A 52,014-nucleotide genomic window follows, 5' to 3' on the forward strand; every position below is an offset into this window, starting at 1 on the left:
ATAGCGTTAACTCGACAGTGTGATAATATCTCTGACGGCCTCCAACCTGAGCTAACCTGGAAACTCTAGAAAACATGGGAAAGAAGGGGGGTAAGCTTTCGCTTAGTAAGTTCATATGAAAATAATAAGCAACTCATTAATTTGTTTTATCAATGTTTACAACATATTCTCAAGTTCACTGCAAGCTGTCTTCCTGAGCAATAGTCACTAAATTATTTATATCTGGAGCTACAAAACTCCAAATTAAGTTCCATTAATTTTCCCTGAAACTAAACTCATTTTCCTTTCTTGCATAAAATTTTCAGAATTTTTGGTTAATCCAAATAGTACATTTTATTCCTCAAAGTTACCCCTGATTCACTGTCTAACAGTTCCAACCCTTCTGTACTAAAGTTCAATTATCTCATAGTACAAGACTCGAATAATGTTCTCGTCTATTTCTATTGAAACTAGACTCATATGTCTACTTACTAATTGTTTTCTAGAATTTTTGGTTGGGCCAATTAGTACAGTTTATTAGTTAAAGTCTCCCCTATTTTAGGGTATGACCACTCTGACTCCTGTGCACTACAAACCGAATTTCTCCCTGTACAAAATTTCAACGACCATGGCGTTTATTTCCCATAAAAATAGACTCAATAAGGAATCCATGCATGTAAGGTATGACTCTTAATAATTTTTGTACAATTTTTGGTGAATTTATAACTTCAGAACAGGGGATCTCGAATTCATTCAGACCCTGTTTTACAAGAATTCAAATATCACATAATATGGAATTCTTTTTCTTCCCCTGTTTCTTTCATGTGAACATAGACTCATTAAGCTTTAATCCCATATTTTATTCTGGCTCTAACTCATTTTTCACTATTTTTAGTGTATTTTCAAAGTTACACTACTGCAGTAACTCAAATCTATCAAGGCTAAATTACTCATTCATGATCATTGTTCACAAAATTAATACAACATCGTTTGTATAATCATCACCGAGACATTTATATCACATTTTCATTTACCATCTTACCATATTGTTGTTATGTCGAGTTTTCAACCCGAGGGTTAAGTACATACCTGTTCAAAGTATCCATTTCACAACATTTACCAATACGTCCCTTTCATCTCGAGTATTCCTCTATTTGAGTAGAATTTTACCCGTTGAACACATCGGAATATAATTCGGATACATGGAAAGTTTGCACATAAGTGCCATATATGTAGCCAAGCTACCATGTAACCCGCCCATAAGTGAACTCGGACTCAACTCAACGTGCTCGGGCGTTCGCATCCATAAGTGAACTCGGACTCAACTACACGAGCTCGGATGCCTAGTTACATCTCACGAACTCGGACTCAACTCAACGAGTTCGAACATTCGCATCCATAAGTGAACTCGGACTCAACTCAACGAGTTCGGATGCTCAACCATCCTAGTGACATGTCACTTGTATCCTAATCTATTCCTAAGGTTCGAACGGGATTTTCCTCGAACACATATCCTTGCCATCTTCCGTAAAATACCGAAACCAATACTCGGTAGCACTTTATATTTAACAGATAATACACATAACTTGCATTTTATTCGAAAATAACCACAAAGTATATATTTCATGATAAAAATCAGCATATCATATATTTAACATCAATAACTTAAAAATAACAATTATGCTACATTATTTACACATGAACTTACCTCGATACCACAAAGGTGAAAAAAAAAGGCGTAATTATCCCTTAATCGATTTCTTTCCGTTCTAGGTCCAAATCTCGATTTTCATCGTCTAAAATATCACATTCAACTTATTAAAACAATGTATTGATCAAATTAGTCCATTGACACACTTGGGCAATTTTTACAATTTTGCCCCTATATTTTGCCAAAATTACCAAATTACCCTAGGCTCGTAAAATAATTTTTATCACATTTCTTTACTCCTTGAGTCTAGATGAACCATTTTCATAACTATAGCAACTCATAATTTCAACTATTTCATACATTTACAACTCATTTTACAACTTAGCAATCTAGCCCTTTTTAAGGTGTTTTCATGCAATTTCTTTCACAAAAGTTGTTTATTAAACAACTAGGACTCATAATCTTCCATAAAAACACAGAAAACAACACATTTACTCTCATGGAAAAATCCTAGACTCTTCATCATTTTGCAAAATAGACCCCTTATATGAAAGCTCATGTTTTAGGGGTTTCAAAAATGTAAAAATCATCAAGAAAGACATTAAAAATCACTTACTAGCAAGGGATGCAAGTCGCTGATATTTCAGAGCTTCAAAACCCCTTTCTTTTCTGCCATTTTCGGTGGAGGAGAAGAGAAAAATGATAGCTTTTTTTTTTATTTGTTAATAATAAAACTAGTCAAAATTGGTGACCAAATTTCACCTAATTTTGACTTTTCAACAATTTTATCTCCCATGGCTGGCCATCACACTTTCAATGGCCTAATTTCACTTTAAAGACCCCCAATTTAAAATACAAGGCAATTTAACACCTTTAGGTATTAAAACTCAACTTTTACCTTTTACGCGATTTAGTCTTTTTTCGAAATTGGACTAGAAATCGCTAAAATCAACTTACCAAATTTTACATGCACTTATAAAATTATATTATAACACAAAATAATACTAAAATAATTTTCTCTGGCCTCGGAATAATGGTCCCAAAACTACTGTTCCGACTAGGCCCAAAATCGGGCTGTTACACAAGCACATATGATCCTTGGCCGAATGTCATTAAACACAAGTCATCAAAATCTTATTATTTAACATCTTATATATTATTAGATAAATGGATTAATTATACATATATACTACCAAAGCCGAACATAAAAATTTTACCTATGCATAACATTACTCATATTCCAATACTCATATTATTCAAAATCATACTCTAAAAAAATCATGTACAATGCCGAACACTTAGATGATCAAACATTTAATTTATTCATTTCAAAACACCCCAAACGACATTGGTTCAAGACATTAAGCAAATCCATGTTCGGCTATTACACATATGAGTATTAGCAATTTATATTTTTAACAAGATCAACTTCTTTCATCAACAATTCTTCATCAAAACTTAAAGGCAATAATCAAATTCCTTCCTTATCTACCATAACCGAATGCTCAATTTATCACTCAAAATTCAAAGTTTTGGCATGGGCTAAGTAAGAAACATGATAATTAACTTAAAACAAGCTACAATTTCAAAAATCTAACATAATTTACTAACCTTCCTTATGTTTCAAATGGCCGAATGTCTTGCTACTCTTTTTCTTTCTTTAAGTTCGGCTAAGAAGAACAAAGATGAGACTTTGTTTTCTTCACCATTATTTCTATTATTATTATGATTTTATTCATCTATATTATAAAATATAAAGCCACTTAACTAATAAATAATACATATATTTTATATAAACCATTATCATGGCCAGCCACTACTAAAAAAAATGGATATTTGACATGCAAGTCCATCCTCTTTATTATATGCATTAATAGACCACTTTAAAATTAACCTATCACATTTCACAATTGTCTCACATAAGTCCTATTTAATAAATTCACATACAAATGACAAAATTAAAGTATAAAACTTTTCACACATGCATTATCTTATATAATAGACATGAAATTTAACATTTAATTATTTTCATGACTCGGTTTTGTGGTCCTGAAACCACTTCCCGACTAGGGTCAAATTAGGGCTATTACACACACGCCCGTGTGAGACACACGGGTAGGCCATACGCCCGTGTGTCATAGCCATGTCGACTTAAAACCATGTCAGAATTACACATGGCCTGAGCATCATCGCACGAGCGTGCCACACGACAGTGTCCCTGTCGAGACCTATTTTAATTATACTCGGAAAAGGCTAATTTTGGGCTATTTTGGGCATTCCAAAGTCTATTTAAACACAGCGAGTAGAGGATCAAATGGGGGACACAGGGTAGAAGGAAGAAAATACCCGAAGACAGCCATTAGAATCAGCTCGGAAGCAGGATTTACTTCAAGACTAAATATCTCCATTCAATTTTTACCAAAGTTTTTGGGTTTCTTTATGTTTTGTTATTTTCCCAATTTTGAGATGTTTTCCCTCATCGTTATGAACTAAATTCTCTAAATACCTAGGGAAGATGAAACCTAAGACGAATCTTATTATCTTTTGAATTATATGATAAATATTTGTTCTTATTCTTAATTATGAGTTTTAATCCTTACTTTAATATTTTAGGATATTAATTCAGGTTTTGATGTGCTTATTCAGTGGAGCAAAAGTCCCTGTTTAAGAGTAGATCTTCCATAATTAAGCGGAGTTGATTGCAATCCTAGAGATAGGACGACATAAATCTGCCGGATTAGAGTCAAATCTAATAAGGGAATCCATAGATCGAGTTAATGCGACAATAGGGGTTTTAATTAGAAAGAGATTTCAATTAACCAACCTAGAGTCAGTTGTTTTTAGTCTCGAGAGAGATATTAACATAAGCTAGGGATTTCTACAGATTAAGTCAAGTGAATAAATCATCTCAGAAGTAATAAGTGAAGTTTAGATGGATTCTTTCTTGGGTATTGTCTTCTCCATCAGTTTTCCAAAAGTATTTTCCAACTTTTATCTCTATCGTGTTCTTAGTTAATTAGATAGTTAATCTTAGTTTAAAAACATCCTTTTAATTCTTAGGCTAGATAATAAAAAGATAGTAATTACTAGTACTTTTAGTCCTTGTAGATACGATATTTCCGGTCTCACCATAACTATACTACAGTTCGATAGATGCGCTTGCCTTAGTCAAATTTTTAGTCAATTTAGCGACCATCGCAATGTTTGTTTCCAAAGTTCAAACCTGAGTCCTCCTCTTAAGAGTGCAATGTGTCTTATCATTACATCCAACCACTTATTAATAATTTATGACATTTAATTATTTATATCATAATATCATGCTTTTCAATATTCTAATTTATGACATATTGCCGAATTAAAATTTGAAATTAGTGCAATTTTGAAGGTCAATCATTAATTTGATGTTTCCTAAAACACATCTTTAACATTAGTATACGCATTATTTTTTGGCCATGAAATTTATAAAATATTTCTTCAATTAGGGAATTATTTGGTTTCACATTTAACCATATACAATTCTGGTAATTTATGGAAACCTATATAAATCAATATTTGTCAACATCTTCCCATCATCATCTCATTTGATGAATTTTCCCATTATTTATTTTTCATATTCACATTAGTATTTCACAACCAATTTTTCATAGCATATTAAATTCATATAACTTTTTATGTTTTATATTAATGGAGTAATACAACATAATTTTTATTTACTTTGCTTTCAAAAAGATTTATTTACATTAAAGGGGTGGAACTTTTCAACCACCAATTTATAGCCAAACCATTACAATTACACTAATATATATGATTTATTATAACTAAAATTTTAGTTTTCTTTCTACCATAAGACTAAAAAAATAACATATTTTAATTATAACACATCGCACGAGACATCAAACTAATTATGCATATAAAACTTTGATTGTGTTTTGAACGTGAATATAAAATTTTGATTTTGATTTACTTGTACACGTTTAAAAAATAAATAAGTAGTTGGATTTATTTTCATATTTGATAGACATAATCATTTCTATATGCAATCCGTAAACATAAAATGACATTACATCTATAATAGTATTAGCAGTTATTGAAAATTGACTGAAAACAAACTTTTATATATCCAATTGCACAAAATTAATGTGCATGTTTCTAATTGTGTATCAGATCAAAGTTCATGTATAGTTTTGAGATTTTATCTCTTTAAAATTTTAACTTTGTGCTACGTATGGTTACTGGTCTAATAACATGAGGAATAAGCTTATTTAATACATATGTGTTAAAATAATTAGACATGAAATGAAGAATAAATTGTACAAATTGGAACTTGAAATTAGAAGGATAGTAAAAAAGTCTTATAAAAAAAACCTTCCTTCTCTTTGTTACAAAGAAGTAGTGTAAGTGGCTAAAAATTATCAATGTAATTAATTTATAACTACCTCATGATCAAAACATGTGAAAAAAATAATACTCTTACCAATCGTAGTATTGTTGTTATAAAATTAATGTTCTATATTATCATTACTTATTCGTGTTTATTAACTTATTTATTTATTTATTGAATTGAATCGAAAACTAATAATTTAAACTATTCAACAATACGGAGTGGGAAAGAGTTTGAACACATTTTCATCTCTAACAAACGGGAATCCACTTAAAACGTGGAGTTAGATCCCACTACATTTGCATTAAGCCCACGTTTGGTGCACGCCATTGATTTCATCTTACTGGTAAACTCTCGCCAGTGTTTTTATGATGCGAAAGATAAGTCAAAAGCTCAGTGGGATTAAAAGGTCGGATATGGGATTCATGGTTGGGCAGGACCCTTTCTTCCAAGGACGACAATTTCGTCATTGAACAAATAATTAGCAGCCAGTATTAATTAAAAGCTAAAATGTGGGGGCGGTGCTGTAACAAACAATTATGATCATGAATGTGGAAAGATTATGTCACATGCATATGCCTGGTTTCATGGTATTTTTTCCTGAACTTGATGCATTGAATTTGGTGGCATCTTAATTTAGTATGTTTCTACTATATGCGACAAACAAGTAGTTGAGTATGCTTTAGGTTCAATTTGTACTACATCCGTACATGTACGTAGTAGCAATATCATTGCGTCTTTCATCATTTTGAAAACATTTATATTTTATTTGGTGAATATGATTTTTCATTTCTTTTTTTTCTAATTTGTTATATTTAATATTGTTAATATAAAATTTGGTGGAAGAAATTTCAAGTGATTTATAAGTAAGTATTGAAAATCACTGGTGAAGAACTCGAAGAATCTAATGATATATAGATAGATTTTTGGGTGGTGTAACAGTGTCTAGAGTATTGTTGGAGAAAGAAGAAACTTATATAAAGGAAGGGCTTGGTGTCATAGCCTATGCTCAAAGGAGCACAAAATAACTTCAGATGATCATTTGAGTAAATTAAGCTTACTTAACCTATTAAGATAGTTCAATCCTTAGAACATTCTAGAAAGCTCATCTAATTGAAGCATGATGATTTAGTAAACACTCCCATAGATTTATTTTACCAAGTAAATTTGAATTCTAAGGGAAATAGAACATTATCTTCTAGATAAGTTTGAATTTAAATTGTTAATGTAATTTAATATGTACTATTGATGTAAGAGACTCAACTATAAATACAGGTCTTTCGAGTCTCATTTGTATCATTAAACATTAAGTAACCAATATGCTAAGCATTTACTCTAGAGCTTTCTTGAGTTTTCTTGCTTTTAGCTTGTTTTGCTTAGTAAATTTCTAACTTCAGATTCTCAACGTCAAAGGTTAAGGTTGACTTAGGCAATTTGAAGCAAATTCTTTGCTTAAGGCCGCATGGTTTTCTTGATTAAAATATAAGCTTGTGATAGTTGGTGTTAGAGCAAGATTTAGTCAAGTTACTAATTGAGATGGCAACTCATGTAGATGGTGAATGTGTCTAATTAAAAACTCGTAAAAGGGTTGAGAAATCTAGCAGCTTGAGAGATATGTTATTAGCAACGGAAGGTAGGGCTATCAAACTCAAGGAATCTACGGGGAAATATGCAAGAAAGCCTTGAGATTGTTGAGGCTAACATTGAAGAACTCGACTCTGCCGGAGATGAGCTTAAGGGTGAGATGCATGGTGCTTTTAATGCCATTATAGATATGTTGACCCTAAAAAATGTTGCTCTTGAAACAGTGGTGATGGCCTTGATGAAAAAGATAAAAGAATTTATAGGGATTTTGTTTTGTGCAAAATAGCTATGTATAATTATATGCTAGCTATGACACCCAAGCACAAGATTGAGGTCCCTAAGTTGAAAGAATTCAAGGGACCAGGTCTGCAAATGATATAGACAACTTTATTTGGGGAATGGAACAATAGTTCCACATTGTCGATATTAAGGATGATGCCATCGAGGTAAACACTACTTGTATGTATTTTTACTGATGTTGTTCTTTTGTGGCGGGGTCGTACGGATAAGAAACTTGGTGGCACCACTATTGGAGCTTAGGTAGAGTTGAAAACTAAATTCAAGGAACAATTTACCTAAAGTATGCTGAAGACGAGGCTCATGCCAAGTTGTAACGGCTCATGCAACAATGCAATGTTCATGAGTATGTGTAGGAGCTCAACGAATTAATGCTTTAGATTTTTTACTTGGGTCAAATAGAGACGTTTTGCTTTTTCATGGATGGACTTAAACCATGGGCTAAGGAAGAGTTGCAATGGAGAGTTGTCCAGGATCTTACCAAAGCCATAGCTATAGCTAAGTCCTTGATAGAGTTCAATGAAAAAGACAAATATAAGTCTTCCAAACCTAAGGACAAAGGCTATGATGGGGGATACCGTGAAGGACAGTCTAAAACTAGCAATAGGAAACCATTGACAGGAAAGTGGAAGTCCATCAAATAACAAGGAAAAAAAGAAAAAGAGTTAATGAAGTGCTTGTGTGATGGTTCGCACAAAAGAGAAGATTGTCTAAAGTAAGCCAAGGTGGATGCCATCAAAATGTGAAAGTTCATGTGACAAGATGCAAATATCTTTAGTTAGATAAACTCTTATGTTAACGAATAATCTTTAATTGAATTGTTGATTTAGTAAAATATTATTTAAATAACTATTAATTTAAATGAAACGATGAAAATCAATTATTTTATTCCTTTTAATTATACTTTTATGAAAAAAAAAGAGAGTAGAAGTATAAAGATTTTTGTGTTATTAGGGAAAAAAGAGTGAGACAAAAGAAAACGTTTTACAAACAAGACAAAGATGTTTCTGAAACAAGAAAAGACATCTATGAGCTTCCATTATATGATGACTTAATTTATTATAAATATATGGTGATGAATCAATATCATTGCATCCATCACACATCAAATATCATATATAAATTAAAAGAATAAAAAATCTGTTTTCTCCCTGCCGACAATTATTAACCATAACCATTTTTAAGGCTAAGATTATTGGTCACGTGAAGTCTGTGCAACCCCCTCCAAAGGAACGGATTAACCCATCGGGTTATAACTTATAAAGACAACCGGGTGGGCTTGGATTTGATTTTGTATTCTTAAATGGGTTAAATTATTAACTAAATTGCAAAATCATCTAACCATATTAAATGAAAATTTAAAATTAGACTTGATCGTATTTAAAATACATAGATCAAATTATACAAACATGTACATTGCATGGTCAACTTTAACTTAAAAGTAAATTTTAGAAGAGTTATTTTTTTAAACGCATTTATATTCGGTTGTCTATTAACTTGATATGTAGATATTTACAATTAAATCTAAATTTGAGTTAACATTTAATGCCCAAGCAAACAAATGAGTTGATAGAAGGACTTAGTCAAATTGTGTTGAAATTTAGGACCAAATTAAATTTATGTTATAATTTGAAGATGTTTGTAGTAATTAAACATTGTTAAATTATTATACAGAGGCATAATGATAAATTTAGCTATTAATATTTATATATATTATCATTAGAATATTATTATTTTTGGGGAATAATTATATTAAGATCATCCTAAAAAGTATAGTTTTTAGGCACCAATAAAATAGTATCATATTATTAAATTTTAAAGATAACAAAATATTATTATACACTCATCTATATTTAATATTTTCTCCAATTTAATTTAACTTTAATAATTAATTTTTTAAATTATAAACAAACACCTTTTCTTCATTTACAAATTTTAATCATTTTATTTTTTTTCCATAAGTTAATATTTTTTTATTTTTCTGCAACTATTTTTTTTAAAAAAATAGTAATTTTTGTGCAATTTTTTTCATCTCATTCACACATAATTTTAGTAATTATTTTATCCTAAACTTTGAAGTTTAGGGTTTGGATTCAAGATTTAAATTTTAGGTTTGGAGCTATAGGTTATAAGCTCGAGGTTAAAGGTTTAAAAGTTCAGAATTACATGATATAGATTGTTGATGTGGCATATAAAACAAAAAATGTCATATCAACCTGATATAGGTTGCTATGCTAAGATTATAAAAAGTAATGTTTTAGTCATCATTTTCGTAAAGAATAATTTAATTCATTTTAAAAGATAAATAACTAAATTTAACTAAGAGATAAAAGTTAAGTTGACAAAAAATTGTAAATATCGACGACTAAATTTAACATTATATATTATATTAAAAATAGGGATAAAATTTAAAATTATACATAAACTATAGTTTAATGTGCAATTATATACATGAACTTTGATTTTGTGTAATTTTATATATAAAATTTTGTTTTAATCTGATTCTTATAAATTATTAATACAATTATTGATATAACATCATTTTATGTTGATATTTTGTATACGTAAATAATTATATTTATTAAATATAAAAATAAATTGATGTATTTATTTTTTTTAAATATATAATTAAATTAAAATTAAAATTATAAATATATATTTGAACCATAATTAAAATTTTATGTTTATAATTGCATTACATTAAAATTTATATATACAATTATACATTAAATAATAAAAGTTAATGTATAATTTTAAGATTTATGTTTAAAAAATATATAAAAGAATCCAAGAAAAAGGGATAAGTGACGTGTAGAACAATCCAAGTGTCGTACGTGCAGGCTTTCTGGCTTAAGGCTTTAGGATAGAATCGTCATTGTAGAAGAAGACAAGGACAGCTGTCTGCACTTTGCTTTCCTTCTTCAAAGCATTGCCACTTTACAATTTCCAAATTCAATCACACCCTCTTCTCTTCTGCTTTTAATATAATTTTTTTTTTAAATTCTAAAAATTATAATCACGTTCGGCCGTGGATTTCTATGGTAGAAAAACAGTAAAGCTAAGAGAAAAAATAAAAGTTCTTAGTATCATCACCTCCGTCTCATTGTCCCTTGTCTCCCTGGGTGCTGCAGTCAGCTTCTTTGGATAAAGAAAGAGAAGGAGAAGTGAAAGGGAGTTAGAGGGAGTATGCCGGCGGCGCACGATAGTACTCGGTTCCCTTATTTCAGTGTCTGCCTCAGTTTCCACCAGTTCTAAAATCTGAACTTAGCTTTTTCTTACTTCATTTCATGAGCTATGACGGACCTAAAGAGAATCCTGTTGTTCTTTCGTTCTTCATTGTTCATTCTCTTAGCAGATTGGCTTGATTTTAAATCTAAAAAGAAGAAGAGGAGAGGGATTTGCAGTAGTAAAATACTTTGGATAAGGCGATTTTCGGGATTCTTTTTCGCAGCAATGTTGATGATTATTCTTTCCCCTTCACTCCACTCATTCCCTCCAGCTGAAGCCATTAAATCCTCTCACCTAGACAGCTACCTTCGATTACCATCGTACCAGGCGTCGCACTCTTCCAAGGATCGGTTTTCTTTTCGAAAGGCTTCTGGATTTCGTAATGCCGACGAATGTGGCTTCACCGACCGTAAAATCACCGGAGTCTGCGATCCTTCTTTAGTCCACGTGGCCATCACTCTCGATGTTGTCTACCTCCGTGGGTCAATTGCCGCCGTCCACTCCATTCTCCAGCATTCGTTGTGTCCGGAGAACATCTTTTTCCATTTCATCGTATCAGACGCCGATCTGGAAACTCTCGTTCGGTCCACGATCCCTCAGTTGAAGTTCAAGGTTTATTATTTCGATCCCGAGATTGTAAGGAACCTGATATCGTCTTCTGTTAGGCAAGCGCTTGAGCAGCCGTTAAATTACGCTAGGAATTACTTAGCCGATCTGCTAGAACCGTGCGTACGGAGAGTGATCTATTTGGACTCTGATCTAGTCGTTGTTGACGACATCACTAAGCTATGGATCACCAACCTGGGTTCACGGACAATCGGAGCACCCGAATATTGCCACGCCAACTTCACAAACTATTTCACCGGCGGTTTCTGGTCGGACCAACGGTTTTCGAGGACATTCAAAGGAAGGAAGCCGTGCTATTTCAACACAGGGGTGATGGTGATAGATCTAGTTAAATGGAGACGGGTCGGGTACACAAAACGGATAGAAAGATGGATGCAGATCCAGAAACGTTACCGGATCTATGAGCTTGGTTCGTTACCGCCGTTCCTGTTGGTTTTCGCGGGACGTGTGGCGCCCATCGAGCATAGATGGAACCAGCACGGGTTGGGTGGGGACAATGTGAAGGGAAGTTGTCGAGAATTGCACCCTGGTCCCGTCAGCCTCTTGCATTGGTCTGGTAGCGGTAAGCCATGGCTAAGGCTGGACTCAAATCGGCCATGTCCACTGGACGCATTGTGGGCGCCTTACGACTTGTACGGACACCCACATTGAAATCACAGCAAGGATATATTGGCCGGTAAATTCCTACCACGACTATTCATTTTTGTCACTTACATATTTTAATTCTATCTTTTTTAGATTGCCCATTCCATTAGCTACTCAAAATTTTTACTTTTCACAATTAAAAAAAGAGAATAGGGTTGTAGGCGAGGAGTGCAATGAGCAAAGACGTGGAATCCAATTAGCCGGTGAAAGGGGAGGATGCGGTGGTGCCATTGGCAGCGGTGTTAATAACTTCAGCACAGTCATGAAAATAAGCACATATATTTTCCCTTTTGTAACTTTTTATTTATTTATTTACATTGCCAAATAATGTGATACGTGCATACATATACAATGGTGGCATCAAGGGAATTCATTGTTGCGTATAGAAATGTTCAAAGTAGGAAATGGGACCGGATTCTTTTGTGCCCTGGCACCACACGTGGCCAGTTGTTTGAATTTTATTTTGTAAAAATAAAAGTTAGTCAGCACCATATGATTTGTTCCATTGTGGTTGGGTGGGTTCATTGTTAATGTTGTGACTAATTGGCTATGTGGCATCAATCTACATGCGACTGCTTTGCTAGTCTTTTCGTATCTATGAATAAATAGGGATATACTATACTCTATTTTTAACTAATTAATTGATTTAAACATGGTAACAGCTATTGGGGCCTACGTAGTTTTTGGTGGTGAAATCAGAAATGATGTTGACAGGTTTTCCAACTTAATTATTTTTAATTATGTCCTAATCATTTGGATGATTCTAGGAGGGGCGAGCATGGCATTGGTAGCCTTTTTGTTCCACAAGCCGGCCCCTGCACATATAACAAACCTTGGACATTTATTCTTTTTATTTTTTTAATCAATCCCCCTTTTTTTTTTACCTAATCTAATCTAAAAATAATTTTTATTTTGGGTTTCCCCTCATTTTGTTTTCTAAATTCCCACATTTATGAAGAAAGAAAACTTTTACTGCTTGAAGATTTTGCTTTTATAGCGGGTGTTGAGTTACTTACAAAACTGTCCCTGTTATGCCACCTGCACATTAGCACTCCTTATTGAATGTCGACAGTGATTTCCATAGCTGTCTGATAGTAGTATCTTTAAGCATTTGGGGTCATGCTTGTAGATAAAAAAAAAAAAATCTTGAGTGTTGCTACTCATACATACAAACAAACACAAGATGTATTTCGGCTGTTGGAAACCTTCTGTTGTTTTCTCCCAACATGGAGAGATTTAAAAGCATGGGCATGTTCGTCAAAAGAAGAAAATGGCGGGCTTAAAAATGACTGTTGAAGGTCTGCACAACCCTCTTTTACAGCTAGAAACAGCTATTGAGGTTAATGTGTGGGGGTGAAGAAGGGGACCATCAACAAAATTCTTTGGTCCCCCCTAAACTTTTATGGTAAATAGTTTCCATTTCAAATGAATAGTAACAAATGTCAAAACAAAATTACATTCAATGAGAACATATAGAGATACACAGAATGAAGTTGAGAAACTTCATGTCACTGCACAATTGAGCTGCCCCTATTACAGAAAAAAATACATCAAGGGAATTTGAACTTCATGTAATCCTTACTTCCAGATGGAGGATTGATGTATACCCAAAGCAACGAAACAATGATGGAGAGCAAGCCTGACCATACAAACACAATGGTTGGAACTTTTCCTCTTCTTCCCATCAATCCTTTTACAAATGGATAGAGATGGCAAAGGACCCAAAAGCTAAAGAACACCCCTCCGAGAAGCTTGCTCCAGTCTGGGAAAGGGCTGTACATGGTTCTTGCAACGGCCACTGCGATTGCGATTGAGTTTACCATCATGATTGTGATTGGAGGTACCATTAGAAAGCTCCATTTTACGACATATAGCTCTGCAAACTCATCTTCTTCGTCATCGGGGGTGGCGGATTTGGAAGTTAAGGTGAATGAGATGTCGACTCCTGCTATGACTTTTAGAAGTCCTTGTAGCACAGCTGCAGGATGAGCACTGGTTCCACCAATCAACCAAAACTGTTCGTTTCGCCACCAATCATGAAGTGTGATACCTGACCATTTGATTTCGAGTATGGCAAGTAGGCATAAGGTGATTGTGATGGCCAACAAGAATATCAAGAAGGTCACACTGAGAGCTTGCACTATGAACTGCCCTGAGAATAGAGAAACAGCTGGTAGAATGCAGTAGACTAGGAGAAACATAGAAGTGAAAGGGTACATTCCCACATTGAAATATGCTACTCTTTGCAAGAACTTCATTCGTCGAGTAGCAAAGAGTGCATTGTTTCTCGAAAAGAATATCTCGACAGAACCGGTTGCCCAACGAAGTACTTGGTGCAACCGATCTGTTAGATTGATAGGGGCAGTCCCACGGAATGCGTCCCTCTTGGTTACACAGTACACTGATCTCCATCCACGGTTGTGCATTCTATAACCGGTTACCACATCTTCTGTGACAGAGCCATATATCCATCCTACTCGTTTTCCCCACTCAGTTTTATCTTCATAGAAGCACGATATAACACTAATGGCCTCTGCAACTGTTGCAGCATCCAATGGCTCACGCGGCACTGCAAGAGAACCTGCTGGCCTGCCTTGGTTTCGCATTCCTTGCATATCTTGGAGCAACCTTCCTTGGTATTCAGCGACCGGGATCGATGCTACCAGAGAAGTGGAGTTCCCAAATCTTTTAGGAAGAAGCAAAGACTCAATATCTGTATCATCATCATCATCATCATTGTGTTCCCCATTAATAGGCAATACTATCTCATCTTCTGCTTTCTTTGTCACCTTGGGTTTCCTCAAAAGTAACTTGATTTTCCTTCTACCAAACCATCCATGATGTTCAGTAGCTCTAGGAGGACTAAACCCATAGAGTGCAGTTCTCCTGAAAATGCAACCTGTACCTACATACATTGGACCCTGTAAACCATCAAGAGCTCTCATGCTCACATCAAAGAACACGGTATTATGATTTGCATATCGGTCATTGGGATCAATCCCTTCAAACCTTTGTGGGAATTGAACATAACAAATCCTATCACCACCTCTGTCAAGCATGAAACACATTCCTTCCCTAAGAGCCAATGAATTGTAAATGTAATGATCACAGTCAAGATTGAGGATGAATGGACCATTTGACATGATAGCACTGGTTCGAACCAAAGCATTCATCGCTCCAGCCTTCTTGTTGTGATCATAACCTGGACGTTTCTCACGAGACACATAAACCAACAATGGCAACCTTGTATCTACTTCTCTTGTGTCAATCAAGTTCTCCCCATCTGCTTCTGCACCATAAACTGGTTCTGCATTCGGTGGAGCAAGCATTGCCTGCAAAGTAAAAGACTAAAACTTAAGCATTTGGAAACAAACACAAAAGCAGTAGCTAATTTGAGTCTGAAATATATACCTGTATGATCCCAGCATGGTCTCCTTTTGAATGGTCAGGCTGTGCAGAAGCCCAAGTGCCAGGCCAGTGAGAACCATCAGACATCCAAGTAGCCTTAGGGACTTTAATAGGGTCTGAAAGATTGCCTCCCATTTTCATTTGTGTCTTTTTTGCTCGAAGCTCTTCATGGGCATTGTAAGCATCTGATCTCCTCCTAATGGATTCAGGCAATGAGTTAATCCTCACCTTAAATTCATCATACTCTCTTTTCACCCTTCTCCTCTCCCTAACAAAATCAAGCCTCACTTTGTTCTTAAGAAAATCACGCTTCTGCCCAAGATACGCCTCGGGATTTCGGGGTTCGATGTTATGTTTACGGCAAAATGGAACCCAAACTCTAGCAAAGCTGGCTGTCTCGGCTAAAGCTTCAAATGTTAGAAGAGCTCCACCATCATCTGAAAGATAACAAGCAACTTTTTCTACTGGATAGTCAACAGCTAGGATTGAAAGGATGGTGTTTGCAGTCACAAGAGGAGGTTCTTTTTCAGGGTCTGCCGTGGAAACGAAGACATCAATCCCTGGAAGGTCGGATCGTCCTTTCGGGTTTCGAAGGTTCGGAGACTCAAAACGCTCTTTAAGAACAGAGAGGTCGGTTATTCTGTTTACAGGGCAGAGCTTAGGGAGCTGATCTAGGAGCCAGGAAAAGGCAAACCAGAGCTCACACGTTATGGACATTCCCCATAGCCACATTGCATCACGGTTAGGGTGCCTAATCCTCCATGTGAGAAAGAAACCCAGGGCAACAAGACGTAGTATAATAAGCAGCCTGCACATATAAACATATAAACATATTCATGGTTAAGCACAAAACCACAAACAACAGATTCAAGGCTAATTTTCAATGTAAAATCACAAAGCGACAAACAACATAACTTGAATTCAAATCACAAAGCCACATAACTTAAATTCAAGGCTAAGCACAAAGACACACAAACAACAGATTCAAGACTAATTTTCAATGTAAAATCACACAACTTGACCATAGTATAGATTACTGCAACTGCAACATAAATTCAGATCACTCTACTTGAAATCACATTGCAATTAACCAGCTTGTTGGTATTTTAATATCGGTTTCGTCTTTCATGTTCCAATAATAATGCTGAGGAACTCTAAAAAGAATTAGAAGGTAAATTAGAAATTACCTGTATGGACTGAGAATTGCAGGGGAAACTCCAACTTTCCTAGTCAAAGGCCTCTTACTTCTCTCTCCAAAATCTGGGGGGTTCTCAAAGCCACTAGCACCTGATCCATAACCATCTTTAGGCCATAAAGCATTCCCATACCCGTAAGTACCTTTAGTCTCAAACAACCACCTGGTATGATCGAAATCTGGTGGATGATTCGGCCCTTTGAATGATTTCACAAGTGAAAGTCTTTTATCCAACTTGGACTCACGCATTGAAGGCAAAGGCAAAGCCTGATCATCCTCTTCAGAATCAGACGTGACCTCGTCATCTTCATCATCATCGCTAACGTCCTTGTAAGGCTCTTTACATCCAGGACAATGACCCCCACCACTTGCCACGCAATCCAAGTAACAATCCCCACAAATCTTAAACCCACACTCACATTTGCCTTCAATTTCCTTCTCATCACACCCTTTCATCCCACAAACCAGGCCTGATTTCAATGTCTCGGGCCTTTCCAAGGAACCATCAATGACATGACCACGGGTAACGCAATTGTACCCTCCTGTGAAAATAGTGCCCGAAATGAAACTCCTCTCGGGTTTCAGCTTCAACCCATCTTTCCCTTCTTCGTTAAGGCTTGTTTGGGAGGTTGAGATGGATTGGTGATCGGGAGTTGGTGGGATATGCACCGTATACGTTACGAACTCTGAGTTTATCTCTTCAATTGGAATTGGATCGTCTTGCGACATGGAGCAATACCTTCCTCCACTTGAAGCCCGTCGATTCCCTCTGCTACCCAGCGGACTAGGTGAATTTGGGTTGTTTGATTTCGAAGCTCGTGGAACTGGACTCGTCAACCCCATGCTTCTACTCCCAGTCTCTTTGCCTCCCGATGACGAAACCGTTATCGTCACCGGAGAAGAAGACGGAGAAGAGGCCGTTTTCAGCACCATCTTTACTATCAAATTTTGAAAGAAAAAGAAAAGAATATTACTAGAAAAAAAAAGCAAAGAAATGAGGAGAAACTCACAAGAATCTGAAGAGAAATGAAGATGAAAGGAGTTAAATGCTGCATTTGAATTTTGAATTGAAATGGAAGGGATTTATTAATCTATTACTATATTATAAGAGCAGAAAAAAGAAGTTTCTATTAACGGTCGACTAATATGGACTGTAGATCTGATAGGATCTGAGGGATTTTGGGTGAATTGAAACGGTCGATGTACAGGGGCCCAGGATGAAGATAAAAGTCAAAAAGTGGAGGGCTTTTCTTAACGTCCAACGGTCGACTTATCTATAAACGGTGCAAAATATTGGGTCCCCTCAACGTAAAATAGTGGGTCCATCCTTCATATTTTTGCACTTACCTTTTTATTCATCAGCTAAGAGGACAACGTGAGACATTCATTTAAAAGGTTAATAATTAATTTAGTCCCTAAACTCTAATAAAATATCAATTTGATACTTTTAAATTTTTTCTTAATAATAATTCTAAAAAATTTAAAGTATAAACTACACAGATAGTCATCCCGGTTTTAATGCGTTCCTATTTTGGTCACTGAATTGTTTTTTGGTTAATTTAGTCACACCATTAGATAAATTGTCATTTTTAGTCACTCCACCATTAAAATGCATTGGTCACTAAATGAAATGTTGACGTGTCAATCTTTTGATTAGTATAACAACAAATTTAGTCTTTAACACTTTACACATTCTGTCAATTTGTTCCTAATTCTAAAAAAATTCAACAAATTATTTAACCCTCAATATTTTCACTTTTTTTAATTTAGTCCAAATTCAAAAAATTCAAAAATATTATAATTTTAAAAACTTGAAAAAAAATAAAATTCATTATAAAATAACATAAAAAATATAAATTACTAAAAGAATATATAAAATTATATAAAGGCTTAAATATGAATTAGGTTGAGGGATTCAAATCAATATTTCTTGAATTTTAACAAAATTTTCAACAATTTTTAAGAAAATTTCTCTCGAATTTTTTGAACCAATATTTTTATTTTTCTTTAAACCCTACCGAGCTAAACAAGTCCTTTAAATTAATTTTTTGAATCAATCACTACCAAATCCAATCAGAACCATGATTAAATAGTTGGTTGAGGGATTCAAATAAAAAAGCCTTTACTTATAGAAACATCTTTAGCTCCATTTCAACGGCAAAGTGCAAGGCTTTGAGGGATTCAAATGCTTAAAACTAATTGGTGCTTAACCGACCGGTTTTTCCTAATTAAAAAGAAAATGCGAAACTAAGTTTGAGTATGTCTATAAAAAAATCGACTTTGGGTGTGAGTTTAATGGTGAGTACTCAATGGCGAAGTGATGATATAGTTTGAGTCTGGTAAAGTTGGATATGAATTTGGTATGGTATTTGAGATTGTGAGGTTTGGCCAAGAGTACAAGAACAGTGAGAATCTTAAAGATGAACGGGAAATTAGATAAAGGGATGAATATTGTTTTACAAAGTTTCTCTCTTTTGTTTGATTGACCAGAAAATCATGTAATAAGAAAGAAAAGTTTGAACTTTTTTTCTTGTAATTAATCACAACTTTGCATATATAAAAAGTAGGAGCATTTTGTGGGGTTTTCATGATTTTGAATTATAACAAGAAAATTTTACTTACTTTGATTTTGGGTTTTGATCAACTATTTTTTGAATGTTTTATTTATAAATTTTTAAAATTTGGACTAAATTGATAAAATGCACAAACAGTAAAGGTTAAATTTATTGAATTTTTAGAATTAGAACCAAATGAGAATTAAGACTCTACGTAATTTTATATATTTTTAAAATACTTTATATTTTTATGTCCTTTTATAATAATTATATATTTTTTAAAGTTCTTAAAATTATTGAATTTTTTGAATTTGGATTAAATTGACAAAATGTGCAAACATTGAGGGTTAAATTTATTAAAAATGTCTAGAATTAAAACCAATTTGACAGAATGTGTAAAGTGTTAAGAGCTAAATTTGTTATTATACCTATTAAAAGACTATTGCATCAGTATTCCATTAAGTGACTAAGGCATTTATTGGTGGAGTAATTAAAAATAAAAATTAATCTAATAGAAGTAGGTAAATTAAGAAAAAAAATCGGTAACCAAAATAGAAACGCATTAAAACTTGGGTGACTATCTAAGTAGTTTACCCCTTTAAATTTTTTAGAATTATTGTTAAGAAAGTATCAAATTGATATATTAGTTATAATTTAGGGGATAAATTGGTTATTAACCCTTTAAATTAATGTGAACATCAACCCTCTTAACGGAAGCTAACTAATGAGTGACAAAAATGTAATATTTCAATAACTTTAATGACAATTATATAACTTTCAAAAGTTATATGATTGAAATGTAATTTTAATCAAAAGTTAGGGATAATTGATGTAGTTACCTAAAAAACTATTCTAAAGAAAAGACAAAAAAACTAATACTCACTCACATGATTGGCTAGTATATTATGTCCAATTTGCAAAGGTGGAGCTCATTGGGCCATAATGAAATTAAGGGCTAGTTTAGCAATGTTTTTAAAAAAGTTTTTGAAAAGTGATGGAGAAAAATACTTTTAAAAAGTTTAGTTTAAAATTTGAGTGTTTAACATTATTGTCAAAAAGTGCTTTGGAGAAATAAAATGTTCATTTTAAACATGTTATTATCAAGTAACAAATATGCATTTAAATAATATTTAAATTAGTTAATATTATTATATTTTAGTAAGAATATAAAATATTTATTATCACTTGTTGTTAATATTTTAATATATGAAATATAAATTTTAAATATTTTTAAGCAATAAATATTAATTATTTATAAAATTTAATTAGAATATATAAACTATATTTTAAATATTTAAATATAACCATTAAATATTTGTAATTAGTATTTTAAAAAATATTTTTTTATTTCTAATTAATGATTTTAACACATTTGTAATTAAGCACCAAAAAAAAGGAGAGAAGAAAGTACTATATTATTTGAGGAGTGAAAAATAATTAAGCACCAAAAGTTCTTTTGGGAGAGAAAAAATTAAATTTAAATTCTCCTTTTTAGAAGAGCTTAGCAAAAAATTTCAGCCAAAAGTAACTTTTTAACACAACTTTTCTTCCAAAAGTGCTTTTGGAGCTAAAAGTATTTTTTTAAGCACTACTAAACAGGCCCTAAGGCCAAGTTTAGAAAATTTTCAGCTTTTGGGTTAATTTTTTTACTTAAGGAGAATATTTTTCACTTAAAAAACAATTTGTTTAGGTATATTTTTGTCCTAAAAATATTTTTTAAAAGCAATCCTAAATTTACCCTAAACCATAAAGAGAACTTTAATCGAACTAAATATAATTATCAAATACAAGAAATTTTCATACTAAAAAAAAAAAGTCAACAACTATAGGTTTATGTTGAAAGAAATTGACACAAATATAAAATGTATACAAATTATTATAAGTATCAAATTTTATATTAATATAATACTTTAAAATATAGCTATTACCAAGTTTAGTAAATTGTAATATCAAATTGAGTAATTATGATTGCTTGTAAACATTGTATTTCCAGAACTTATAACTAATGCTAATCTAATTGGAGAATATATATATATATATTCATATATAGATAGATAGAGCAATATTTCCGATTCCAAGCATTAGCTCACAGCAGTCCAGAGGCCGTCCTTCTTAATTGTTTTCGCGCCATGTCTGAGCCTATGCTACTTCCTAAGACCTAAGTTTAAAAACAAGAGGAAAAAAATCAATCTCTATATACATTATCATGTATATACATATATACATATATATATATATATACATACTTGAAAATATTGGAGAGAAGGGAATTTTGTGCAAGTACCAGAAGCAGCCTTTTCATATCTGCATTCTTCTTGCGGAATTTCTCGACTTCCACTTCTAGCCATTTGATGTAAGCCTGATGATATATATATGTGCAAAACAATGAAAAAAGGATTTCATTTGGAAGTCTAAAAATTACAAGCTAGCTTTAGGGTGTTTTTTACCTTCTTTTCTTCAAATGCACGAGCTGCTGCCTCTCTATTTTTGATTTTATGTAATTCCTTCTTTTCTGCAGCTTCTTTAGAACCTCTTTCAAGTCTCTTCCTGGTACGCCATTTCTTGATCACATGTTGTTCGTTGTTTAGTTTAGGTTTGACATTCATTAGTTCAGCAGTGGTCACCATGGTGATAGTGCTGCCACGGCAGCTCCGACCTTGATCATGTCCTTGATTAACTTCTCCCTCGTTTAGAATGGAATGCAGTTCGTCGAAATCGATGAGTTCGTTGATGTTAGTGAGATTGTAGTCCAACAAAGTTGGGGGAAAGAAGATACTTTCAAAAGCATCATCGTCTTGTAAAAGTAGCTTCATGTCAAGGTGTTGGGCTCTTTGTCCACAAAACTCATCTTCATTTTTCAACTGCTCCATAGTGTTTCAATTCTTAATTTGAAAAAAGGGATTGATTTTAGATGAAACAAGAAATATGATTGAAGTCCAAGATTATTTAAGTGATTGGACGCAAGGGGAGGGAAATCACGATTGTTGCATGTACTATCTGGGAATAACAAAAGGAAATCATGTGTACGGCGTCTGGGAGAATTCTAGAGCCCCCAAATATAGACTTGATCCCTTGTGAACTGTAAGAGCCTTGAACCTGAACATGGGTTAGACTTCCTGGGCTGGCCTAGACCCAATTTTCCAAGCAAGGGCTGGAGACTAATGTTATCTGGACAAACATAAAATGCTTCAATCACCATACGTCCCCGGTTTAATTTTAAATTTTTCGTCAACTCGTTTTAAAGTATCAATTTCATATCAATCAAGTTATTCTGTCAATTTAATCATTAAATTTAGTTTTAAACATTTAAATATGAAGTCGAAAATATTTAAAACATATGAATCAAATTATAAATACATATACACGTACCAAATGAACCACTTGAATCTAAAGTAAAAAAAGAAAAAAGAATTATAATCTTCCTAAATTTTAAGGACATCGTGTTTGTACATATATGTTTACTATTTGATATATGTATTTTAAATATGATCTGCGTTAAATCTGAATTAGTATTATAATGATAAACTTGATAACTAGATTGACAGAAAGATTTGATCGATGCAAGAATGATATTTTAAGGATTCAATTAAAATATTTTAAATTTTAGAGATAAATTTAAAATTTGGATGATAGTTTGAAAACATTTGCTACAATTAATTTAAAAGAAAAGGAAAAGAAAATGGCTATTAGGTCATGTTAAATACAATTTAAGGGTGAAGGTAGAAATTTTTTAAAAAAATTTAGAATTGAAGTAAAATACAATTTTATCAATATATTAATCTATAACTTAACAATTTTATGAAGAATCTATAGTTAATTTTTTTGGAGTGACCATAGCTCCTATTAGATCTGATTATGGGTTGGGTTTAAGTCGGATCGATGTAAAATTTTAAGTTCGGGTTCGATCCGACCCAAAAAATGGGTTTAAAATTCTGTTCAAACCAAACCTAGATAAAAAATGTTAAATTTGAGCCTGACTCAGCCCGCTCGTCTTATTATTTTTAAATTATTTTTTATATAAAAAAATTAAAAATATAATACATCAAATATACAAAAAATATTAAAATAAATGTTTCTCAACAAAGTAAAAATACATTAAAAAATATTTATACTTAAATAATACAAAGATAATTACAACTTAACAAACAAGTACATTTAAAATAGTAACAAAATTAATAATAAAACAAGAGTTGTACAATATCTAAACAAAAGTTCTACAATATCTAACTAATAACAACAAAATAGTAGTAATATAATAACGAAATGACAGCAAAATAACATTAAAAAATTAAATTAATTCAGGTCGTGCACAAGCCAAAAACCTACCTAAGGCTTGGTCCGTTTTAAAAATTGACCTTATTTTTTGTTTAATCTCATTTTTTGGCCTATATTTTTGTTTAAATTTTTTTATTTTTCAAACAAACCTTTAAATTTAGACAGATGACCTAACACATTATGAGAACTAACTCCAACCTGTGTTTGATACTAACATGTGTCTTTGATTCAACATTATTTCAATCGAATTTAAAAATATATAAATTTGAATTATTTATATTTGAGTTACATTTAAAATCAAACTTAATTGACTAGCTCTTTTTTTTAATACGCAAAATAGAAAAACAACAAAAAAAAGCAAACTGGAATGAAAGTAGAAATTGATGCAATGGCAAGGTAAAACGTAAGCCACAAATGGTATACTAGCATGGACCACAGCATTTTCTCAGCACTTTAGAGACACCAATCTTGTGGCTCCGCACTGTTGCTGCTGCATGTGGCCAACAAAATCCTCACTTTCAATCGAACCCTCTCGAACTTTCTGCAACCTTCCCCCCATCTTTGTGCCTTTCTACGCCTTCGACACCTATTTTCTTGCAGAAACTCATGTTGTTATTGCATGTCTATAAATCTTACCCAAATATTATTTCGTTAATCATAATGTCATTGTGTCAACCTCTTTAAAGTGCCAAACCCTCTTTTTATAAAATCCAAACAGCTTCATTGCTGTTTGTTGTGGTGGTGGTGGTGGTGAAAAATGTCCAAATCTGGAACTTGTTATTATTCAGTGCTTGGAATTTCTGAACAAGCTTCCCCTTCTGAAATTCGTGAAGCTTATCGTAGACAGGCTTTGGTATATATATACTATATAATTATGTCAACTTTTCTTGACTCCTTGATTAATGTAAACTAATGGGTTCTCTTTCATTTTGTAATTTGTGCATGTGATTTTGAAAGAAATGGCATCCTGATAGATGGATGAAAAACCCCAATGTATCAGGTGAAGCTAAGAAACGATTTCAACAGATTCAAGAGGCTTATTCAGGTGGGTTATTTGTGTTCTTTTTTTAATGTTTGTTTATTAAATAGATAATCATATTGATAAACTTAATTAAAGGATGTGTTTTTGTTATAATTATGCAGTTTTATCGGATAAAGGAAAGAGAAAGATTTATGACGCTGGGTTGTTGGGTCTACTTACAGACGATGATGATGAAGTGAGTCATCTGTTATTTTTTTATTAGAAAAATCCCATATGTGATATCAATCTATACGGTACTGATATGAATTACATAACAGGGGTTTCTTAACTTCATGCAAGAAATGGCTTTGATGATGCAAAATGTGAACTCAAAGGTATACCCTCTTTTTTCCATATGCAAGAAATTAAAAGGGTCATGGTTTACTTAAAATTTCTGGGGTTTGGCTTTACTTTTTGTAGGAAGGAAACAGCTTGGAGGATCTTCAAGGATCGTTAATGGATGTGATGGCTGAAGATGAAAGACGTATATTTGGATTTGAATGGGATTCTTCTCAAAATGCTAAGAAGAGAGCACGTTTTTGCTGATGGCCTTAATGGTTGGTTTTTATTTGGCAAATTAAGGGGCAATTCAAAGAAGGCATTCATCTGTTCTTCTTATATGTCTTAAATATTCTTTATTTTGTACAAATTAGCTAAGAAATATACAAAATATTTCTATTTTCTCCTTTCTTTTTCCTTTACCATGATACTAATTCATAATATTATCATTTCTAAAGGGATAATATAGCAATTTTTTTTTAAATTTTTTGAGGAGTCAAAGCCACTACTTGCTCTTTTTAGTGTCGTCCCCTGCTCCTCTTCCTATATAGACCCTTTCATTGCCAACGCCGTTGCCTCCTTTCCCTTGTCTCTCTACCTCTACCTCTTACTACTTCTCACTATCTTGACCGATTCCCCACTTCTACCCTATTTTTACCCCGTCGTGGGGCTTGTGCCAATGGCTCGTGCTCAATGGGGGTTTACTTTTTCGAATATGTGACATGCATGTTTTGTCTACATTTGATTCGAAAATCTATGCTAATACCCACCGGGAAGATTATGAACATTGGGATTACAAACAACACACTAATTCACAACATTTTTTATGTCTAAAGCCCAATAATGGTTTGTTTTCGAGTTGATTGTAATTTACCATAGTTTTTATTCGTTGTGGCAATTTTTAAGATCAGGTGTTGTTCCTGGTATGATTTGATCTAACATCAAGCACTCATACTGTTTTCTCTGGCAGCAATACACGACAGCTTCCCTCCCAGTCTGGCTTGGGTCTCTTAGGGTTCATTGTATGATCATCACGAACTAGATATATAACCGACAGTTTAGGTTGGCCAAATATGTGCTGTTAAATGGAAATATTTCATCCATTCAATTTCTTGTTTTTGCTTTGCATAAAGTAACCGAAGAACTGTTAAATAGGGAATAAGGGCGGTCACTTTCTCGAGCAATTTTCTTTCAACATATGTGGACTCTAGCTTTACGTATTACCAGATTGGTTGAGTAACACAAATTTTATGGTCTTGTATTGGTCCCATCCCATTGCCTTCGATATATACGATGGTTTTACAGGTTGCCCATGAAAAGGGACACACGTCAAATCCCCCTCCACCCCTTCCCCAAAAAAAACTAAATAATGTTAGGTACCCTCTAGTGTCACGGACCAGAGTTCAAAGCCTGTGACCGTCGAGCCAAATGCATCCGATGGAGGTCTATTACTCAGATGGGGATCATTTGCCCACGTGAGCTGGCCCGATTCAAGGAACTGTTGGAGAAGCCTGTCAGATTAAAGTTTGGTTGGCCCAATCGGACTGGCCCGTTGCTTGAAGAGATTGAAGGTTCATCTATAAATATGGAAACATGATCTTAAAAGATATGATTTTATAATCTTAGAGATCTTAGATATGATATGGAATCTTATAAGATATTATATTATAATCTTAGAGATCTTAGATATGATATGATATTATATTATAATCTTAGAGATCTTAGATATGATATGAAATCTTATAAGATATTATTTTATATTCTTAGAAATCTTAGATATGATACGTAATCTTAGAAGATATGATTTTATATTCTTAGAGATTTGATTTGTAGATACCCTATAATCATAGCCATTGATGTACTTGATTTGTACCGTTGGATTTGGAGAGGCTCAACTATAAATAGAGGCCTCTCCCCTCATTTGTAGGGGACTCCATTCATTGTTTTATTATTTTTTGTGAATAAGAGAATAGAGAGCATTTACTCAAACACTTTGCGAACGTCTCTTTCTGTTGTTCTTTTAAGCTTCTTTTGGCATAAGTTTGCTTCCGCTGTACGAGTTGGTACCTTGGAGGAGTTCTTAAGGAACCCTCATTCGAGTAAAGGCTGACTTGGGCGAGTTTGGACGAGTAAATCGCCTAAGGCCGCACGGATTGCGAGACGAAAGGTCTAGCCCCGTGACAAGTGGTACCAGAGCTGTTGGTTCGAAGGCACTGTTGGGATGTCGAAAGAAGAATTCGAACAAAGATGGGCGAGAAAGTCTTTGAGGGAGATGTTGTCGGCAGTAGAGGTACGCGTGGGTAAACTTGAGGGTCCATGGAGGACGTTAAAGAGTCTGACAATGCTCGTGGGGAAAGCATTAAAGACATGAAGGAACAGTTTAGGGACTTTGTGACCACGTGTCTAACTTCCCAAAGGGATAACGTGCAAGAGTTGCTAGATTCCCAAAGGAAGAAGCTGACAGAGAGGAACAATACTCTCGAAGCCATGGTGAAGGCTTTGAAGGAAGAAACAATGGCCACAACGCTAGCTTTAAACACAAGAATAAAGGAGCTCGAGGGAGAGCTGGCCTTGTGTCGAGCAGCAGTGGGGGAAGGAGTGTCAAGTGCAGCACTCAGTAGCGAGTATGTCCCGAAGCTGAAAGACTTTGTGGGGACAAGGTCTGCATGTGATGTGGATAATTTCTTGTGGAGGATGGAAAACTACTTCCGTGCCAAAGGTATCGTGGATGATGCGGGTAAGGTACAAACTACTTCATTATTTCTTACTGATATTGCGCTTTTATGGTGGCGAGGTAGGACCACAGATAAAAGGCAAGGTGAGATTGGATCATGAGAGAAATTCCAATGTGAGTTGAAGGGACAGTTTTACCCGGAGTTTGCCGAGGAAGAAGCTCGGGCAAAGTTACAAGGGATAACGCAACGGGGCACAGTGGGGGAGTATGTTCGTGAGTTCAAGGAACTCATGCTCCAAGTTTCGGATGTGACCGAGAGAGAAGTAATGCTTGCTTTTCTAGAGGGATTGAAGCCGTGGGTCAGACAGGAGGTGGAACAAAGAGGTGTCCAAAAGCTGTCGGAAGCCATGAAGGTAGCGGTATCTATGGTTAAGCTTGGTCTAGGGAAAGACAAGCTTGGATCTTCCAAGTCCGAGGGAAGGGGCGTATGTGAAGGGAATCACAAGGAAGATACGAATGAGTATGGCAATGGCAACGGCAACAATGGCGGTAATAGGAAACCACAAGTTGGGAAGAAGAAACCCAAGAGGAAAAGGGACAAGCTGAAATGCTTTCTCTGCGATGATCCACACATGTTAAAGAAGTGTCCGATAAAATCCACGCTTAGGAAGAAGCCGGTGAGTAAGGCCTCGGGACTTGGCTCGAGCGCAAGGGGTGTCGAAGCCAAGGAGGCCGAAAGCGAGAAGAAGCCAGTCGAGTGCTTCTTATGTCATGGTCCGCATAAGTTGTGGAAGTGTCCGAGGAAGTCTGTTATCGATGGGAATGATCGAGCAGATACGGAGCCCAGGAAGCTTGGTTCGAGCAAGAGAAAAGTCGAAGCCAAGAGGGCAAAGAGGAGTTTGTCTGTCATCGAAGGGAACGATGGATCAGACAAGGAGCCCAAGAAGCTTGGTTTGAGCAAGGGTAAAGCCGAAGCCAAGAGGGCTAAAAGGAGCAAAAAGAAGCGAGTAAAGTGCTTCTTGTGCCGTGGTCCGCATGAGTTGCGGAACTGTCCAAAGCAAGCCGTAGTCAAAGGAAAGGCAACGTCCGAGCATAGTGAGTCGTCGGAGAGGCTTTCGCCTAGGGGAGAGGTGAGTTTGTCATCAAACTTAGAGGAAGAAGTTGCGATGAAAACAGTGAAGCTGGGACCAATGAGGCTCGAATCGAGTGAAGCGTCGGAGTTGGCCGAGTCATCGACAAGGCTTCCACCTATGAGAGAGGTGGGTGGTGCATCAGACTTCAAGGAAAAAGAAGTGATGCATGTGGGACAGTTGACCCGAGTAAATGCAAAGGTACATTCGAAACACTCTGATAGTGTTTTGCATTCTAACTTGTGTACTTGGCGAGAACGTAGGGGCCCTTACGAAGTCCTTGAACAAGGAGGCTGAGAGACTGTGGGTAAAGCGAAGCCAAGTGTTGTGAATCATGAGGATTTTGTTCGAGGGAAGCTAAAATGTGGGCAAGGGAGTGACATAACTCCTTGTCGTCGAGATGTACAAACGAGTAGGACGGCTCGAGTTAAGAAACGACGGAAGCCGAGGCAAAAGTCCCGAAGGAAGGGAAGAGCTAAGGCAATGAGTGGGATCCAAGACGAATCAAGTCAGTGCCATTCAGGAGTCGCAACGAGGACGTTGCGAGAATGGGTGGGGAAGAATGTCACGGGCCAGAGTTCAAAGCCCGTGACCATCGAGCCAAATGCATCCGATGGAGGTCTATTACTCAGATGGGGATCATTTGGCCCACGTGAGCTGGCCCGATTCAAGGAACTGTTGGAGAAGCCTGTCAGATTAAAGTTTGGTTGGCCCAATCGGACTGGCCCGTTGCTTGAAGAGATTGAAGGTCCATTTACAAATATGGAAATATGATCTTAAAAGATATGATTTTATAATCTTAGAGATCTTAGATATGATATGGAATCTTATAAGATATTATATTATAATCTTAGAGATCTTAGATATGATATGATATTATATTATAATCTTAGAGATCTTAGATATGATATGAAATCTTATAAGATATTATTTTATATTCTTAGAGATCTTAGATATGATATGTAATCTTAGAAGATATGATTTTATATTCTTAGAGATTTGATTTGTAGATACCCTTTAATCATAGCCATTGATGTACTTGATTTGTACCGTTGGATTTGGAGAGGCTCAACTATAAATAGAGGCCTTTCCCCTCATTTGTAGGGGACCCCATTCATTGTTTCATTATTCTTTGTGAATAAGAGAATAGAGAGCATTTACTCAAACACTTTGCGAGCGTCTCTTTCTGTTGTTCTTTTAAGCTTCTTTTGGCATAAGTTTGCTTCCGCTGTACGAGTTGGTACCTTGGAGGAGTTCTTAAGGAACCCTCATTCGAGTAAAGGCTGACTTGGGCGAGTTTGGACGAGTAAATCGCCTATGGCCGCACGGATTGCGAGATGAAAGGTCTAGCCCCGTGACACTAGAACACGTACAAAATGGTGATCCAGCTTTGAAATCAGCTAACACCTGCATAACATTTTCATAATATTAGTTTCGTGGATCAAATTTATTCATCCAATTTTATTAAATTAAACATTAAAAATTAATAAAAAAATTTAAAAAAGTCAATTTAATTAGTCCATACCAATTTTTAGGTCAATAAATCTAATGTCCTTTTCCGGACTAGTACCCTCGTCAATTCTTAATCCAATTGATTTAACCAACTAATTCAGTCCAATTCAAACAACTATGATTCTACCTATTAATCAGAAATTTTAAATGTGCCATAATCTATTTGTTTATAAAGCTTCTAACTGAGTTGGTATCAAGAATTAATTGGACACCAAATTAATTAGGTAATGATTAAAATACAATTATTTTACAGAATATATTATACTATTTAATTTTTTTTTGTCTTTTATATATTTTATATAAAAAATATAGGCACATATATAATTTTTGACATCTCTACTTTACCATTTCAATTAAAATTTTATTTTCTTATAAATATATTTTTATATAATTTTATTTTCCACCCACGTCATCACTCATAAGTATGCCATAATCTAATTTATATAAATAGATTTGAACTACTTAAAGCGATTTAAAATTTTAGATTAACAAAGTTATCCTATTTAAATATATTATTTATTATTTTAATAAAAATAATAAATAAAAATTATTTAAAAATAGATTTCACATTGTATTAATTTACGTTAAAATTAATAAAATTTAAATATACAATTTGTATTAATTTATTTAAATTTAAAATTCATTAAACTTTCACTTTTTAATTATGTATATTTATTAATTTATTTAAATTAATTAAACTAAGTATATAAAAATAAAGTTTATTACCTTAATAAAAAATGTTATACAAGATAATATTAAATAATTTACAATATATTAGTAAAATATTAGCTAAAAAAGAAGAAGATTGCATTAACAAATTAATAATATTATAATAACTAATGAATAACATGGTAATTAACAATTCATAATAAAGTAGTAAATTGTATTGAAAAAGAATAAAGTAATAAATTACGATAGATAAAATAATATATATACAAATTTTAACAATATTAAAGTATCAAAATTTCCTTAAACATTTAATAAATTTATATTCATGACATCAATTCAAGTTTAATATTTTTCAATAAAATTACACATTTTAAATATTACATAATAAGGAATTATAATGTTGGAAGCATATAAAATTTTCGAGAAATTTCTCAATATGTTTGTTTGCGTAAACATTTATATGAATTGAAATAATTTAAACATATATATGGTAAATTTGACACAGTGAATAGTAGTTGAAGGAAGATTATAAACTGATCCAACATATCTATATGTATTTCTGTAGAATGATCATTATCAAAGTTTGTTATAATTATTGTTGAAACTCTTGAGAGATCAAAATATATTTCTCCAAAATTCTTCACTAATGGAATTCAAAAGAATGATTATATAAATACTTAGCAAATATGTAGAAGTGATCATTTGAAAAGCTAATATTTAAAATTGAGTACGTAGAATTGTCATGAGGGGAGTAAATAAACAATGTATTTTTTTCTCTTAACCGATGTTTTATCCTATTGGGTTTTCTTGGTAAAGTTTTTAATGAGCAGCATGTTATGTGTATTATAGACATGTATACTTTTTTTTTCTTCACTAAATTTTTTTTTTCTCTCACAGGCTTTTATCTTAGTAAGGTTTTAACGAGACACATTATCTACCAATAGATATCTAAGGGAAAGTGTTATGATTATCTTATCATTAAGTGGATGTCCATCAATATTAAGATAAGTTTGATTTACTTTAGGACTCTAATATCAATATATTTATTTCATTTATACTTTTTATGTCTATAAATATAGATTTTATAGAAGCATTGTAGACATCTTTATTGATCAATAAAATATGTTCTCTTTTGTTCCCATATTTTTCTTTATTATTTACTTTTTTATTATTTCATAACAGTTGTAAAAACATTATTTTTGAAAATTTTAAAGCTATTACAAAATCTTTACCATTTACTTTGTCTTTTTTGAGTTTTGCTTTTTTCAAAGCATACAACCACACTTTACTTTTTTTTAATTTTATTTTAAATTATGCTGCATAATATTTTACATGTCATTTTACAATTAAATTAAATAATTTTAATAATAAAAAGACTTAATTGATATAATATTCATAATTTAGAGATATAATTAGAATATTTTAAAAAATAAGGACCAATTTAAAATAAATATCATAATTTGGAATGTTATGCAATTAACTCTTAAGTTATTAAATTCAACTTTTGGATTGATTATTTTTAGATTTTATTCTACTTATAATTTATGGGTAAAATGAGAGTCTCTCCCTTCCATTAAATTGGTCGCTTTTAGTGAGCAAAACTTTAATTTTTTATTATTTAATTGATTATGGATAAAATATTTAAAAAATGTCATAAACACTTTCGGTAGATATTTTTTTTTATAAAATTTAATTAATTAAAACATTTAAAATAATTGAGATTAAAATTTAAAAAATTGATCCAAAATAGTCAATTTTGATATTTTCATTAAGATGTAAGCAATAACAAATGGATACTTGTATATAATTACATACATAATATAATAGTTTTTTATAATTTTAAAATTTTAATATAAGAATTGATACTTTAATGCTTGGATTATTGATCAAACTGGTTAAACTATTAATTCTTGATTTGACTGATTCTATTACTGATCCAATAATAATTAAAATTTTATAAAAATAAAATTTAAAAGAAATTATAAAACCTAGTTTAATTGTCAATTTTTTTTATCTCAACTTCCAACTTTTTATCGATTTTGAATGACTTACTTTGAGATCGATTCAACCCACATACCTAAACTTGTATACTGACCAGTTTTCTATATAACCGGCCCGACCAATTAATTCCGACTGATACAAATAACACAGATAAGAATATATGAGAATTTACACAATTAACATATAAATGTAACAACCCGATTTAGACCCTAGTCGGAACGGTGATTTCGGGACCACGAATCCGAGTCAGAATTTTTTTTAAAAAAATATTTTCTGTGTTTATTTTGTGTGAATTTATGTCTGTGAAATTTTCGTAATTTAATTTGGATGTTTCAGTGTCTGATTAAATAAAAGAACTTAATCGCGTAAATTGAAATTTTAATGGTTTAGTGTGTAAGGGCTGAAATGTGTTTGACTTTGTAAATGGAGGGATTTATGTGGTAATTAGCCCATGATAACATGCAATGGACGGTAATGGCCTTAAAATAACATGATTTTATATTTTAAATCCAAGGTTAATTATGTAAACTAGTTAATAAGTTATATTATAATAAAACATAAAAAGAAAACATGCATGTGTTCATATTTATTTGACCGAAACTAGGAAAAGAAAAGAAAAAGAGAAAGCACATGATATTCGACCATTGTTGATCCAAATTCAAGGTTAGTTTGGTTTCGGTTTTTGATAATTTTTACGTTTTTGAGATCGTTGCTTCGAGTACTATCCGACCCATGCTTAAATTTTTTATTTTAATAAATATTTTGAGTTATGCCATTGATGAGAGCTTGTGATTTTTGTTGTTTGATGATGAAATATGAAAAATATGTTTTAGATTAACATGTTTTGTATTGGAGTTTTTGATGATTTTGAGTAATTAGGACTAAATTGTAAAAATGATAAATTGAGGGACAAAAATGTGAAATAAATGAAATATATGGACTAGTATGAATATAAGGAAGATTCGGCCTAGCTATGTTATTGTGAGATTTTGCATATTTCGTGTTTTATGCAATAGGGACTAAATTGTGAAAAATGTAAAATATCAAGGGTAAAAGTATAATTTTCCCATTTGTGTGTTTTTGGATGAATTTGATTGAATATTTGATTGAATAAGTTTAATTTATATTAATTTAGATCAAGAAAAGAGAAAATCAGATTTGGATTGGGGGAAGACCAAAATAGTCGAATAATCGATTAATATTATTCGTTGATATTTGAGGTAAGTCTTTAAGCAATTAAATATCGTTAATTTTGAATGTAACTTAGTTTAATATGATGATTTGAAATTCATAGATTATAGTAGAGTTAGCCGAATATGATTAAGCATGGAAATAATGTATTTGAGTTTTATTTGACTGAGTTATAACATTTGAAAGTTCATATAAACTATATGGAATATCTAGAATTTTTTATATATGAATTGTTTATGAGACAGCTTTATAATAGTGATATTCGGGTTTTGAGCCTAGCAAGCATTGTGCTGGTGAATTTAATCGGGCTTTATGCCTAGCAGGCTTATTGCTGGTGTATAAAATCAGACTTTGAGTCTAGCAGGCCTTGAGTCTAGCAGGCCTTGCGCCGGTGTGTGATACAGGCTTAGGCCTAGCAGGCTTTATGCCGGTGAATTATTATAAGTTTATGCCTAAAAGACTTTATGCTGATGTGGTAATTGAATACGTTAAACAAGCTAAAACGATTAGGTATGAGATAGTTAGTTACCTATTTGAAAATAGGGTGAAATGGTTTCTTAATATGTGATGAAAAATGATACATGAAGTTTTTGTAGTATATGTGTTAATATGATAAATATATTTGCCCTTATAGTTGTATATGATGTAATGTTAAAGTTTGAGTGATGAAAATATGTCTATAAATATATATATGTATATTCGATTATATAAGACAATATGGTTTCGAAATTTGGAAATATATATTGATGATGTTTACATGTATATTTGGCCAAAGAGAAATTGCTCTATGAAAGAATATGTTATATATGTATGAAATTAAAAGCTTGAAATTAAATGTGATTATAAATGCATAAGTTGATTTTATTTAACTGAAATGATTAGTATTTGAGATGTTATTATGCATTAATTGTTTAATTTGCTTAAGGCTTATTAAGCTAAGTTAGCTTACTTTGTGTGTATATATTTGTCTTTGTTTTATAAATTTTGGAGATCGTTACATGCTCGGGGATTGTCAGTAAAGTCAATCACACTATCGTTTATTCTCGGTACTTTTGAAAGTTTTGAATTCAAACTTATGGCATGTATAGGCTATATTATCCTTTGGACATATTTGATTTTGATACGTATATATATGTTAAAAAGCCATGCGAAAATGGCTTATTTAAATGCTTGAATTTAGTTTTGGTATAATGATAGTTTGAGTCCATTTTGGTCATTATGTTATGTGCCATGAATGATTAGAATTTGTGATATGTGTTTGTGTATTAAGATTTGGTTGATAAATTCGGACGTGGTAAGAATGAATTGGTTATGATGTATATTTGGTTTTGGTTTGAGCTTATATTGAGAGTATATCCAAGATGTATGATGTTGTGAAGATTGTTAAGTGTTTCGGTCATATTGTATAAAATGAGATTGGATTAATGATTAAAGGATATGTGTGCTTTGGTATTTGATCATGATATGATGGTTGAGCTCTTATATGTCTTTATATGTATATATATATGCGTATATATTATGGTGGACATGTATATGTGTATAACTATATAGTTTTGTTAGTTATTTGTAAGTTTACGAATATGTACAAATGAGTTGTGTTAGCCAAAATGATAAGGTAATGAAATGGGTTATATATATATATAACCGAATGCATGTTCTTAATTTGTGTTATTATGCAAAACATGTGAATTTCATGTAGATTAATGCAATAATGCCGCATAAATGAATGAAAAGGTTATTAATGAAATTTGTTTCAATTGATGTATAATTTGTACATGCACATGACTTATATAAAAATAGGTCTGTTATTTAATTTAACGAAGTTGTTGATTTGTTATATGTTCTGTATATGTATAATTTGTTTTGATAAATGTTAGGTTATGCTTTTAATTATGCTATGTTGTAATATGATCGGTAATGCCTTATAACCCTAATCCAGCTATGGATACGGATTAGGGGCTTTGCAATAAAGATAGATGATATATTACTATACCTTACATTTCTCTTTGAATTGCAATGAAAGGAAATTCAAACACCATTTGAAAAGTTGTAGAAATAATAAAAGCCATGTAGAAATAAGAAATCAAAGAGAATCCTTTACATTTACATCTAAAAAACATATTCCATTGAGGAATCCCCAAGTAGCTTTTTGAGTTAGTTTTTAATAAGCAATGTGCCATATGTTCATGGCAATGATATTTAAATTAGATCGATTCGATCAATCAAATCTATTAAATTAAAAATTTATAAAATATCGATTTAAATAATAATATTAAATCGATTGAATTACAAACTAATATAAATAATTAAAATATATTTTTTTATGTTTTAATGGAATTCATAAATCCTCGATTGATTGATTGATTTAAATATTGATTCGATTCTTGGTTGGTGTTACACGGAATTTCTTATTCACTCGTGGAAACAATGAAAGATATATGTAGGACCCTCCTGGGGAGAACCCACTTTTGGGCCGCACTCATAGTTCGCGAATCACTAGCTATGCACCCTATGGGACAGTATCCGCATTGAGTATTACATGCTTTTATGCCAGCCTCTCTTGTGATCCTCTCCAAAAATCTTGGATAGGTTTGATTAGAATTGTGAGTTACGTTAGATTTGGAATGAGTTAATTCGAGTTTTAAGATTTTTAAATTATTTTTGGTTTAATTGATTTCAAATAGTTTTGAAGTGTTTCAAATTCAAGTACATTTAATTTTTGACTTATGTCAATTCAAGTCAGTTCAATTGTAAATTATTTTAAAATTAAATCATTTTGTGATTGAATTATTTTAGATTCTGATTTTTTTGATTTGGGGAAGTTTCAAGCTTGAATTGGATGGATTGAGATTGCTGCCTCTTTATTATCAAATCAAAGGTAAAACTAAAAGATTATGTTTTTTTGAGGGTTATTAAAAACTTTTAAAAAATTAAAATATAATTTTATTGTATAACTTTATAGTTTTTAGAGATTTTAAATAACAATTTCCTATTTTTAAAAACCAAATGCCTATGCCTATTTTTGAGGTAGCTTTTAGATGAAATCAAATTGGATTGACTAAGTTAATTTTTGGTCAAAATTTTCCGTATCTATCCTGAAGCTAATTGTGCTGCCGATTACATGGCCAAACTTGAAGCTGCACATGCTAATTTTTAAAATTCCAACAATCGAGTATCTTATTGTTGTGTAAAAAAAAACAATGAAAGCACTAATACTGAAAATTTTCCATTAGTAACAAGTTTTATTGACATTCTTTTTCTCACTGAAACCAAGAATATTACAATAAGGCATGAAGCCCAATAGGAATAGATACAATCCCATTCTCCTCTGAAATTATGAATATATCTAACCTCCAAACATGAAGAAAGAAGGATGATTGCATTTTATTTGTTGGTCCATGGATTTTTTTTTTACCGCATTTCGATCAAAGGGTTGAAAAGAGATAGTGCATCAAGCTGTTCACAAAGGCTAACTTGATCTTCTTCCTCAGGAATCCAAGATCAGGGAACTTAGAGGAGCCGTCGACTCCAACTACCGTCCATGTACGATCCATACTAGATCTGACCAATCGCCAATCCTACCTTTTCTATGTACTTGGCAACCCATCTTTGTCTTAGTAGAGTCTTTCAATAGCATGTTTTGATACTCTTCCTTATATTTAGAAAAAGTGAGCTACCGGTGTAAATTGACCTTTTAATTAAAAATTTCATCCAATTCTATTATTAAAAATTGGTCTCTATACGTCAGCATAAGATATACATGGCACACCAAGTGTTATTATATGGTTGTAATACCCAATTTTAGCCCGGGCCCAAATACCCAATTACAGCCCATACACACATAAAAACAAAAATAAATAATAAACCCCAAAAAATAAAACCAATTACATTAAACAAGCCCAATAAAATAGGCCCCTAACCCAAATCAAAGTAAGCCCGATAGGCCCATCTCCTTAATAGTTTTCAGGAAACCCTAGGGCAAGGGTCCCTTGCGCCACTGCTGCCTTCGTGATAGCTTCCACGCACGTAACACCAGCACCTCCACGTACGACCGCCATGTGCCCCGCTCCACGTTCGCACCCATGCCCCACGTTGCCCTTCTCCACCTGCGATTTGAACAAAAAAATAGCAAGAAACCATTTTTATTTGGCTATAAAGCTTCAAATTTTGATGGTAAAGGGTTTTTTTTTCCTTTTTTTTAGAGAGATTGTATACAAAATACATACAAAGATCAATAGAAAGCAATCAAAAATATACTTCAAAGGTGATTTTTTGCTATTTACTATGTCTTTTTGTTTTCATTTGGGTTTACAATACCAATACAAAATATAAGGGAGAAAGGGAGTAGCTCACCGGAGTCGCACCGTGCTCGCACCATCTGCGGGCCTTCGCTGGTCGCGAACGGAGGGCCTAGGCACTAGCCTTTTGGCTGGAGAGTAAGGGAGTGTGAAGGAGATGAGTAAACATACAAGGCATTTAGGGTTTTCTTTTTTTTTTTATAAAAACAAAAGTTAAAAGGTTTTTTAAAGCAAAATATTAAAACAGGTTTTAATTCAAGAAATAAAATGAAACAGCATTTGGGGGGGAAGAAAGTTTGTCCTCGTGTTTTGGCTATGAATGGGGGATTTGCTCATTTAGTCCCCCACTTTCGCGCCAATGTTTAATTCGACCTTATTTATACGTTCTTTGTTTTTTTTTTTAAAATCTTTTCCTGTAATTTAGGCCGCGTTTTAACGTTTCATTTTGGAATATTGGTTCATTTGCATTTTCAATCCTCGGTCGTCTGCACGTGCTTAATTTTAGTCCTTGATTCTGTTTTAACAATTTGATTTATTTATAATTTATTCTTCTAACTTTGTTTTTATTCCAATTGAGTTTTTTTAGTTTATATTTTTGTATACTTTTTTTATATATATTATTATTTTTAGCATACTATTTTATTAACCCTATATTGTTTTAGCTTGTGACTTCTTCTATTTGTATATATTACAATTTCTATTTTAAAATTTCTTTATTGTCCTTTTTTTTTTGTTTTCAAAATTTATTTAATATTTATTTTAGAAAATTTTATATGTTATTATGCGATACATTATTTTTCATACATGTTGTTGATTTCGTATTTTCCTTTTTTATCCACGTATATATATTTTCTTTTTAAATTTGTTTATACGTAATTCTTCTCTTTTAGAGATCTTATGATACGTTGCTTTTTAGCATCCTCATCTATCATTTCTTTTACCTTTGTATTAATTTTATCAAGTTTTATTTTATACGTCATTGTTTTTTTGAGGCAATATATTTTGTTTAAGATTATTTTGGTATTTCGTATGTCTTTTTATGTAACCTTTATTTTAAAACTCATCCGTGCATTATTATACTTACTTTTGTTACATACTTTGCTTCAAATTCTCTCATATGAGCCCATTGTAATTTTTTTTGTACATATAATTTAGGTTAAAATTATATATATGTATTGGTTTCAAATTTCCTTTTCTCCATTTTATTTGAAATTCATTTATTATCATTCAAAATTTATTTTATATTTTATTAGTTTGCTATATTATTAATATAAAATGTATATGTGTATGTATTTAGTTTTGGTTTTGGTTTTGATTGACTAATATTGTTTGAATATAATGTGTTGGGAAGTTATTATTATTGTTTTTTTTTTAAATTGTATGTTCGAATTGTTATCTTTGTCATTCAACAATGTAATGCTGTAATCGTGTATATTTATTTTGTGCTTGATACTACGCCTTATTCTCCAACACATTTGGGCCACTTTTTTTTTTTTTGTTCCATTGTTTTGTACCACATGTGAACTAAGTAAAATGTGTTTTGAGTCGGCTTTACAAATGTTAATTTGAAAATCTCCCAAAGTAAAGGCAATGTTTGATGTTTGGAAATTTGAGGAATCGTGCCCTAACGTGCTGGGTTTCGATTTTTTGTCTATCCAAAATAATCAAATATCCCTTTAAAATTTCGTCTGTGTTTTCTAAACTTCAAGACAAGGCAATGTTCTATATTTGGAAATTCGAAAAATCGTGCCCTAACGTGTTGAGTTTCAATTTTTCGTTGGACCAAATAGTTGAGTATCATTTCGTAATTTTCAAATTCTTGAGTTTTGGATATTAAGACTTGGTCGTGGTTTCGAGGGTTTAAAAGGTCATGTTCTAACGTGCTGGATGTGATATTTTATTCTTTCGTAACAAGAGAATGCTTAATGTCCAATTTAAGTTAGTCGAATGTTTTAAAAGGAATCGTATTTTAACATTTTTCCTCAAATTTTTGACATTAGGACATAAATTAATCAATTAGGTACCGATTTTGGGCGTACAAAGGTGCTAATTTCCTTGTACGTAACCGACTCCCGAACCTGTTTCTTAGTTTTTCATAGGCCAAAATCCATACTTTAATAAAATGATTTATTAGGTGATCCGATCGCACCTAAACCAAAAAAGATGGGTGGCGACTCCATACCATGTTTTAAAGTCGATCCCCGTTTTTTTTTCAAACTTTTAAAAATAGTTTCGGCAATGGTTATTTCATCATCCACACTAGTTTTTAATAGTACAAATGTATGAAAATTTTAACCTAAAAGATTAAGTTACTCTTTGAGCTCACGTATAAGGACAAACATGTCCATTTTTTAGTAGAACAGAGAAAATACAATCTGATTCATAATATAAAGACCTTTATAATACTTATAAAATAGTCAATGTATACATGTTTACACGTCAACATAAATGAGTATGTTATATATTATAATAAACATAAAATATATATTTAATTTTTTGCCTTTATTTTCCTTAATACGCATGGGTTGAGAATAGGGATTATCAAATCAAATGTCATGATCCAAAAATGGTTAAGAGCATACGTCTTTGTTTCTTTTTCATTTGTTGGTGGCATTGACGAGAGAGGGAGTCAACAAATTATTATTAAACATTAGAAAGGAATACTCCAGAAATCCAAATGCATTGAATATGGGCTAAGTTTGTAATACAGAGTACTGTGGTCCCACTCCCATCCCATGATTTCACTGTAAAATCTTCCAATTGGGGGATTTAAAGACAAGACACAACACAAGGGCATGTGGGGTTGCAAATATATCAATCAATTGAAAAAAAAAAAAACTTGTTCATTTCATATTGCCAGAATATGTAACTCTCAATCTCAGATCAGACCCAGTAAGAGGATTTGCCTATCTTATTCCTCTCTTTGCATTTTTGCCTTTCAACTTGGCATCTAAAGTAGCTTTTCCCTTCAACACATGGTTCCAATAAACAACTCCTGTGTTAATCCATGCCAACCAATAAAATGTCCAAGCATATAGCTACAACACTTGTACCTTTTTGTCAAAAGAAAATAACACCTCCCCTCAAGTATTGCATCACCTAACAAAGAAACACCATATATATGGCTAACATAAGTAGAAGTATATAACATGCATTTAACCAATCATCGAAGAGAGTAGAAAACGATAGCAGCATTAGAGATCATCATATAGAGTTCCAAACATTATCAATATAATTCCTAAGAAATATCATATCAAGACTCAACATGCAATTAGATAAATCATGTACCAAAACGGATATGGAAAAGCTTTCGATTTGCACTTTGTTCCAACTATGATATTCAACTTATTGGTGGAACAACAAAATTTGGTTTACACTCATTTAAAAAATAGTTTCCTTCTAATTTATGTTGGAATAGAAATTGAACAAAATTAGAGACCCAATCTTAAATTACTTTTGCTTAAAGAATGATTTTTATTTAACAATTGTCTGGATCACCCTTACACAAATAAACAATTATAGCCCCAACCAACATCGACAGCTGAATAAGAAAGTCGACCATCAGCCTATTTATGAGCTCTTCTTTAACGTGATAAGCAACTAAGATATAAGAACTTATCACTAGTTTAAATGCCAACAATTATCTTCATAAATTATCCTAAAAACTATTCAAGTAAATCTTTTTATAGAATAGCTTTCCATCATCTTCGAAACTCTTAAGAGACAAGGATAGGACACTCCAAACTTCTCCATTGTTCTCCAAACCAGTAAAATAGATAAACATGATATTCTTGCACAAAATGCTTCTTCATTTTCTGCACTAAAGAGATTAAATCAAAAGTTAAATACATCAATCAAACGACTTTAACTACACCAAAGCTATCATTCCATCTGTTATTCGAACATTCAAAAGTTAAAGCTTAACAAGATAAATAACATATTCGATGAATACCAAATCCTTTAATCACCTCCTTATAATTACCATAAATAAGTGAATAATCCATTATTATAACCACTATAAAGAATCTCCCATCAATGACGAAGCCTAGTAGAGGCCCAAGGGTCATGGCCCCTCAAGGTTTAAAATTTTTACAATTTAGCCCTTTATAGATATACTATAGTCCTCTAAAAAATATAAGTAGACCTCCAAAGGTTTAAGATTTTTGTAATTTCTTCTTTTGTATATATCTTATAACCCTCTCAAAAATCGATTATTTATATGTTTAAATCGATTATTATGTAATACGTCTAATTTTAGCTTGCCCCTTTAAAATTAACATTCTGACTCCGCCATTATTTCCCATGATGCATGAATGGTAAGAATATCTATTTTTTTTTAAAAAAAAAGTAAATTTCAATATTTTTAATCTTAAAATAAATAACAAAATCATAAAAGCTATAAATTAAAATTGTTAAATCTTAAACAATTATAAACTGATAATCGCACTGTCATAAATAATGTTACAATAATAATTATGTTAAAATTTATTAAATTAGTTTAAATATTATTTTTTATGAGCCTAATGAATATGACAATTACTAATATAATTTAATCCAGTTTCTCCACTACCAGTAAGTGTGTCAATGAATACAATAATTATTAATATAATAATATAATGACTTATTTCGTCTTCCAACTTTATAAAAAAATTATTTTAGTGCTTCATTTAATTTTTCATCTTCTTTAACACTTAAATTTGTGCTATTTATTAAATCATCCCAAAATAGATGGAAAAGTTAACAACGTTTGTTAATTTCACTGATGTGGCATACACGTGGGTTGTCACATCAATAATTAATTTTTTAATTTAAAAATTCTAAAAATTATTTTTAAAAATTAAAATTATTAAAAAATGCTTTTAAATATTTTTAATTTTGGCATAATAACTTATTTGGCCTTCCAACTTTACAAAAAAAAGTTATTTTAGCCCTCTATTTAATTTTTCGTCTCTTTTAGCTCTTAAATTTGCGTTTTTTTCAAATCACCCTAAAACGAATAGAAAAGTTAACTTTTTTTGCTTTTAATTAATTTTTAAATTTTTTAAAAAAATTAAAACCTATAAAAACTATTTTTAAAAATTTAAAATTATATTAATTGTAAAATATTTTTTAAAAAATAAAAAATTAATTAAATATTGATGTGTTATTTACGTGGCAACTCATGTGCATGCCACATTAGAACAGTTAACAAACATTAATTATTATTACTTTTGGATGATTTAACAAGAGGTACAAGTTCAAGAGTTAAAAGAGACGAAAAATTAAATGAAGCGTTAAAATAATTCTTTTTGTATAATTGAAGGGCAAAAAAATTATCATACCTTTAATTTTAAAAAAATTAATTAATCACGTGGACTACCATATAAAATCACATTGGCAAAGTTAATAATAAAAATGAAGTTTTTCATTTATTTTAAGATTATTCGACAAAAAATATAAGTTAGAAGATAAAAAATGAAAAACTAAAATAAAATTAATACTTGATATAATCAAATCCGCTGCTACTGGCTGTGCATTGGAACTTTGTCTTACATTTCTGTAGGCAAGATCATACGTTTCCACCCTTTCCAAAGTTTGTGAAAATTTGTGCACACACGTTTAGTTATAATGCAATAAAAGTTATTAAATATGAATATCATGTGTATATATAATAAAGTATATTAATTTAAATATATCATGTTTCTAATAGTTTTAAACTTACCAAAATTATGAAATATCTCCACCAGAATTTATTTATAATAATATGTATTGGGTGTATGTCCCTTGATTCATGGAATAATATGTCCCTAAAAAGGTTTTATCTCACATTAGCCTTAGTTAAAACCACTCACTTAAAAAAGACATGACCTCTTGCATAAACTAAAGGTTACCAGCATAAATCTTAAATCTCATTCATCCATTATTTTTTAGCATTAAATTTAACGATAATTGTCACATTATATTAACTCAGACAAATTTTAAATCTAATCATCTGTTACACTATCGTTAAACTTATGAGGTAAGATTTTTTGACGAACTCACATCAAATCGCTCCTCTTGAATATAAATTCCTATCGTTGTTAAGAAAGTTCTTAAGCCTTTCCCCATTAATCAAAACTCTACTCAATTTCTTTTATAATCCTTCATATCTGTCCAAAAGTCTTGTAAACATCTCAATGCCCATTGCATGCTCTCAACACCTTTAAACCTTACAACAAGATTTAAGCACCAATCTTCATTATTTGTATCATTTTAAACTAAAAATTAACTATAATTTAAAAATTAATTATTTAATACACTGTTAATAAAATTAAATCATACACATATTATTTATCTAATCATGCTCGAATCCATTGAAAATCTAAAAAGTAATAGCCTTTAAATCAATAGCTAACATATAGTTTGAAGTTATTCCTATGAATACCGACCATTTATTTTGAATTTGGTCCTTCTAAAAATTCTTTCCATTCAATACCATTTTAATTCATGAGGGATCTTACAAAGGGTAAACTATAAAATTAGTCTTTTATTGTCTCGGATTATATTTTAGTCACTTATGTTTGAAATGTTACGTTTTAGTTACTTATGCTATCGTGTTGTTATGAAGTGGTTACTCTACTGTTAAACTCCGTTATCTCCCTAACGACAATCCTACGTGGCAGTCCAAATGAATTTTAAATGCCAATTTGGATATTTAGTTACTGAGATGAAAATAGGTTTTTAACTAAATAAATTTAATTTGGATTGCCACGTAGAACATCCAATGTAGCATTTAAAACTCATTTGAACTGTCACATAAGACCGTCATTAGAGAGATAATGAAACTTAACGGTAAAGTGACCACTTCATAACAAAACGATAACGTAAAGGACTCAAACATAAATAATTAAAATATAATATAAAGTAAACAAAAATGACTATTTTTAGAAATTACTCATCTTACAAATTATAGCACACATAAATAGATTATAGGATTGTAAATGATAAATAAAATTTAATACATAAATTTTCAGCCCGATGATTACCAGTGAAGTTCCCAATCTTATATATATGGGTTTCATCACCACCCACCTCCCCACCCCAAACAAAAAAAAAAACTCACACGTGCGAGTAAGATCCAAAAAAAAAATAAATTACTGAAAAGGAAACTCCAACACAGTAACCGCACGTGTAAAATTTCCATTTGAATTCGTGCGTCACCTTCCCTTGTCCGTGAAGGATTTTTTTTTTTTCTTTCGGCTTTTGGCTGCCCATAACACTTTACTCATTTCCAACCTTTTTTTACTGGTTCTTCTTCTCTCTCAGTCGCAAGTTTAACAACATCAAAAACAAAGAGGCTTAAACATTGGCCAAACATTTAAAAAAAAAAAGCCTCATTAATGGACGGCTGGATCACGCGCTTTATCTCTGCAACTGATCTCTTGCGGTTCATCCTCTTCTTCTATCTTCATTAGCAGTGGTAATCCATTTACATTTCCATTATCTTTTTTCTTCTTCTTTTTTTTTTCTATTAGTTCATGTTTCTTTGTAGATTAAACTTTCAGATTTAAATGCTTTTTTTATTTACTATAAGATGTAAATTATGTTTCTTTTATATGCGGTTTAAGTGATTTTTGTTTCTTAAGTTGTGTTTGGTTCGAGGGAAAATGTTTTCATGGAAAAAAAATCATATAATTAATATTACAGTGATGTGATTACTGAGTAGCTGTGTCGCCTTTTAGGAAGACTATTAAGAACAAATTCTCTTCAGAAGGCCGAACGTTGAATTGTTGCCTGGCTTTTATATTTTTCTTTTCGTTTTATTTATAAAGATGGAGAAGCGATGAAGAATATTTATAGAAAAAAAAAGCATATTTAAAAAAAAAAAGTTGTGATGGAATCTTATGCTAATGTTTGTGTAGGAAAACTAAAAAGAAAAACTTCTAACGGAATCTTATCGTTTCATTGATTTATTTTTCTATTAATGTAGCGTAATATTCTGTCAAATATGAATGTATAAATTTTGAAAAAACATCTTATTAAGATAAGAAAATCTGTCATGAGATCACTGAGTTTATGTAAATTTCGCATTGTACTTTATTTATAACATTTTCTTCTTGATTTTTTTTTTGGTCAGATTTAGCGCGGTTGTTGTCACACAATGGAGACTTGTGATTGTATTGACTCACAGTGGCCACCTGAAGAATTGCTTGTTAAATATCAATATATATCGGATGTTTTAATCGCACTTGCATATTTCTCAATTCCATTAGAGCTTATTTATTTTGTTCAGAAATCTGCATTCTTCCCTTATCGATGGGTGCTTATGCAATTTGGTGCTTTTATCATTCTTTGCGGGGCAACACACTTTATAAACTTGTGGACATTCACTATGCATTCTAAAGTTGTTGCTATGGTGATGACCATTGCCAAGGTTGCATGTGCTATTGTATCATGTGCGACTGCATTGATGCTTGTACATATTATTCCTGATCTGTTGAGTGTTAAAACTCGGGAATTATTTCTGAGGAACAAAGCCGAGGAGCTTGACAGGGAAATGGGACTTATTCTCACTCAGGAAGAAACTGGAAGGCATGTAAGGATGCTAACTCATGAAATCAGAAGCACGCTCGACAGGCATACGATATTGAAGACTACCCTTGTTGAATTGGGCAGGACCTTGGGTCTGGAGGAATGTGCCCTTTGGATGCCATCAAGGACCGGTATGGATTTGCAACTTTCTCATACTCTCAATTACCAAATACAAGTTGGATCTACTGTGCCAATAAATCTTCCCATGGTCAATGAAGTCTTCAATAGTGCTCGAGCGATGCGTATACCATACACTTGCCCACTAGCCAGGATCAGACCTCTAGTGGGAAGATATGTGCCACCAGAGGTTGTTGCTGTTAGGGTTCCCCTTCTACATCTCTCAAATTTCCAAATTAATGACTGGCCTGAACTCTCTGCAAAAAGCTATGCAGTTATGGTTCTTATTCTCCCCACGGAAAGTGCCAGAAAATGGCGAGACCATGAATTGGAACTTGTCGAAGTTGTGGCAGACCAGGTCATCTTATGATTTATGTGCTTTCTTTCATTGGATGCTTCTTTGATGTCTTAATGATATGCTGACCTTCAGTTTTAATTTTGTACTTGGCTGTAAGTTTATGAATTTACTTTCAAAAAGCTTCAATCACTGGATTTGATCTTCTTGCTTGTTATTATATTTAGAAAACTTATTTACTTATTGAGAGACTGTGATTCTTATCATGATAATATTTGTACAGGTCGCCGTTGCTCTTTCGCATGCAGCTATTCTGGAGGAATCCATGCGGGCTCGTGATCAGCTCCTGGATCAGAATGTTGCTTTAAACTTGGCTCGTCAAGAGGCTGAGAAGGCAATTCATGCACGGAATGATTTCCTTTCTGTAATGAACCATGAGATGCGCACACCAATGCATGCAATTATTGCATTGTGCTCACTTCTTTTAGAGACTGAGCTAACTCCAGAACAAAGAGTTATGATTGAGACAGTGCTAAAGAGTAGCAACCTTTTGGCAACACTAATCAATGATGTTCTGGATCTTTCTAGACTTGAAGATGGCAGCCTAGAGTTAGATTTTGGAATGTTCGATCTTCATGGAATCTTCAAAGAGGTAAGTGATGATGATTTTGTACTTCCTTAGCATAAAAATGGAAATAATCTTGCCTTTTGCAGTTCAATTTCAGTAATAATGTTCATATTTCCATACATTTAGGTCATTAATCTTATAAAGCCCATTGCATCCATAAAGAAGCTATCTATGACTATGATCCTGGCACCTGATTTGCCAATGTACGCTGTTGGAGATGAGAAACGGCTTATGCAAACCATTTTGAACATTGTTGGTAATGCTGTGAAGTTCACAAAGGAGGGCTATGTTTCAATTATAGCTTCAGTTGCAAAACCGGAGTCTTTAAGAGACTGGCGACCTCCAGAATTGTACCCAGTGTCAAGTCAAGGCCACTTCTACTTACGAGTCCAGGTTCTCGACTGCTTCTGTTAAACTTATATTTCATACTATGATCGCAGTTTATAGTTTTGACGGCATCTCCCGATTTTCCATTGCTATCAAATGCTATAATTTTGATAATGCCATATAGGATTTCCGGTTGAAGACCATGTTCTAGTGTTTGTGATATATAATTCAATGAATTACTGTCCATGCGGAGATTATTGAAGAGCTTTATTAGCTGCATCACATGATTCTCTTGCTGATATCCTATCATCTATTCTGGCAGGTTAAGGATTCTGGTTGTGGTGTTCTCCCACAAGATATACCAATTCTTTTTACCAAATTTGCACAACAGCGCAGTGGATCCAGTCAAAATAGTGGAGGTGCTGGACTTGGACTTGCCATATGTAAAAGGTAAAACTACAGATTCTTAAACATCCCCTTTTATTATAGGGATTAGTTTAAATTAGTCGCTTTATTATTAAATGGATCAAATGTAACAATACCACAATAAACAGAATCTAGTAGATAAAAAAGTTTTATACGTTTGTTAAAATGTTGAGCCAGGTTTGTGAATCTGATGGGAGGGCACATATGGTTGGAAAGCGAGGGTGTTAACAAAGGTAGCACGGCAACATTCCTCATAAGGCTCGGGATATGTAACAACCCGAACGATGCATTGATCCATCCTCAAGTTTCGTCTCGTGTTAGAGCTTATCATGGAAGTGCAGATCTGAGTGGACAAAAACCTATATTAAGAGAGAACGATGGTGGTGTTTCAGCTAATGCACGATACCAAAGAAGTCTTTAAAACTATTAAAAGTGGGGGTACAACGTTTAAAAAAAAATAAAAGAAAGGCAAGTAAAAAAATTGTGTTATAGTTTTGCATTATCTTATTGTTGGATGATAGAAGCTGAGCAGTGCTGTTTAAAACTGAATGTTTCAATTTATTATTCAATCTCCCCCGATAGCATGTAGGTGTTGAATGAAGGTGGTCAGTTAACCATAAAGGAGATTTCTTTTTTTTTTTTTTTTGGGGGGGGGGGGCGGAAGATAAAGGATTTAGAACCGGTATTTTTATTAGTAACTCTAAATGAAAATATTAAAAATGTAAATTTTGAAAATTATAAATAGAACTATTTATTTCGTTTTCAAGGGAATTACTTCAACTTTTATATATAAAAAAATCCGCCTTTTACTTATATTCTTCAAAATTATTTTCTATATTTTCATGGATGGAGTGTCGTGTCATGATATCAAACTTAGTAATATTATATAATTTAGATTGTGTCACGCTTGGTTCAAAAGATGTAAAATGACGCTCTATAATAAAATTATGAGAAGGTAAAATTAGAGACATGATTTTTAAAATTAGATTAACGATGGATCAAGAAATAGTTAAGCTATTGACGTTGTCATTTTGATTTCAATTAAATAAAATTTTAAAAAATTATAAAAATTATTAATAAAATATTACTGATTTTTATCTTGATTCGTACTTGTTCATAGTTCAATTAATTCTCTCTTACTTCACACCAATTGTCAATTGATTTTTGATCTATCAAGTAAGCCTCAAAATCATAAATTACATGGTACAATGTCTATAATATTACATTATCTTATTTAATTCATTTGATTAAAATATTATCTTATTTAATTCATTTAATTAAAACGTAAGATTTAACTAATGAAATGTACGGATACCTAACGGCACATTTACTAAAATATCTAAATTATTTTAAAAAGTTCCTTCGGTAATTTTTTTTATCACAAATTTCATAAAATTTTGATAAATTATAGCAATTCATTCTTTTATTATAAATTTATATATGACATCAAAATAAATTTATAAACCATATTGTAATAATTAATAACTCAGGAAAAAACAATTACATCACCAATTAGTTATAATTATAATTACATATTAATAAATAAATTCAACCCAAATATGTTAATAAATAAATCATGAGAATAAATATGATAATTATAATTTTAAAGTCTGTCATTAACTAGAGCGAACAACGCCGAAGACAATGAGAGGAGCCAACAAGAGGGCTCAATCAGCCACACCACCCACGTAGAAAGCAATTCCACGAATTGAACCTAACTAAATATTTATTTATTCATAAAATATATAAATTTAAATATTTTAGTATACTTAAAAAAATAAAATCAACATTCTTATTTGAAGAACTACAATGAAGCTATAAATAATTTTTTTAACAATTCAAATTTAGATTATCTTTAACTGTCCATAAACATACATGTAATTATAAATTCATTCTTTCATCTAAAAATAGGCGAATAAGTAAAACCAACAAATAGCCCAAGGCAGGTAATAGTTCTAGTTCAAAAAAAATATATAAATAAATAAAAAACAACCGAAATCAGCCTTTGATTCAATCTTACATGTCCAATTGTTTATGCATTAATGAAATATAAAACATTTTATATCAATACTATATTCTATTAGTGATCTGATTATTTTTCACAGTAAACAAAATAATTTTATAAAAATTTTACTATCAATAATTTTACAAAAAATATAAAAATTGCCTCCTATTATTTTAATGGCATATAGACGCGCTTTAATATAATGATAAAAATTATTTTGATTAAATCATAATAAAAGCTTTTCAGCCACCTTGGTGTCCACTGCAGTGAACATTTTTCAGATTTATTACGAGTGATATTGAAAATCACTAAGATTAATTCCGACACAACATTATATCATCTAATTTAAAAAAAAAACAAATCAGTAAACTGATAATAATAATAAACATTTAAAGCTTAATCCGCCTAAAAGAACAAAAGTTCATATCAACCCAAAAAAACACAACATTGGCTCAACAAAATTACTTAAGACATTACTAAATATCTAAAAGTCACGTTCGATCAGTACTCTTCAGTAAGAAATCTTACTTTTTTTTTTTTTTTTACTTCTTTGACTTCTTGGAACCCCTGAAAGTTCAAACAATGGGAGAACGAAATCATATTACTTAAAAACACTGATCCTTTTACCAAAATAAATTCTATTTCGAAGATGGTACTTACACGGCTGATTGCACAGCTGCCGCAGGCTGTGCTGCAACTGGCTTTTCTCCTCCTCCAGGTCCCTAAAGAGAAGAAAAAAAAATTGTACATTAATCCATAATTACATAAAAGATAACCAATCATGATAAGAACTGTACCATAAGACTACAGAATTTCAATTTTTTTTACTAAAATAACAGTACGAAAATCGTTACGGTACAAAAGTTCTTACCTGGGCCAAACGCTCTTCCCTCCTAGCAAATTTTCTTTCCCTGCTTGCCTTATTCTTAGCCCTCTTAGCTTCAAACTGGTCAGCCAACGTCTTCTCTCTGGCCTTCTCAGCCTTAGATTTGTGGATGCTCTCCATGAGAACTCTCTTGTTCTTGAACACGTTACCCTTGACTTTCATGTACATGTCATGGTACAT

At 32.2% G+C, this 52,014-nt stretch overlaps 6 protein-coding genes and 1 long non-coding RNA gene across 10 annotated transcripts in view; 3 read left to right on the forward strand and 4 right to left on the reverse strand.

The window, feature by feature from the left end:
* The first annotated feature begins 10,751 nt into the window (after nucleotides 1-10,751).
* On the forward strand, nucleotides 10,752-12,897 carry LOC107925679 (probable galacturonosyltransferase-like 7). 2 transcript variants are annotated; one of them, XM_016856391.2, is made up of 2 exons: nucleotides 10,752-12,423; nucleotides 12,539-12,897. In XM_016856391.2, exon 1 carries the CDS (start codon nucleotides 11,187-11,189, stop codon nucleotides 12,396-12,398), a length of 1,212 nt encoding a protein of 403 aa, XP_016711880.1. In that variant the 5' UTR covers nucleotides 10,752-11,186; the 3' UTR covers nucleotides 12,399-12,423; nucleotides 12,539-12,897. The 2 variants fall into 2 exon arrangements, with proteins under 2 accessions (XP_016711880.1, XP_016711882.1); XM_016856393.2 differs by having other exon boundaries at nucleotides 12,546-12,897.
* An 893-nt stretch (nucleotides 12,898-13,790) lies between these two features.
* Nucleotides 13,791-18,123, reverse strand: LOC107925659 (cellulose synthase-like protein D5). The gene is made up of 3 exons (NM_001327254.1): nucleotides 16,988-18,123; nucleotides 15,804-16,608; nucleotides 13,791-15,724 (listed from the first exon to the last, which is right to left on the reverse strand). The coding sequence occupies exons 1-3, from the start codon at nucleotides 17,926-17,928 to the stop codon at nucleotides 13,943-13,945; spliced, it is 3,528 nt and encodes a 1,175-aa protein (NP_001314183.1). The 5' UTR covers nucleotides 17,929-18,123; the 3' UTR covers nucleotides 13,791-13,942.
* Nucleotides 18,124-21,406: 3,283 nt separating this feature from the next.
* LOC107925633 (uncharacterized) lies at nucleotides 21,407-22,471 on the reverse strand. Of its 2 annotated transcripts, none has more exons than XM_041082935.1 (3): nucleotides 21,998-22,471; nucleotides 21,797-21,909; nucleotides 21,407-21,708 (listed from the first exon to the last, which is right to left on the reverse strand). In XM_041082935.1, the coding sequence occupies exons 1-3, from the start codon at nucleotides 22,418-22,420 to the stop codon at nucleotides 21,702-21,704; spliced, it is 543 nt and encodes a 180-aa protein (XP_040938869.1). In that variant the 5' UTR covers nucleotides 22,421-22,471; the 3' UTR covers nucleotides 21,407-21,701. The 2 variants fall into 2 exon arrangements, with proteins under 2 accessions (XP_040938869.1, XP_016711828.2); XM_016856339.2 differs by having other exon boundaries at nucleotides 21,835-21,909; nucleotides 21,998-22,469.
* A 1,809-nt stretch (nucleotides 22,472-24,280) lies between these two features.
* LOC107925563 (dnaJ homolog subfamily B member 3) lies at nucleotides 24,281-26,353 on the forward strand. 2 transcript variants are annotated; one of them, XM_016856282.2, is made up of 6 exons: nucleotides 24,281-24,678; nucleotides 24,783-24,870; nucleotides 24,969-25,042; nucleotides 25,125-25,181; nucleotides 25,267-25,403; nucleotides 26,096-26,353. In XM_016856282.2, the coding sequence occupies exons 1-5, from the start codon at nucleotides 24,583-24,585 to the stop codon at nucleotides 25,390-25,392; spliced, it is 441 nt and encodes a 146-aa protein (XP_016711771.1). In that variant the 5' UTR covers nucleotides 24,281-24,582; the 3' UTR covers nucleotides 25,393-25,403; nucleotides 26,096-26,353. The 2 variants fall into 2 exon arrangements, with proteins under 2 accessions (XP_016711771.1, XP_016711770.1); XM_016856281.2 differs by lacking the exon at nucleotides 26,096-26,353 and having other exon boundaries at nucleotides 25,267-25,532.
* Nucleotides 26,354-37,994: 11,641 nt separating this feature from the next.
* Nucleotides 37,995-38,952, reverse strand: LOC107925549 (uncharacterized). Its single transcript, XR_001692024.2, has 2 exons — nucleotides 38,656-38,952; nucleotides 37,995-38,408 (listed from the first exon to the last, which is right to left on the reverse strand). It is a non-coding gene; the product is annotated as an uncharacterized lncRNA (long non-coding RNA).
* A 6,789-nt stretch (nucleotides 38,953-45,741) lies between these two features.
* On the forward strand, nucleotides 45,742-49,564 carry LOC107925650 (ethylene response sensor 1). The gene is made up of 6 exons (XM_016856362.2): nucleotides 45,742-46,038; nucleotides 46,696-47,625; nucleotides 47,846-48,214; nucleotides 48,317-48,583; nucleotides 48,840-48,967; nucleotides 49,121-49,564. Exons 2-6 carry the CDS (start codon nucleotides 46,720-46,722, stop codon nucleotides 49,362-49,364), a joined length of 1,914 nt encoding a protein of 637 aa, XP_016711851.2. The 5' UTR covers nucleotides 45,742-46,038; nucleotides 46,696-46,719; the 3' UTR covers nucleotides 49,365-49,564.
* Nucleotides 49,565-51,313: 1,749 nt separating this feature from the next.
* Nucleotides 51,314-52,014, reverse strand: part of LOC107925688 (60S ribosomal protein L19-1) — a 2,952-nt gene continuing 2,251 nt past the window's right edge. The window contains exons 3-5 of the mRNA XM_041082936.1: nucleotides 51,820-52,014; nucleotides 51,609-51,670; nucleotides 51,314-51,515 (exon numbers count right to left, since the gene is read on the reverse strand). The exon at nucleotides 51,820-52,014 is cut by the window's right edge and continues 119 nt beyond it. Coding sequence (XP_040938870.1) covers nucleotides 51,491-51,515; nucleotides 51,609-51,670; nucleotides 51,820-52,014 — 282 coding nt within the window. The 3' untranslated portion in view covers nucleotides 51,314-51,490. The remainder of the gene's footprint in view (nucleotides 51,516-51,608; nucleotides 51,671-51,819) is intronic.

This window comes from Gossypium hirsutum, chromosome A12 (assembly GCF_007990345.1).
Source record: "Gossypium hirsutum isolate 1008001.06 chromosome A12, Gossypium_hirsutum_v2.1, whole genome shotgun sequence".
In the NCBI taxonomy this organism is placed as follows: domain Eukaryota; kingdom Viridiplantae; phylum Streptophyta; class Magnoliopsida; order Malvales; family Malvaceae; genus Gossypium; species Gossypium hirsutum.

Coding starts and splice junctions, on each gene's coding strand:
- LOC107925679 (XM_016856391.2), top strand. CDS start 11,187: ATGACGGACCTAAAGAGAATCCTGTTGTTCTTTCGTTCTTCATTGTTC.
- LOC107925659 (NM_001327254.1), bottom strand. CDS start 17,928: ATGGTGCTGAAAACGGCCTCTTCTCCGTCTTCTTCTCCGGTGACGATA. Junction 16,609..16,987: donor GCAATTCTCAGTCCATACAG/GTAATTTCTAAT, acceptor TTATATGTGCAG/GCTGCTTATTATACTACGTC. Junction 15,725..15,803: donor ACCATGCTGGGATCATACAG/GTATATATTTCA, acceptor TTTACTTTGCAG/GCAATGCTTGCTCCACCGAA.
- LOC107925633 (XM_016856339.2), bottom strand. CDS start 22,420: ATGGAGCAGTTGAAAAATGAAGATGAGTTTTGTGGACAAAGAGCCCAA. Junction 21,910..21,997: donor GTGCATTTGAAGAAAAGAAG/GTAAAAAACACC, acceptor ATATATCATCAG/GCTTACATCAAATGGCTAGA. Junction 21,709..21,834: donor ATATGAAAAGGCTGCTTCTG/GTACTTGCACAA, acceptor TTTTAAACTTAG/GTCTTAGGAAGTAGCATAGG.
- LOC107925563 (XM_016856282.2), top strand. CDS start 24,583: ATGTCCAAATCTGGAACTTGTTATTATTCAGTGCTTGGAATTTCTGAA. Junction 24,871..24,968: donor GATTCAAGAGGCTTATTCAG/GTGGGTTATTTG, acceptor ATAATTATGCAG/TTTTATCGGATAAAGGAAAG. Junction 25,182..25,266: donor TGCAAAATGTGAACTCAAAG/GTATACCCTCTT, acceptor TACTTTTTGTAG/GAAGGAAACAGCTTGGAGGA.
- LOC107925650 (XM_016856362.2), top strand. CDS start 46,720: ATGGAGACTTGTGATTGTATTGACTCACAGTGGCCACCTGAAGAATTG. Junction 47,626..47,845: donor TCGAAGTTGTGGCAGACCAG/GTCATCTTATGA, acceptor ATATTTGTACAG/GTCGCCGTTGCTCTTTCGCA. Junction 48,584..48,839: donor ACTTCTACTTACGAGTCCAG/GTTCTCGACTGC, acceptor CTATTCTGGCAG/GTTAAGGATTCTGGTTGTGG.